The 72,089-nt window shown below is 39.8% G+C and overlaps 1 protein-coding gene and 1 pseudogene across 1 annotated transcript; both read right to left on the bottom strand.

Moving 5' to 3' along the window:
• LOC136180003 (uncharacterized) overlaps positions 1–1,850 on the bottom strand; it is a 2,457-nt pseudogene extending 607 nt beyond the window's left edge.
• A 33,253-nt stretch (positions 1,851–35,103) lies between these two features.
• Positions 35,104–37,119, bottom strand: LOC136180002 (trichohyalin-like). Its single transcript, XM_065959052.1, has one exon. The coding sequence runs from the start codon at positions 37,117–37,119 to the stop codon at positions 35,104–35,106; it is 2,016 nt and encodes a 671-aa protein (XP_065815124.1).
• Positions 37,120–72,089: the final 34,970 nt, after the last annotated feature.

Here is a 72,089-nt window from a genome sequence, read left to right as displayed (position 1 = left end):
TAATTTACCCGGTTATTTATCTCTACCCATGTTCGCTCTACCGTATGATTCTGTAGACAAGAAAAGGGTAGATTTTTTTTTTAAACTAAAAGGTAGATAATATAAAAACAATACTCAATTAAAAGAATCCCCACTACATTTAGTCTGCAAAATCAACATGGTGAGAGGAAACAGGATTATATCAGATGTAAAAAGTTTACAGACAGTATGAAGAGGTTGGATTAGGAGTCCAAGGAGCAGGACCATTGATGCGTATGGGTACCTACAAGCACCCCCACTCAAGGGTGTATCTGGTTAAAGTGATATTTCGGTTTGCACAAAGTTGTGTCCTATCGGGTAATATGCTATAGATATTCAACTCACCACAGTGTTTTTCGCCAGATCTCCTTGTAGTGCCCCCCCCTCCCACATTTTGTACATTAAGGAGACCGTTACCTCACCTTTGTTGACTGAATTTGGCAATATGGTTGCCTTTGCAAGTTGTGTCTGTGGTTAGACAGCATCTCCTGCATGTAGAGGGACAAGTAAAATTCCCGGCCAAGGTCCACCCTGACCTGGTCCCACATCCAAGAACTGCTGATCTGTAAAATAGTGAAACATGACTCATTCAAATGTTGACTCATCAAATGTTGAGTCTGCAATGTAGGATAGACCAACAATATTGCAATCTACTAGTGCACCGTTTTTGTGACTTATTGAAAAGAAGGGTGGCTATATTGGTCACAGATTTTTTTTTTTTACTGTCAGAAATGTTTATTTGGAAATTTTTAGTTGTCTGTTTATTATTCTCACTTTAACAGAAGAACGTAAACAGGTGAGATGGGAACATTTTCATTTTTCATTCAGTTGCCTAATAATTGTGCACACAGATTCTAAGAAAGCCATAACCTTACTTTTACTTTCAGGTTTGAGGTTTATTAACATTTTGGATTGACCGAAAGCACTGTATTTTTCAGGATTCATTTTATTATTTAACAACTACAGTGCTTTTGGTCAATCCAAAATGTACCCCCTGTTGTACCTCAGAGTACCCCTTGGGGTACACGGACCCCCATTTGAGAAATAATGGGTCAGTATGCCTATCACAAATAAAAAAGCCCAAAAAAAAACCGTTAGAATCCATATAACGTATAATAGTTTGTTATATGGATTCGACCGTTTTTCTAAAAAGTCACTAACAGTTTTAAAAAATGTCAAAAAAATTGAAAAAAGTCACAAAGTCACAAAAAAACTTGCAGAAAAGTGAAGTTGTGAGAAAAGTTAGTCTTTATATTACATACAAAGTAAAAAAAAAGTACGTATGTATAAAGACTAACTTTTCCATGGACTTTTTCACAAAAAATTACGCCTGCCTGAATTTTTGCCCTGGATTCTGAAATCAGAGAAAGGTTGAGAAAAGAAAAGTTAAGAAGTACTGGACTAACCTGTAAACTTCTTCATATATCGTGAGGTTATTCTTAACTGGCATGGTTGCGTGGGCAACGACCTTACTCTGCTGTACCCATCGATTGCGAGAACATGTGTCACTCCAAACATGACCAATTTTTCATTCTGGTCGATGTGGATTTTGTGTCCCATGTATGCAGCACTGTAGAGGACGGGGTTAAGGTTACGTGCACCCTTTGGGGGAAAAGTAAGTAAAAGTTAGCTAGTAAAATAAATTATACAATATACCACAACATTAAAGGCTTGCAAAAGATACTTACACGTTTGCGCATTTCGTGATAGGGACAATGAGTTGTTCTCAAAATCTTCCCCACCCGGCGTTCACCAGCAACCACTCCCATTGCAGACCGGTACCCGGTCATCATCTTTCGACCATAAGTTGACCCTGTCTGATGAATCAACATAAGTAAGCTGTAACATGTAGGCCTAGTCTTCATGGATTTATATTTCATAAAATATACGTAGTCTAGAAATAAATCAACAGAGGTGGGTAGAGGAGCCAAAAATTGTACTCAAGTAAGAGTATTGTTACTTCAGCATAATATGACTCAAGTAGAAGTAAAAAGTAGTCATCCAAATAATATTTGAGTTAGAGTAAAAAAGTACTTGGGGGGGAAAAAACTACTGAAGTACTGAGCAACTGTTGAGTAACATCTGATTAATTTGTGAAGACATGCATTTAATCAGAAAAAAATACAAAATACTAATCTTCAGGTAAATTTGAGTACTTTCAATCAATAAAATAATAGAATAAATAAAAATGAAAAATAAACTGAATATTTACAAAATAACAAATTACAGCACAAGAAACACACATTTCCAAATGTGATTGGTGAAACACAGTCAGGTGGTAGAGCCTATGGCGGAAGTCCCTCTGTCCGACAAAATAAAACATTAAATTGATGCATAGGGGGATAATAATAATAATAATAATAATAATAATAATAATAATAATGCGTAGAATAGTGTATGTTTTGTTATTTGGGTTCTGTCATGACAGTGGTCACGACAAGTCCAGTCCATAAACTTTCTCCCTCAGATGTCTCTTTGTGTGTCTTAATTTCCATGAGGTGTTTTTTTCTTTTCTATCCATGCAAACATTTTCAGTCCAAGGAGATGTACACGATACATACTTTATATTGTATATAAACCAAGCAAACTTAGGGCAACTTACAGCAGACATCTCAAACATCTCAGCACAGAAGACGTGTACAAACTGTTTTTTTAAGGTGAGGTTTGAGGTTTCCACTTGCCTCCTATGTTACAATATTAACAAAACATGAGACTGATGAATCTATATTCATTCTTCAATATTTATGATAGTAATGAAAGGAAAGGGGACGATCACCACCACAGAAGTAGATATTCAAATGAATAAAACATTAGCTCCAGACCATTTACTGAGACACACTGAATACCGTCTCATTTTCCCTCGTCAAATCAGACATGAATACATCATAACACCAGCTTTTCGCAGAAACCTGAAAGTCTATTTGGGAGGATTATATTTAAATTGGATTGGACACAAATTCATAAAAGGTCCATACAATTCTAACCTCAGTCTTATCACAGGTACACAACACACCAACCTGACAAGCCACCTTGGGAAGAGGTCAAATAAAGCCATATCTCAGTTTAATATCTACACATGTTAACACAAGTAGAAGGACCAGTGTGCCGCTTTTTGAAGAACATGCTTATCATTTATTGCTTTATAAGATACAGCTGACTGGGGAATGAGGAAGGCGAGAGGTTTTACTTCTCAATTAAAAACAAACAAAAAAAAAAAAATACTGCAAGATAAGATGGCATTAGAAACAAAAAATAACTGCGTCCCAGAATCCCAGTGCTGATAAAAACACTCTAAAACCACTTGTGAGCCACTTTGGATGATTAGACTGCGTGCCTGATGGTTTGGATGCATTCCTCATTTGTGTCATTTGATTTTCCCTCAGACATTTGGTGGGAATAATTTTTTGACACCTTTACAGTCTGCCAATCACAAAGTAAGAGACACCTTTTGACTGTACTTAAACCAAACACAGTCCTCGTGCAGGAATCGTTTGTCAAAAAACTTGTTAAAAAAAGTTGAAGCTTGGTGCAAAACTCACATGCAAGGCTCGAATGTGTGCAAGAAATCATTTGTACTGTCAATGATGTAGACAGGGTGAGACAGGCAGAGAGGAGCGAGAGAGTGATAAAGCAATAAGCGATAAAGAGACAGAGAGGGAGCTGAAGATCATCGCTCCTTGAGTGTATTCTCACCCTAAGTATGAAGCCATCTGCTATGCTAATGCAACCTTCTCATTAACAAGAATAAGTGGTAGACACACGCAGATGTTTAATTCATACTGAACTAATGACTGCAAATGAGGCTAAACTCCAAAAGAAAACATTAACCTGTTTGGAACATCAAAGTGATGATGGAACAGATGCTCAGGACCAGTGACGACGACTCTGCTGCTGTTCTTTTTCTTTAACCTCTTTCTTTGTTGCCTGTGTGTTTACTTCTCCCTATAGTAGTGACAAGGTGAAAACAGCGACAATGTTAAAGGGGGTCGCTTAAAATGATGAATGGTGAATGGACTTGAGCTTGTGTAGCACTGTTCTAGTCTTCGGACCACTTTATTGTGTACCATATGTGTTCAATTTTATGCTACAGCTTTTAACAGCCTTTATTCTAAGTATGAGTCAACACATCAGGTGTTCTTGTATGTGGATCATTGTATGTCGACACATGAACACACCGGCCACTTGTTTCTAAGGATGGAAACTCGAGACTCAAATTAAAACCTCAAAGTCAAAGTGAAATGTCATCGGCAGTTATCCATCCAAGAGAAGAAGTGAGCAGAACATCAATTTGCAGAAAGTTCAACGCTATCACTTTGTGTTGAGCACCAGAACAGACAGCCAATTAGAGGTCTGTTAGATTCAGAGCCATTATTAGGGTTTTAATGTGATTGGCTCAGGATCAGAAATGTGCCGCTGCCCGTCAGAAGCTCAGCCAGCAGCTATCTGAAAATGGAGTTAGCAGCTGGCATCGAAGAAAGAAAGAACTGCTGTCGTTTTGTCATCTGATGTGGGCTCCAGTATACAGAGTCAACACTCAACAGCATCAACCGCGTGAAGACTTTGGCTCAAAAGGTAAGCCAAAATTTCTGATAGTTTATGATACTCATCACAACTAAATGTACTTACACTCAGCTGTACTACTGCTTCAGGCTCATACGCAAATGGAAAACATAAATGACAAACATCACCATGTTAACAGTCAATGTTTCCTGTTTTGTTTTATGGACCTCCCCTGTATAGTTCTATTTCGTATAGGCTTCACCCTCTAAGGCTATCGCTATTGGGTTTATCCCTCGCGCACCTGCGCAGCACTGAAAGAGTTGTAGTCCATGCCCACCCACGAGGTGGGCCCCACCCACGGTCCACCTCCCCGGTATATAACCAGCTGAGACCGTGTGATCTGTTCCCTCTTTTCTTCAGCGCTCGAGTGGGCACTGTCGTGAGTTTGAATAAGCACAAGATGTCGACGATTCGTGTTTGTCCCGAATGTCGTACTGGGTACATCATGCCCACTGACCACCATACACTCTGTGAGTCCTGCCTCGGGCCGGAACACGCCAGCCTGGCACTGATGCCGACACTGCAGCTGATCACCCAGGCTCCCCTGGGGTTCAGGCCGTGGCTGACACTCACCCGCCGTCGCTGGTGGGAGGTCTTCTCCGGGAGCTGCCCTGGATTATACGGGCGTCCTGTCCTCCCGTCAGACCGGGACCGGCTGACGATCCGGCTGACGATCCGGCTGACTGATAAGTCGCATCAGTGTGCCTATCAGGCGTCGGCGGCGGCGAACAACTTGTCCTTGCTGGCGCATTCGTTGTCAAAGTTGGCGGTCCAGTCGACCACCATGGCACCGGAGGAGGCGTTGGAAATAAGGCTGTTGCTCTGGGCAAGCTCTCACCTGCTCTCTCTCCGGGCGCTGTACATCCCTGGAGTATTGAACCGGGGAGCGGACATCATGTTGAGAGGGGGTCCTCTTCCGGGGGAATGGACCCTCCACTCGGGTATCCTTTCCCAAATATGGGAACGATTCGGAAGAGTGGAGGTGGATGTGTTCGCGGCACGTGGGAACGCACGGTGCGCGCTCTGGTTCTCCCTGAGGGCGAGGGACGACCCTCCTCTCGGGGTGGACGCGTTCGCACATCCACAATGGCCGAGAGGGCTCCTGTATGCCTTTCCCCCCGTCCCGTTGATTCCACGCTTCCTGGACAGGGTGGAGAGGGAGGGGTTGTGTGCTATTCTTATTGCCCCAGAGCGCGTGAACGCATCGTGGTTCCCCTGCCTACGTCAGATGACGTCAGGCCGGCTCACGCCAGTGGTACGCAGCCTGGCCCCACAGTGGGATTTAGCGCTGGTTTTTACGCGCTCTGGTTCTGGCTCCGTTTGAGCCCTTAGACCAGATTCCCCTTCAAATGCTGTCAGCCAAAACAGCCTTGCTTTTGGCTGACTTCAGCAAAACGGGTCAGTGATTTGTCTGCCCTGTCGGTGGCTCCCTCCTGTCTCAGGATCTGTGGAGACGGCAGTTCAGCTGTTTTACGGCCTAATCCAGCTTTTATGCCCAAAATTATCACCAGTTCGTTCAAGTCGCCGGTTATCACGCTGCAGGGGTTTTTTCCTCCTCCCCACACTTCTGAGGAGGAGGCCACGTCTCACCTTTTGTGCCCAGTGCGCGCACTGGCGTGTTATGTGGCGCGTACTGCTGCAGCTGAACCTCCTGCGGGCATTGGAGCGCACTCCACCAGGGGAATTGCTTCTTCGGCTGCCCTGCACGGGGGTGTGACGGTGGAAGAAATCTGCACTGCAGCTTCATGGTCTTCCCCGTGCTCCTTCGTGCATTTTTACTTACGGGATGTCTCCAGTTTTTCGGTGTCTCACTCTGTGCTCAGTACCCTGACTGTATAGAGTGAGGCTTATCTGCTTTCTCCTGCTGTGGGCAGTTGAGAGCGATATTGTGGGGTGTATTGTGCTTGTGGTACCTTTCGGACCCAGTGTGGCACAGACTACATCCTGCTTCACCTCTAACCCAATAGCGATAGCCTTAGAGGGCGAAGCCTATACGAAATAGAACGATAGTTACAACTGTAACTCCAGATTCTATGAATATAGGCGCAGCCCTCTAAGCTGTGGGCCCCACTGACTCCGGGAATGGCTGAAGAAAAGTCGTTTATTGGGGAACAGATCACACGGTCTCAGCCGGTTATATACCGGGGAGGTGGACCGTGGGTGGGCGTGGACTACAACTCTTTCAGTGCTGCGCAGGTGCGTGAGGGATAAACCCAATAGCGATAGCCTTAGAGGGCTGCGCCTATACTCATAGAATCTGGAGTTACAGTTGTAACTATTGTGTCTAGTCTTTCTTTCTGCTCTGTGTTTCCCTCTAGTTTTGATTGCCCTGATTGTCTTCACCTGTGTTGTTAGTCTCACCTGTGTCTGATTACCCCAGTGTCTATTTAGTCTCAGTGTTCTGGCCTTCCTTCGTCAGTTCATACATCTTCCTCTCCATGTTCAGTGATACATTTACCTTGTGGCTCCTTGTTTCCCCTGGCAGATTTTTTGTTGGACTATGCATTAGAAATAAACTTTTTTGCCTTTTGTTAAAGGCAATGAGGTGTTCCCTGCAATTGAGTCCCACCCTTAGCCTTTCCATAACCAAGACACAATTGGCTTTTCTTAAGGAATAATGTTGGCCGACCCCTCACAATAACAATTCTAGCTTGTTTGTTGGCCACATTTTCTCCATGAAGAAACATGAACATGTTGTGAGAAAGTCTTGAATGTCGTTTTACAACTTAAAATATGATTAAAGCCTAATTAAATAAATGTATTTTACTTTCATTCAACTAAAGGACAAAGCCAATTCCATATTCATATGATCTCATCGCATTTCTTTTCTGTCAAACACTGGAAAACTTTTTAGAGCTGGTTCTCATCAACGGCATTCCAATAAATTACTACATTGTTTGTAACTGATACACCTGAGCATGAGTCATTTTTTCAGCTCCCAGCCCTTTTTGTTGAAGGGTTACAGCTGTATGATGGATGCATATCATTAGAGTAATTACATTTTCATGTTTTCATACATGCAAGAATAACACCATCCCACACAAGTAACAGAATATGTCCTCATGACCACGCCACAGCTGAGCTAACAAGGCGCTAACTAGCTTACCTCAAGAAGAACGAAAAGAATTATCACATTTTGAATCATTGTCAATAAAAAGGACAAAGGAGAAAAAACAATAAACTACTTTCATCTTTCAAAGCAGGTTACTTTTATGTTTATTTTTATAAGGGCTTTCACACTTGCAGAAAAACTCCTGATATTTGAAGGAAGAGCTGTATGTGTGTACGCAAACAGCCCAATGTTTTAACTCTAACTTTACTCCTGTGAGCTTCCTAGTATTTTTTTTTCACAGCAAGTCCAATTGAGCTAGTGTGAGAACGCAGCAGGATATTAATCACTTCTAGCCAGTGGGAGGGGATGGTGACGTTTATATCCTGTGACCAGTGCAAGGTGCAAGGACTGTCACAGGACCGCAATGATGTCCGTGCACATAATTAAACAGCTGCATTGCATTTTCTATTTGCTTTTATTTTCATCTCAGCCCTTTAGTTTGATATTGTGATTCTGTTTAGCTTCACATAGCATTTATTTAAAGGCAAAAGTTATCATTATAGCGGACTCTTATGCTTCATTTACAACTTCTGCATTCTTTATTTTAACGTCACGTCTTGCCTCTCTGACAGGGATACTCTCCTGCTGTGAGGTGCATATGTGAACAGCCAGGGCAGGAAAATATCTAAAAATCACACAAAAATAAAGGGAATTTTTGTTTGGTAGATTAGCAGTTAATCGTATATCATTGGAAAACCTGTTTATTTCCCTTTTTAAATAGTGCCACAATTGTCAGGAACATGCATTCGTGGTATAAGCAGCTGAGCTGTATGTTGGTTGCACCCATGAAAAACTTGCCATATCTTCTCTGCCAATGCCAAACAGCTTATTCTGCTGTTGCTATTGACTCTTGGTTTGAGCTTCTGATACCCCAGTTGCTGACAATCTCTTACCAAGAAGACAATACCCAAGAAGACCATTTCCTAACCATGTAAGCACTTAGGAACCGTAGGCAGTCTTCTACAGATTTGCAGTCAAGGTTTGCAGGACTGCCTGCTGTCCTGACCTCAACCCCATTGAATACTTGTGGGATCAGCTTGGGTGTGCTGTTCATACCAGAGTGACCAACACAACCACATTGGCTGACTTGCGACAAATGCTGGTTGAGGAATGGGATGCCATCCGACAACAGTGTGTGACCAGGCTGGTGTCAAGCATGAGGAGGAGGTGCCAGACTGTTGTGGCTATGTATGGTTTTTCCACCAGCTGCTGAGGCTGCTGTTTGTTAAATAAATAAATTGTTAAATTGCCAATATGTCTTGTTTCTTCTTCAGACTTCAAACAAGAGTCAACAGCAGAATAAGCTGTTTGGCAAGTTTTTCATCGCCGCAACCGACTTACTCTGCTCTGCTGCTCATCCCACAAATGCATGTTCCTTACAAATGTGGCACCATTTAGAAGGGAAACAAACAGGCTTTCCAACGGTATAAGAATTATTGCCAAGAAGCATTGTAACAACAAATAAATAATCTACCATCACAAATTTCCGTACTTTTTGTGCAATAAAAGTAGCTTTGTAGTATTTTAAGCTAAAAAGTTTAAAATGGCTGACAGCGCCCGTGGTTCAATCCCGGGGAGGGGTGGAGAGAAGAATTCTGAAAATAATTTGCTAAAAGTAACCACTGAGCTAAACCAGTGCGACATCAAGAGACAGAAACAGAGCTGATAGAGGCAACATAAGGACTCTCATCTTAAAACAGGACAGGACAAGTTTCAAAATAAAAACCTTAATATTTGAATTTCAAACGTGAATTGAAACGTGATTTATTAAAAAATAAAAGTGAACATGAGTTGATTTGATGTTTGTCATCGATCGAAGCAGCTCTTCAGTTTAATCCTGAACCATTACTACAACACAGAGTTTTTAAAGAGGTATACATATATAGATATATCACAGGTAGAGAAGTGTGATTTCTGCAGCACAAAAATCTGTATTATTCAGTTTAAAGAGAGAAATATTTGTTGCCTACTGCTCAGGTAGAAAGAGTAAATACAGGACATTTATATTGTATTAATGAACTGGAACAGGCTGCAGAGAGGAGCTAGAAAAATGACTCAGCAGATTCAGACTGAAGCTGACACGTTGCTCCTCAGTGAACATAAACAGTCACAGTGTGGGAAAAACACTGGACAGCGCCCGTGGTTCGATCCCAGGGAGGGATGGAGAGAAGAATTCTGAAAGAATTTGTGCTCGAAGTAACCACTGAGCTAAACCAGTGTGACTTCAAGATACAGAAACAGAGCTGATAAAGGCAGCTGGGATCTGATTCATAGAGAAGAGGAAGACTTTATTATCATCATACACAGCCACAAACAACTTCTTTATAAGCTCTGTTTCCTCCAGGTGTTTATGCACTGGTTTAGCTCAGTGGTTACTTCAAACACATTTCCTCCTGTAGAAAAAGTTGCTCTCCATCCCTCCCCGGGATTGAACCACGGACGCTGTCCAGTGCGTTTTGATGTTTTTAATATAAAGTCTACCAGAAGGGCCTTGCTTTATTTCAAAATAAAAGCACACAGCAACATAAGGTCTGTCAGCTTAAGACAGGACAAGATTTCAAAATAAAAGCCATAATAATTTAATTTCAAACGTGAATTGGATCTATTAAAATGTAACAATTAATCACGATTAAATATTTAAATCATTTGACAGTCATTGTTTGAAAACTCAAAAAGGTGCAACTGAAATCATTTTACTATGGAGGAAGTTAAACCTGTGACAAACTACAAAATACAAGTGAACATGAGTTGATTTGATGTTTGTCATCAATCGAAGCAGCTCTTCAGTTTAATCCTGAACCATTACTACAACACAGAGTTTTTAAAGAGGTATACATATATAGATATATCACAGGTAGAGAAGTGTGATTTCTGCAGCACAAAAATCTGTATTATTCAGTTTAAAGAGAGAAATATTTGTTGCCTACTGCTCAGGTAGAAAGAGTAAATACAGGACATTTATAGTGTATTAATGAACTGGAACAGGCTGCAGAGAGGAGCTAGAAAAATGACTCAGCAGATTCAGACTGAAGCTGACACGCTGCTCCTCAGTGAACATAAACAGTCACAGTGTGGAAAAAACACTGGACAGCGCCCGTGGTTCGATCCCAGGGAGGGATGGAGAGAAGAATTCTGAAAGAATTTGTGCTCGAAGTAACCACTGAGCTAAACCAGTGCGACTTTAAGATACAGAAACAGAGCTGATAAAGGCAGCTGGGATCTGGTACATCAAGGAGAGAATACAGTTAGGAGCTTCTGGGAGATGGAAGGGTAGGACATGAAGTTAAGCACGGAAACAGGAAGTGGTTAGGGATCACAAACTGACGTCAAACAGCTCAAAGGATCGGTAACAAAGGTAAATGTTTGATGTCATGAGGTGGATGTTACTTTAAACTTGTCAGCTGAGGAGCTGTCTGAGAGTTTTTTAAAGTGAAATGAGACAATCAAAGATGCAGCAGTGTCCTTTTACGTCACTGTGACTAAAGGGAGGCAGTGAGGACGACTATCTACGGTGAGCCTGAAGGGACAAAATAACATGAGATTAAAAAAAGATGAACCCATTAATGTCAGGCCTTCATTCATTGTGATTAACTAGTTAATGCTGACAGCCCTTATCCATTCATGGAGCCTATATATTTAAGCTACTTTTTATTTGACTGTGTAATATACATTACATTATCTGTCTTCTCCTACTTGAAAGTTGTTTGTGGCTGTGTACGATGACAATAAAGTCTTCCTCTTCTCAATGAACCGGATTCCAGCTGCCTTTATCAGCTCTATTTCTGTCTCTTGAAGTCGCACTGGTTTAGCTCAGTGGTTACTTCGAGCACAAATTCTTTCAGAATACTTCTCTCCATCCCTCCCCGGGATTGAACCACGGGCGCTGTCCAGTGTTTTTTTTTTTTTTTTTTTTATTATATAACTCATCCGTTTTGATTCAATGAAGGATAAGAGTTATTCATAATTAGGGGCGGGGCTGATCTGACTGACGGGTGGGTATGTTGTAGTCAGGAGGCTGAAGGTCCGCCTCAGCGCCAGCTCTTTGATCATTTCTAGGTTGACTGAAAGTTAGTTTGAGACGGAATTTCCAGAATGATGGCCGCCACTGACAGGCTTCAAATGTCTGCTTCTAAAACCAAAGGGTAAGGTCACTGAGAATTCATCCATGTGTAACACCCATGGCAACATTGAAAAAAGCTTGTTCTACTCCTTTCTTGCTTCTGAAAACCAAAAGATGTATATAACATAAGAAGTCAAAAGGTGAAAGGAGAGATGGGAAGGAAAATTTAGCTAAAAGGAAATTTAGCAAAGAAACCGTAGCATGAAGAGCTGAACAGTTTAGATGATTCTGGTAGAAAGATATACAATAAACCATCCAGGACTACAACTTTGCAAGACATTGTTTGCCAATTTGCTAGTAATGGTTCCAAGCATTGCCATGTCAACAAGGTCTTGAGGTCATGTCAGCTACATGCTAACAGTTTTGTTAGATTTACTAAGGTCATTTGTTGAAAATTACTTCAGTATCAACATTATATACATTGCTACATGTTATTTTGATGACTAATGATAAAAATTAACATAGTTGTTACGTTTATTATTTTGAAGGCTAATGCTACCTGTTAAAATAATTGTTAGGTTTCGCTAATTTAAACATTATGCATTATGCTACCAACAGATTTGTGTCGGCTAGATTTTTTTGCTACAAATCTACAACTTTGCCAGCTTTTCTACTTCTTAACACCCTTTCCATATTTAAGACTATGATATATGTGTATTTCTAACAGGCTCCTGTGTTTTACTTTAATGTATAGATGTCTTTTATGTTTACGTATTTCATAGAGGAATAATAGCAGCAGCTCAGTGAGCTGGTGGATGAGGAGCTGGCCGTGAAAGGTGCACTTACTGCAGTTTGTATGAAGCAGCACAACTTGAGGGTGTCATCATGGTAACCACTTTTGCCTGACCTTGCTGTGCTGAGTCAGCACATGTTTTCGTGTTCGCTCATGACTCAGCTTGGTTCAAGTGTCGCCCACATGTAATGTGAAAAATGCCTCTCTGCCTTGATTACAAAACAATCAATAAGAGTGAGCCTATTGTGTATCACACATTTTGCAGAGAACTATGACACACTTGGTTGGAGTGGGATGAAACAATGCTTGATTCTTCTAAACCTTACACACTTATTCGATAGTCGTGTCAGTCTTACGCATATGTTAATGGCCCTAATCCTGTGGTTGTTACCGATAGGTAGTGTAAATTGTGGTTCTTTAAAGGCACAGTATAGATACAATAAGAAAAGATGACGTTGAGGCTGGCGGGGAATCATGGGTGTTCTCTCTGCTACTCGCCCACCCCCAATGAATACAAACTCTGCGTTCGTGGACCATAGTGAAGACAAACGAGCGAAACCGACCTGAGGAAGAGAATATGTTTACATGAGGTTTTTATCACAGCAGCACAGACAGCAACAGTACGGCAGCTTTCTACGGAGCCCCTAAAGGGACCAACCGGTGCTCACGTGAAAGGTTTCTCGTGCTCACAAGAAGGGTTTCACCAGAAACCAGAAACCTTGTCGTGCGCACCAGATATCAGATGCACAACGGAAACCAGCCAGTCTTATCCTACTGTGTTCTTGTGATAAAAATGACAGTACATGACTTATTTGAGCTATATTTTAACCTTGGACTTAATTACAAGGACATAACTGCTTTGCTTGTGTAACCCAGGTTAATTAAATTGAATTAAATATTAGCCCTCAATTTTTTGAGAGGGGAGTGACCTCAGTGAACCTCCATAACTTAAGAATAATTGGTTTTCATTTTATTTTGTATTTATGTATTTCCCTATTTTTTTTTCTAAAACATTCCATAATCTCACTTAAACTCTACGCTAAAATCTTCAACCTATCAGAGCTCCTCCCACCTATCATAAACATCCGGTTCACAAGGTCACTTCCCCTCACCTCATCGCATGCTGCAGAAGCAGAATTGTTTGGTTGCCCAAGACGGGACGAGTTTATGATTTACACAGCGGTGAGTTGTATGTTGTATATTGTATATTTTTTTATGTTAGATGAGTGATAAATGTGGTTGGTTGTTTTAGACATTTTTATGCAGAATCCCCTTGGGAAAACCCCTAATTTAAGCCACGGCCGTGTACGGGGCCTTGTCATTAGAAACCTTGGCATGTATTTCTTTTCATTTGATTACACTGCAGGATTTCATAAAGTAATCCTAGCCTAAAGTTAAAGGTATATTTATGTTGTGTGATGTTTAAATAATGCGGTTTTCAATGAGATCCGATAATGAATATTTCAATGAATGCACAATGAATGGACTCACTGTTCATGACCTTTTTTTTTAGGTCAGGTTTTTGTGTATGCACCTTGCAGCATGGAGATGGCGAGCTAAAATCTACAAGATCTACCCTGCCTACAAGTTGGTAGGATCTATAACGACATTCGAACAAGGATTGAAAGACATTGACTGTTTTTTTTGTTTTTTGATGGACCCAAGAAGCGTTTTTGATTAAGAGGATATTTATGTTGGTTGTTTGAACTTATTGTTTTGTTATATTGGAAGTATTTTTTTTTTACGTGAAATACAATAATTATTATTTAAATTTACCTGTGTTTGGATTTTGTTGGTATTCACATTTCATTTGAGGTCTGAGAGACCGACCTTATTTCTTCCTAATTTAAATTTGACTTGAATACACAATTGGCCACATGCTACACTTGTGTACTGTCACCGTTATAGTGTCTCAAAAAGACATTTCAAACGGATGTTAAAGTCTTGTCATCTGTTTTGGCGCAAGGGATACACTTATTAAATACATTCACAGATTTGGCTTTCCCGGATCAATAACTCCTCAGCGGAACATTGCTCTTACAAAACCGACACCTCTCTGCAATCACAACAAGATAGACTGCGAGCTACATTCGTATTTTCCTCAAAACGAGCCATCCTCCGCGCTGGGGAACTTGCATTGGCCTCTATGCAGAGCCGGCTGGTGCTCGAATGCGCAGGGACCGTCTACAAATTGCAATACCGAAAAAATATGATACAGAAATATTCAATAATTTCAGCCAGGAGAGCTGTAGTGTCATGAAAATCATTTTACACATATGTGATCTCACGTTTTTCATACTACATTTCTCAGATAGGAAAATAATACTTTAAAAACAAATTGAGGATTTTTTAATAGCCTATAAATAGCCTAATGTTCAATAAAATCCCTTTTGTAAGGTGTAGGGTAAAACAAAAACCCATTATGAATAAATGTCCTCCTGCTCTATAAACTACATCACGTTGCTTTGGATAAAGGGCTTTCATGTAATTTCAATGATTTTTTATCATTAAATTTGGTAATAAAATATGTAATAACTATACTATAACATGTTGTAGTGCCATCAAACTCACGGTGACGGTGCACAAGCAAAGCAGTTATGTCCTTGTCATTAAGTCCAATGTTAAAATATAGCTCAAATAAGTCCTGTACTGTCATTTTTATCACAAGAACACAGAAGGCTAAGACTGGCTGGTTTCCGTTGTGCACCTGATATCTGGTGAGCACCAGAAACTTTCTTTCTGTAGCAAGTCCAGCTGGCTTTTGTAGCTGTCTTTGACGTAACATCTGGTGTTTCCACGGCAACGATAAACAGGTATCTGCTGTGGCTCTGTCATGGCAGCTGCCACGACAAGACACATTTCTTTATGACTATAAAATTAGGGATTTCTCTGGCTTTGATAAATGTATTTGAGGTAATGTAAATACATAGGTGTAGTCATTTTGTAATTAATTTAGATATTTTCATTAAGTTCCATAGAATTCTACAAATTGTATGTTTAAACCAAGCAGCAACCTCCAACCTCCTGTCAAAATCCTGCAGTTCCTCGAGTGTCCGCTTGAGGCTGGTTGCCGGAACACCGGAACACATACACATGACTGGCAAAAAAGCCGTTTTTATAGCATAAATTAACATGTTTAGAGCCTGGTACAAAAAAACGAAATAGGTCTGATTAGTTATTGTCATCACTGGCACACACTGTATGGGGGGCAAATTTTTTAAAAACAGCTCCTTTTTGATATTCAAAACGATAGGTGTTATCCAAATTTAGGTACGCACCTGACAAGATTTGACAATGTAACGGTTCGTCAAGAGGCTTAAACCCTGCCTCAGCTCTGGCTCTAAGCCTCTTGTTAGGTTGACTGAAAGTTAGAGTGAGACAGCAATTTCAGCATGGCGGAGGTTGACAACGAACCCCTTGCCGTAACAGATGGCTGACGTCAATCAGTCTCCGTCCATTAATATTTACAGTCTATGGTTTAAACAGGAATTTTTACAACACCTATGTTTCTGAACAACTCTTTTCAAACAGAACATTGGGTAATTTGAAAAATACTCAACTGCATTTTATCACCTGCGAACGAAGCTGCCAACCACCCATTTTTACAATCACTGTTCTGGCTGTCACATTGGTATATTTTCTGTAATTGTAGAAAAGAACAGCTATAAGGTTCAGTCCCAGTACAGAGCACCATTTCACCTCCTTTAGCTCTCCCCACAGGCATTAAAGCACCAAGCTGTGGGCTATCTTTACTTTACATCCCAGGTGGATTGAGCCTGGACCGCCTTCTATACTTCAGCACAATCTAAACAGCTTTGCTCTCTCTTTACAGTACATTTCCAGCTGTGCATAAACAATCCTTTGTAAGTCCTCCACTGGACACCAGCAGCTCACTGTCTCCATCTGGGCTGATTTGCTCCAAAGGCAGATGGTGTTTCAGCAAACAAGGTGCTTCATTTTCACTGAAAAATAATTTGGGATTCATCTTCTCCTGAGTCTGACTTTGAGAGACTGAGCTGAGCTTGTGCTCCTGTGACAATTCTCCCTGGTTTTTAGTGTTATACCTCATTATTAAAACCGCATGAAACTTGATGTTAAAACACGCCACGTGTTCTTTTTATGGTCAACCACAAACAGAATTTTGATTTTAATATGTATTTATAATTCAGGGAACTCTTCCTTTACAGTGTATAGCTAGTTGCCTGCATCCCCTGTAATTTATGTTCCAGTATCTTACTTCATTCGAACCATAATGATCTTTGAAATGTATATTTAAGCCCATGTATTCCCTTCTATTGGCAGAATGAGACAAGATAATGACCAAAATAAATTTGGATGAGTGAAGAGACTCAAAGGGATGTAAACTCAGCAGGGAGTTCACTTAATTTCCATCTTTTATTCTTGTCCTCTCAGCGTCTTTCTTCCTTGCTTGCAAAGTATGTCTTTCCTCTTGGTCATTAGGCCGACCCAGAGGATTAAGGTTGGGTTTCAAGGTCATGATGAGCCCTTAGCAAAGATGTAAGGGAGAGTAATATGTATACGTTTTCTCTTGAATCCTTGAATCACCACATTTGAATGTATAAGACTTAAACTTCAGACTTTATTGTCCCCATGGGGAAATTACTTTTCACAGCCTTGTTTCAGACAGACAGACAATTCCCACTAAAGAACAGTAAATACACAAAACACAGTGTATAAAACAAAGTTAAACATCAATCAGAAGTTCCCACTCCGGCCTGTTCAACAAGGCCTTTTGTTCTGGGCAGCTATAACAGCAGGGCTTTTCCCAAGGCGAGCCTTTCTGCACCGTCCAGAGGGAAGTGGGGTGAGGTGGGTGTTCAGTGGATGTGTGATGTTGCAATGCGTGTGAAGGCCCTGTTGTTGTGTACTGTTGGGTTGGGTGTGGGGAGACCAATTATACTGGCAGCTGTGGTTGTGATGTGTATGAGTTTGGCCTTGTTTTTAACAGATGGCATGTTGGAACAGGTGGAACAGTACTGTATAGGGTGGGCTGGATCGTGCTCCGATATGACACTAGGAGGAGATGGGGGGCAACATAAAGTCCTTTTAGTTTGCAGATGGCCGACAGTCTTCAATGGCTCTTTGTTTTGGATGTTACTAATGTGCTGTTCGAAACAGAGTTGGTTGTCTAGTGTCACTCCAAAGTATTTAAAACTGTCAACTATTTCCACTCTTTGGGTATTGATGAGAAAGGGATGCTGATGTGAGGGGTACCGATAATTAATGATTTTGTCTAAAGGGCATTGAGATGGGGATGGTTACTGTTAAGATCTTAAAGGTTTTTAAGTGGACCCAAAAGCAAGACCGGAAAACAGGGTGGTGGGTAAAGGGGTATTTATTGATGAGAGGCTGGAGCTCGTTGGTTGAAGGCACTGGGGAAAAAAGAAGACAAGAGAATAATTAGTGACAGGTATCCAAAGCACAAAATAGTCTACTGATACTGACAAGCCGATCTGCCACGGTGTAGGCGGAAATAATCTGTCAGTTTGGGAGAGTTGAACCAGGGTATAAATGCTGCAGCTAGTGATTACAGATGACGAACAGGTGAGTGATTGCAGAGAGCTCCAGCAGCCAATAAGCCACACCCAGCCTCTGAAAGAAAAAAAAAACACAAGCACCAAACAAGGAAAAATACACAGAAATGTCCAATCACCACAGGTTACCCTCACACCACCGAGTGAAGTTTGCAATAATGAATACAATAGTGTACTCTTTTCGAAAACGATACGTGTTTTCCATAGTTAGACGTGTAGCTGACTTGATTGACAAGTGGGCACGATGTAACAGTGCATATAGAGGCTTAAAAACCCACCTCAGCTCCAGCTTTATAAGCCTGTCGTTGGTTGACTAAAAGTTAGGCTGAGACAGCATTTCCAGCATGGCGGCTGCTGCCGATGACCCTTTGGAGCCCCCTGCCATAACAGATGGCTGACGTCACTCAGGCTTCATCCATTCATATTTACAGTCTGTGGGTGGAACCTGAGCTCACAGCCAAGCACCGTGCAGCTCGTTTGGCGCCCATTTGAGAGTAGGTTCACACTGAGGAACATGTGACAGCCTTAAGATTATGGAGACAGCGTGGTACTGTCTGCTCTCCTCCATCTTTATTTCATATCCAGCTACTGATGCAATAATAAATATCCAATAACTTTGTTATTCCTTGACTTCAAAATGACTCAAAAAATGGCTTAAGTGCCTTTCTTATCTATCAACTTTTCATACTGGGATTGTATCACAGATATATTTTCACATGGTGAATGAGATGTGTTAACCATTTTTCAAGAACTAACTGCTGCAGTAATTCTGTGATCTATTGGCTGTAATAATAAGAAAAACATTTCATGCCTGAATGAGTTTAGCAAGCCGAGTATACTGTCAAACAGATCAGAATTTGCAGTAGTTTCATAAAAAAGAACTATCATTAATCTGACCCTTAATTCAACTTTAATAATCCCTCATTATGTGCTTTAATAATGAATGAACACTAATGAGGGTGAATCAGAAACTCATCTGAGAGGTTTTCTCTACAGGACAGGTAGGCTGTCACTGCTGTCCTTGTCAGGTTGCCTGCTATTAGCATTATGTAACTTTGGCAGCGGGCTGTTGTCAGCTCACAAGAAATGTGTTCTGCTTTACAGCACTAGTTCACAAAGAAACCTTTCAGAACTATTAGATACAATAAGTGAGGCTAAGAGACAGAAGAGGAGGGTGATGGATGAGAAAAAGAAAGAGTGACTGAGCAAGAAGCCAGGCTAGAGTAAATATTGGACATGAGTTTACATGTTGGCGAGAGTATCATGAAACAGCAGTAAGGCAAAAACAGAATGTTAAAACGTAACATATTGCATGGTTGCAAACTGGTTACACTACCACCAAGCAACTAGGTTTTATGATCTGTCTCATGGTTTATGGAAATGCAACAATCTGACCGCAGTGTAAATTCCAGCAGATATTATTCATAACAGATTGCCACATATTAGGTTGTATCATCGGTGTCATCGTTGTCTCTTGTTTAGCAGCTCCAGCGGCTTCAGAAGGCCATCTCACCCGAGTTATGACACAGGTTTGCAAATAAATCAATTCATAAATCCATTTTACATTAAAGGTCACATATAATCCTCCTTTTCAACCATTTAAAATAACAGGTCAGTTAAGTTTCTTGTTATAAATCCACTCTGATCCTGTATTTGATCATATAAACCCCTCTATTTCAGCCCTGCTCAGAACAGGCTGTTTCTGTGTCTGTAGCTTTAAATGTAAATGAGCTGTATCTGACCACGCCCCCTCTCTGGAAGGGCTTGGGTGGCTTAGGCTTTCTTGCACCATATCAAACTGTTTACAGTGAGAAGGCAGACTGAAAGGGCAGAACAAACAACTAGCTTTTGGAGGTCACCCACCTGGGGAGGGCTTACTGCCCTTTCTGATGTCATGAAGGGAAAATCTCAAAACGGCCTGTTTGAGCACACATTTTCTGAAAAGTGGAGCAGGCAAAAGACGGAGCGGATGGACTTTCTCAAAATTGAGGGGTTTGTAGACGGACTAATATATGCCCTTTAAAAGTTTTGTCTTCCCTTGTCGATCTTCAAGATTGCATTTAACGTTTGGAACCTAAAAACCTATCTCAACAAGCATGTAAGAAATGACCCCCTCCAATGTAGCCATTTAGCCATAGCACATAGACATCCTGACAACAGTTGAATACTCACACACATACTCCACATGCTTCAACAGTTTGCAAACATATTTGTGCAAAATCACGATTTTCCCGTTATGCTTCTTCCTCATGGAAAAATTAATCATAACTGAAGTTAACTTAATAAGTCCCAAGCAATGATTTGATCCAGTAAAAGATGTTTATTATTCATTAAATACAGATGCATTTTGAAGGGAAAGGTGTCTGTGAGTAAAGCAATAACTTTAGTTTTGCTCACAGTATGTCAACAAGTGTTTTATTTCCTGACCTGTAGTCATTAAATGCATTTCTCATTCCCAGTGTCGTGTCCTGAGGAATGTCCTGAGGTTAGGCTACAATGCAGGAAAATCAAGAACAATTGAGTTGATTTGAATTCTGTAGCTAGGAGAGACAACAGCTGGAGGAAAATATCACTCTACAAGACCTTCTAAAAGTGAATCCTCACTGAAGGCAAACCGAAGTCAAAATGTGAATCTATAAAAGCAATATCTGATAAAAGTCTGAAAATACAATGACCCTGATTCACTATAGGTCTGTTGTTGTTGATGTGTGTGGACCTATTATGCTGATCCCCATCTTAAAACCTTAACATAGTGTTACAATGATGGATGCCCAAACTAAACGTGGGCAAAGTTTCAGATCATAAGGTAAACATATGTTGGAGTAATCCCAAGATTAAGTCTGCAGAGTGTGCTTCACGGCTTGTTCTATGAATCACATGATATCTTTCCCAACATAAAACCAATAATTTTATGAGATGGCTTCAAGCCTCTACGTAAGCCGTTGAAACCTCTTACAAATACTACTTATGTCTCTTCATTTGCATCTATGTTACCTTCACTTGCATCTTAGTCCCTCCCACCAGAGATGCATGGAGAGAAGCGAGGAAACAAAGCAGTGGAGAGGAAACGCATTGTCTGGAGCAACGTCTTTGTCTGATGAAGGCAGCTCAGATGGATGGTAAATGGTACATTGACTTGAGCTTGTTTAGCCCTTTTCTAGTCTTCTGACTACTCAAAGCGATTTTACACCGCATGTCACACCACACATTTACACACTGATGGCAGAGGTTGCTATGTAGTGAGATCATCAGAAGTAACTAATCCAATTCATACGCATTCAGACACTGCAGACGAAGCAGCGGGAGCAATTTATGGATCTGCTGCCAGGTCATGCAAAACTACTCCATAGGTTTCACAGGCCGACAAAATGAAAGATGGAAATGAGTATAACATGGGATCTTTAAATGATGAGGAACATGCAAATCTGGAGTCTTCTTGTGTTCTGTACATTCCTCTCCCACTCTGCATGTATTAATACATATGTGAATAACTAAATCCTGAATATATTTGCTCAGACCCATTGTCATTCCTCCTTCACCACATTTTCTCCAATCCATCACATTTTTGATTCTGGAGTGTGTCTGTGCTTACTTTGACATGTCTGCATTATTAAATGGCTATGGAGAGGGAAGAAATTGGTCATGCATCATTCCACCATGTCAGTCAGTCCCGCCGTTTCTCTTATTTCTGTTAAGTGAACATGTGTAGATCCATGATTGGGAAATTCATTTTTTCCATCTTATCTTTCTCACTCTTTCTCATTTCCATTTTTTTTAATCGTATCACATATAATGTGCTTATATGAGCATATATGAACAGGTAATTGTCTCTTGCCATGCTTCAGTGGCTGTTGCTGCATGTGTAACTGTGCATGAATAATAGTTGGATTTTCAGTGACTGATTGACTGACTTCATTCTTGGTGCATTTGATGAGCCACTGCCTCTGCGCTGAATGTCATTTAGGGGGAAACAATTCAAGTGTTTTTAAATGAGACCAACAGCCACTTGTATACTCAATGATAGTGAGGCTTTAGCTGAGAAATATTAAGAAAAAGATTGAGACGTTCAACTGTTTATTCCTCTTTAGCTCCTAAATAAGACAAAACGTTTCAGGCTATAAGAGTTGAAAGGTCACATAAATCACTTAAAAAACGTGCAAAAAAACCATACATTTCCAACTTGTCTGTTGAGTGACTTTTAAGAAGAAGAATGAGAACTCAAACGCAGCAGATCTGTACATACACACACTCTTGTTTCACACATTATTAGTTGCCTGAATGAGTGTTTGAAAGGCGAAAAGGCGATGCATCACACGTTGGGTGAACAGCAACTGGCTCGTTGGAAAGTCTGCCTTCAAAGAAAAGTGAAGTTCTGGAAAGTCAATTTGTCCTCAAAGTTGTTCTAAAAGTTCTTAAGAAAGGCCAGATATCACACCCCCCCACATGCACCCAAACACATCAAATTCTCTTTACCTCATCTCATAATTTAAATTCAGGTTGCTCTCCATTGTAATTTTCCTGGAAGGACAAGGTGTTTTCCATATTTGCAATGCAGCCAGTGAGCAGGAGGATTTGTAGGGAACATTGTGGGCTTTAAGGGTAAAAAATGAAACAGTGCAGTTGATTAGAATCTCTGCAAAAAGTTTGTTTCAGGTTGAAGGGATAACTTGTATTTGGGTCACAAGTATGGCATGAAGCACTGATAGGTTTCTGACGCAAGAAATTTCTCAGCAAAAATCATATTAAAATGCAAAGAAAATCAAATATATAAACAAAACAAAAACTCCTTTATCCTTTATTATTTTCTTAATGATTTGTATGGCATTGTGCAGTTAAAATCTTCACAACACCATTGGCCTCTCTTCACTGTGATCTCCTTGGCTGCTCTGGTTAAGTGAGCAGAGGTCCATTTCACTGCTGGTTTAGATTCCCATATTTCTTCATCATTATATTTCTCCTCATGTGTATACCGGACAACCCCCTCTTCTGCTTCACTGTTCTGTTTCTGCAGAGCTGACCACCTTTTATTGTTTTCTCACTCTTTTTCTCTGCTGTATAACCTTCAACATTAGAGCTCGCAGGCTGCATTTGGGACACTCGATCTGGATCCTTCTGTCCTGAACTCTTTAAGGTGTCCGACAAGGACATGAGAGCAGCAACAGCCAAAACGATTTACATTTGGTAAAAAACGTGCAGCAAATTTAGAAGCAAACTCAAAGACACTTGCAAAAGTCTAAAACAAACGCAGCGAGTGAAACAAGCTGATGAAAAAGAGGTCTGCAAAAAAGCTGAACAAACTGAATTAACAGCCCCTACACTTCAAGAGCAATCCCTCTGTGATGGCTGCATTGACATGGTTCCTGTTTGGCAATTGTTTACCCTTTTGCTGCAATTTTTTTCCATTTGCAGTGCATTTCCATTGTTGCATTTGTGTCGGACTTCTACATTTGTTTTTTAGTTTGCATCATTTTCTAAATGTAAATTGTTTCAGTGATTGCCTATCCTTTGCCTTGAGGCCACTGTCATGCTTCCCCTATTCCAACAGATCTCAAATGACTGCCAACTTGTTCAGCAGCTCAGGTTCCAGAAGTAAATTCCCCCATTCAAATCCTCCATTGACGTTTCACGAAATCATTTATCAATTTTTAGTTCGGAAAGCAGGTTAAGTAAAAAATTGGAAAATGGAGAAAAAGGCAAAGTCCCAACAAAACCCAACAAGATCGGTTTAGCACTCTTCTTTCAAAATATACACAGACATTATTTCTACATTCACCTTTATTCTAGTGTTTATATTGTTAATGATGATGTCTTAATATATTGTTTGTGTTGAACTTCTGTGCATGTCAGTGGTTTCCCTCAGCCGTTGTTTGTGGGGGTGCACAGAAAAAAGGAAAACAAAGCTGTTTTTTCTCATTCCAATAGTTCAAAATTATTGGTTTGGTAGTTTAATCTAAATATTATAATTTATTATTATGGTTTAACCTATTGTTTTTATTTGGAACCACTGAAAAAATGGCTGCATAACATTAAACTGGAATACTTAAATTGATCAAGGCACTTTTTTAGATTAAGCAGGATTTGCATCATGTTGCGGTAATGCGCCATAACACTGCGCATGTGCTTTTCATGAGACTACCGACGATGAGACGACATTTTTGACAGACATGAAATTTTTCGAAATATGTTCCCCGGAGAGAGCCTGCGGCGTTGGAGCAAATTTTACACTGGTAAGTCACAACTAGTAGACATTTCATGACGGCGAGGGACATATTAATCCAGTACTCTACACCTACCATGCCTTTGTACCTGTTCTTAACGTTAACCGTAGTGTAACACAAAGCATACTAGCTAGTGCTAATGTTAGCAGATGCCACCTTGAGCACATTAAGTTACGTCAACTGAAGCCGTTATCTCAAATGAGCACCTAGGTATTTAAGTCTAACGCATACATGAGCAAAGTTTTTTTTTAGTCAACAGTCAAAGTTCGTTATTAACTTGATACAAGCAAAATAACCGTCGTGACCATAACTCTGTCTGAATGGTTGACGACGCCACTGAAGTAATTGATGCGGTGTGTGTTACATGCAAAGCCCTCGAATGAGTCCGTTAAGGCAGACCTGCCACATTAGAAAGACGGTTAGTCGACCGCTGAACGTGTGGGACTCAGTTTTGGCATCTAAATAAGTTAGAGCAGCCACGTTTCCCCTTGTATTAACAAGAGAGTCAGAATCTCTGCTTTTTTTTTCACAACTGTGACAAGCGCACGGTTCTCTGCAAAAAAAAAAAAAAAGACGTTGAAATGACATGTAGATTGTCTTATCAATATCCATTACAATTAAGATGGGACGAGCAGCAGCCATACATTCTGGATGAATAGAGGCGCACACACACATGATTTTCAAATGAACATATGCTGTGCTTAATAGACTCTGGTACCGTGCCGGATCTCCGGCATGAGGTGAAATAATACATGCAAGGATTTGATGTACATGATGTTTATCATGTTCAGCGTCATGATTGAGTTCAGCCACCAATGGTATGTGAGCTCTCGCTCTCAACCTAACTATGTCTTAAGCCAATGAAAAGCAGAGTAGCGCGGGACTTGGATATGTTGCAGTCCCCCTGACCACACTGTCCCAAACTTCATTATTCAGTCGTGGGAGCATTATTTAGGGGATGTGTGTCTGTCAAATAGGGCTGAATGATTAAAAAAATTATCTTATTTCCGTTATTGTGCTTCACAATATGATTTAAATATGAAATGTTATATTAAAGTGAATGATAAGGGTTAAGCCCTTTTAGTTCCACTGTTTATTAGTTTAAGCTGCACAAAATGACTGATGTGTATGTTCTCTTTCAACTTTAGAGAAGCAGCCTATGATCTATTTTGTTCCTGCTGTGTAATCTGTAAGGAAACTCCTGCCACTCTACATTGCTTCTGGTAAATTCTGATATTATATATCAAAATATTGATGGTGATTGGGTCATCCTGCAATTGTTTGGAGGTGAAATATGAAATGTAATTGATTCTAACAAGTCAAGCTAGTGCCAATGTCTAAATACATCTCAGTAAACCGCTGTATTTTTCATCTCTCTTATCACAGGTTTCCTCAGTTATTTCATGCATATGGCAAGCCATGTTTGCTGTTTGTTCATACAAAAACAAATCTTTATGGAGCTTTCAATACTCACAAATGGATAAAACAGACCCCCTTCACACTTAATGATTGAAAACCTGGGATTGTTGATGAACCTATTCATAGTCCTGCTGTTGAAGAATCACTGAAGGAGTAACTACTGAGCTGTCAACTGAGGATTTTACTTTGGAAGATATTTCTGATGAAGAATCAACTGATTTGACAAAAGTAATTGAACTGAAAGTAGCCTCAGTCTTACTTAAGTTAGAAAATACTCTTCTGGTGTGTTGCTGTGAATTAACTGCTTGATGAGCTGCAATATTTAATTGGTACTGTCTCTTTGCCAATCACCCAACAGACCTTAAATGACTTCTTGCAACATCACAACTGGCAAGTGGATGAATCATCTGTCAAGGACTTGGCCACTTTACTTAGCACTTCAAATCCCATTCATGCTGCAATAGGAAAACACGGTCTTCTGTCTACTGCTTACTATAAAAAATTATTCAGTGTTGCTGAACCGGTGGAATATGTGTTAGACCAAAAGAATAGAAAGTCTTTCCAGAATGTGCCTTAACTGAAAAACTTGCAGCAACTTAGTTGTGAAACTATATTAGATAAGACAATAAATGTAAAAGAAAGAATCAACCAGGGGGAGTGATAAACAGGAATACAGTTCCTTTTGGGATGGCCAAATCTTTCAAAGAAACGCTCTTCTCTCCAACGAGTGTGCAATATATTTGATTTTGTATGTTGACGATTTTAAAATATGTAATCCCCTTGGTACGTCACGCAGAAAATATAAAATCTGTTCTCTGTATTGGGTCTTAGGCAATCTGCCACCTGGTTGTCACTCCTCACTGTCCTCTATCCAGTTAGCTGCATTGATCAAAAGCAATGATGTCAAGGTCTATGGTTATGACAAAGTATTAGAGCCTCTGATCAGCGATCTTGTCGTATTAGAAAAACATAGTATTTTTGTAGAGAAGTTGGGGAAAACTTTAGAGGGTACAGTGCGGTGTGTTGTTGCCGACAACCTTGGCGCACATGGAATTGCAGGTTTTATAGAGAGTTTTTCTGGCAGATACGTGTGCAGAGTTTGTACATTGGAAAGGTCAGAGTTTCAGGCAAATGAAGTACGAGCTGGATGTTTCTCTTTAAGAACAGAGGATATTCACAGAAGTCATCGTAAAACCCTTGAGGAAAGTTCTTTGGGCAGTTATTACGATGTGAAAAGTAAATGTGTTTTTTCAGAAAAACTTTCTCATTTTAATGTTACTAGTGGTTTTCCTCCAGACATTGTCCATGATTTATTTGAAAGAATAGTTCCTGTTGAAATAACTAGCTGTCTGATTGTATTCATTTCTAAAAAGTATTTTACTCTGGACACTTTAAACAAGGCAATAAAAGAGTTCCCCTTTAAATGGACTGATAAAACAAATCGCCCACACCGTGTTCCACTGACATATGCATCCAGGACAACAATAGGCAACCCAGTCTCATGTCAAAATGTGTAATACCTACGTTGGTCTACAGCGCAAAACGTAGTAGTTTCACAATAAGGGCTCTAAAATTGTGACATGTCTACGTTTCCTTTTGCCTATTCTTTTGTATAGGGATACCTCAGGTCACGTGACTGCCCAGTTTTACCCTGGCGAAAAAAAAAACATGGCGGACATCCCTTCTATTTTCGGTGGAAAATGCAATATATTAAGATAGTTTGAGGCTTAAGAGTCGTTTTGATAACCTTTCTGGCGACAAATGTACATTGTATCTTCATAATCTTCGTTCAGTGTTTATGATCTTTAGTTTGTTCTTTCTACGAAGATTCTTTCAGGTCTCGATAGAAAAACGTTGCGTTGTTACGTTTTCTACTGTTGCTATGGTGGTTGCTATGGACGCTATCAACAACGAACCGGAAGGAAGTGGACGTTCGGTTCGCGGCTCTTAAAACGGGTTACATCAGACCCTAGACATCAAACTAAACTCCTATGCTATAAATAATGATTTCTGTTACATTTTTATGGATGTCTTTCATTACAACCCAATTTAATAAAACGATTGGAACAGATCGATGCATATTAGCAACATTATAAACTATAACATGTAACAATACATAAAGACAATACTGTACAGTTTGTGTGATTTATATGATTTTATAATTTTATTTAACAAAATAATCCTGACGGATTAGATTAATATCAGAAAATGCGATCAGTAAGAACTACAGATGGGCGCATGACACTGACATCAGATAATGACGTATTGATAATCGTCACTTGTGAGCAACGTCTTTATTAGATCTTTCAGGAGGTATTTACTGATGTTTTTTAAGGTTGGTTGCAAAAACACATTTTAAATCTGTGTTAACCAAAGATCCCATTCCAGGAATCTAAGCAAAAACCCATTCAAAAAGCCCATTATGCTATGGTCTGCCAGTGTACTGCTGACATGCGCAATCGTGCAGTCACGCCCACTGTCGGTTTAAAGGCCGAGGGCGCGTTCACTATCGATTCAACATTTAAGCTTTTGGTTTAGAGCTGAACGACATACATTGTTGGAAAGGTGAAGATGAGGTTTCAACATGACCCCTGTTTTGAAATAATGCCCTTTGAAACTTGACCCAAGGGCATGTTTGAAGGCTTATACCTCAGCAACAAAAGGGGCTACAGACAAGGGAATAACTGTTTTAGAGAGGTCTTGGAACAAAGTATCATGTGAGGGTAGTCAGCTCACCAAAACAACAGGGGGAGCTGCTATATATGGTTAAAATACATTTTAACAAATGTATCAATTATTTTTTAAATATCTGATAACATAAATGTGTACCCTCAATTAAATATCTATTACTTCTTAGGTAAGGGAAACACTGAGATTTGTCCAAAAGACTTGTCCTCAGAGTCAAGTCATACAGCTTGATACTGAATGGTGCCATAATTGTAGTCTTTTCCGTTTCCAAAAAAAGGTTGCAACTAGGATTATAAAAAAGGCTTACAAAACATATATTCACTGAATATGTCACGGATCTCGTGTGGCCGAAGTATTTATTGCATAGTACATATATGATATATGTTAAAATAAAGTACATATCAGTTCATTTCGGATATTTTGACTGCTATTCTAGAAACAGGAATTTTGGTAGTTATGTCTGGCGTTGTGCACAGAGGGAACATAATTAGGGTTGTAAAAAATGTATATCTACCCATTATATCAAATATTTACTAAAGCCGAATGGGTTTTGTAAACGAACCTAACGTCCACTTCCTTCCGGTTCGTTGTTGATAGCGTCCATAGCAACCACCGTAGAAACAGTAGAAAACGTAACAGTTCAACGTTTTTCTATCGAGACCTGAAAGAATCTTCGTAGAAAGAACAAACTAAAGATCATAAACACTGAACGAAGATTATGAAGATACAATGTACATTTGTCGCCAGAAAGGTTATCAAAACGACTCTTAAGCCTCAAACTATCTTAAAATATTGCATTTTCCACCGAAAATAGAAGGGATGTCCGCCATGTTTTTTTTTTTTTCGCCAGGGGAAAACTGAACAGTCACGTGACCTGAGGTATGCCTATACAAAAGAATAGGCAAAAGGAAATGTAGACATTCCACAATTTTAGAGCCCTTATTGTGCAACTACTATGTTTTGCGCTGTGGACCAACGTAGGTATTACACATTTTGACATGAGACTGGGTTGCAATAGGTGGAAATGCACATGAAAATTGGAGTTTGATACGATTTTTTCCACTACTACTCGGACGAAAAGTACCCACTGAAGAACCAGCCTGGCAACTGCTTGCTGACTTAAAGGACATTGTTGATCTTGTTGTTTCTCCAGTGCAAACAAAGGAATCAATTGGATATTTGAGCTTCAAGATCTCTGAACACAGAGTTAGATTTAAAGAGGTGTTCCCAGATAAAAACTTTCTGCCTAAGCACCATTTCTTGGAGCATTATCCTGAATTAATTTGTGAGTTTGGACCTTTGGTTGCATTATGGACCATACGCTTTGAAGCGAAGCCCAGCTTCTTCAAGAGTGTTGTGTGACATACAACCTGCTTCAAAAATGTGTTGCTGTCCTTAGCAGAAAGACACCAGTTTTTCATGGCACATCAGCTTTAGATGTGCAGCTTGGCGAAGTAGGAAATGTTTCAACTCTCCCCACTGATGTATTGAAAGAGGAAATTTCATTTGCTATTAAGACGAGACTCCCAGAACTGGATAGTGTCTGCTTGGCGAAAAATGCATCCTACAGTGGTATAAACTACAGGAATGGAATGATCCTTGAACATGGCTCATTGGCACTGAAATAATCCAGATGCTTGTTGTCGAGGATAAACTGTTTTATATTGTCAGAAAACTGAGTGCATGGTACAGAGAACATTACGGAGCATATGAACTGAAAGCATGCCCTACAATGGAGCTGGAACTTCTTGAACCAAATGAACTGACAGATCCATACCCATTGGTTGACTACACAGTTGAGGATATGCGGCTGATTACTCTGAAGAGATACATTCACATTTAAGGTCAGCATTAATCAAATGAGAGTATGAGTTTTATATGACTGCCAGTTTCTTGGTAATGAGTGGAGCAGACATGACCTATCCTCACACTCACCCCTAACCCCCTTCCCTTCCTCCCTTGTTGCACCTGGCTGTCTCACACTCCTCAATCTCCCACCCCTCCCTTCTCCTCTGTGTCTTAATCATGTCCTCTCTGTGTATCTTATTTCTCTTATTACTTTGTATATTTTTCTCAATATCTCTCTCAACTTGTCTCCTTCCTCTTTTTTTTTTTTTTTTTTTTACAAATCCTGCATATCTAGTTCTAACATACTGATTTCTTTTCTGAATATGCAGAACAATGAGGCTGAAGAACTGAAGAACTCGACCATGGCAATTTTCATCATTGAGGAAGAGGATCCTTTCCATCAACCCAAAGAAATTAAGATTGTTATTGAAGGAACAACAGTCCTGAACGACCTGCCCTCCATTCCAGTAGCTTTTGCCAAGCTGTTTGGCCTGATATATGCACTCAACCTGAAGTATCCTAAAACACTCCAATTCACCTTTGAGTTTGTGCAGAAAGTCACCCAAAAAAGGTTCAAAGTTCACATTTTAGAATTTGCATGCTTTAAAGAGATTGATGCTGAGTTTATATGCATGACTTAATTTCACTACAATAATAAGATTCATTTTTACAGAGACCTACCATTCTCGCTGGCCAAGGTAGGATATGTTTACTTGAAGAGTTTCTGAAGTTAACGATTAAGACTTTGGACTTTGTAAGAGGTAGATTTAAAAAAAAAAAAAAAAAAAAAAAAAAAAAAAAAGATTTGTCTTAAATGGATTAATTGTCACTGCTGTATATTCCAAGCTTGATCCAAAGGCGTCTGGACTGGTTGAAGATCTTGAAGATGTTTCACCTCTCCTCCGAAAGGCTTCTTCAGATGTAAACACAGCGAGTTAAAAAATGTAAGCCTCTGTTGATGACTCACATCAGAGTCGCTGGCTGAGTCGTTAACCTGTTATTCCATACTTGTCCGGACTAACGGTTAACGACTCAGCTAACGACTCTGATGTGACTTTTACATTTTTTAGCTCTGTCCACCAGAAAGTTTACATCTGAAGAAGCCTTTCGGAGGAGAGGTGAAACATCTTTAAGATCTTCAACCAGTCCAGACACCTTTGGATCAAGCTTCGAATTTACCTCGATGACTGAGAACCTGCAGAAATCATTCCTGTATTGACAAACAAGATACAGGACTAAGTAAGTGCTTGAATGTCTTTAAGTTGAATCTTAAGATTTTGGACTTATTTATGAGCTCCATGTTTGGAGGTTGCACTTCCTTCTAATAAGGCTTTTCAGAGATGTATTTGTAATAATTTGTACATTTACAAATAAATGTAAATGTTTGAAGGAATGTGTTTGAGTACTCAATCACAATGAATTTAATACATTGTTTTAATTTCAATTAGCTTAAACATTTTAAACAATGTCAATTGGTATTTTTTAATTGAGCCAACTTAAAATTATTAGTTTGCTCCAACTGGCAAAAATGATTTTGGTGGAGTTAAAATTTAAGGTTGTACTAATTTAATTATTTACATTAAGTCAGTAAAAGCTAATCAATTATTCAATTGGGCACAATTTAAAATAATCAGTTTGCTCAAATTAAAATAATAGTTTGCATTGAATAAAAAAAATGTAGGTTGAAGGAAGTTACTTCATCACATTGAATTAATTTAAAATATTTAGTGTGATCACTTCAATTTGTTTAGGTTCATCCAATGTTTTATTTTTTTCAGTGTGGTAAACATTTCCATGGTAACACCAGGCTCCGCTAATCAGAGACGTCGCTTTGACATTGTAGGATTGTGAGTTGTGTAGTAAACCATGTTTTGCTTAAAACAAGATTGATATTGTACAAACTTGTGGACTCTACAGGAGTAAACATCATCTTTTCACCCTCAGGTAGCTCATGGTCAGTCTACCTTGAATGGTTATGACATTATGGCTAATAATCAAATCGGCTATAGGAGATCTTTACTTTACCACATGTTGAGCTCTATAGTTTTTGGCTGTGTGTCGAATCACTGCTTGAGGAAGGTGAATTATTTTTGGTGATGACAGCAGTTTGAAAACTGCATTTTTAATCTTTAATGAAGAAAAAATACATAAATGGAATACAAACGCTGAACTAACGAGCACAAAACAATTGCATTTCAGATAATATTCTTCCAGTGAATTTGTTTTTCTCTTTTGTCCTGGTAGCCAAAGAAAGAGAAAATCAGTCATGGAGGCATACAGCCATTTGATGACTCACACACTTTTTTAATCATTTAAACAATGGTCCAAGAGAAAGAGTCCGGAGAGTCAGTTCAGAGAGAGGGAGGCTCTAAGTGGCCCAAGTACGCACACACACACACACACACACACACACACACACACACACACACACACACACACACACTTACAACTTTTAGTATGTAGACATTTTTTTTGTTGTTGCAGTTAGTGCAACGGATAAAGAATTGTATGTTTAAAAAGTGTGTGTGTGTAAATGGTTTGTGTGTGAGTGAGAGAGAAAGAGGGGGGAAGTGGTATGCGAGAGCTCAATTGAGCATCTGTGGAACTCCAACAATACTTCACGGTGAAAGTTACAATGTCATATTGAATGATGACTTTTGCTGTTATGTGACTTTAGGTCTGTGCACACAGTCACAGCGAACACACACACACACACACACACACACACACACACACACACACACACACATTCACGCACACACACACTCACGCCCACATCTCCCAGCCACCAGCGTGTCCTCACACGGCCACTCGACAATGCTGAAAGAGAACAGAGGGGATGGCAGACAGACAGAAGGTGATAACTTAAAATTGAGACAGAAAGATAGGAGGGGAGAGAGAGAGAACAATAATGAATACAGATTTTGTGTATTTAACCATCTGTCCTTCAAAGTAGCCTCTATATCTTGAAATCAAAAAGACAATTTACCAAAAGTTTCTCAGAGATTTCAGAGTTCTTGTCCCTACTAAAGATGCCTACACATGACTTTTCCCAGTCAGGAACTTTTATCTTTTTATTCTTCCTATACCTAAGAACGTATACACCTGTGCTTTTTAAAGCCAGATAAGTAAAAAGGGCTTCTGAGAGAGAAAACCTTTTATTCTACAAGTACTTTATGTCTACATCTGGTCTCTCCCTCTGCCGTCTGTGCTCATTATCAACCTGTTTAGCACCACACTACCTCTAACAGCCTCAGTATCTTCAGTTCGCCATGTGCCACTCTTTCTCTTGGTATTTGGCAGATTAAATATTTTATTCAGTCAGTTTCTCCTCTCCACCTCTCTCTCCCTACCTTGGTGGTGCCTGCAGGTGTCTTCAGGGGTCTGACTGACTCTTGGGTTGAATAATTCACTCAGTCCAAATGAGATCTCCCTGGCTGTAATGAAGCCATTAATGAGTCTCTATGGATTCAGGCTGCCGCCTCACACCATTGCTGACACACTGACACTCACACAGAACGTGCAAACACATTAATGTTGGCATTTATATGGAAAAGACATGAACACAATAATCAAATAAACACACACACTTGAAAGCTGGCCTCACATGCAAACAATGACTGGCACATGATGAAGCACACAGACACATATAGAAGCACTACCCATTAATGCCAACGCACACCACGGATGCATGCTAATCAGCAGTCAGAATGCAGTTGGGATTTAAAATGGGTCAGCGAGAAATCACCAAATAACTGAGTGGCACCATGTTTGTTTCGCCTTATTTGTGCACCTATGGGACATTTGCCCATTCACATAATTGATAGCTAGCAACACAATCATGGTATGAGAGTGTTATCATGGATTTTAACACCCTTCCCAAAACAGTGAAATATTTAACGTCCTGGGCAAGTAGATCTAGCCTTCCTGTATCGATATAATCCTGATGATATGTAGACCAACATTATAGTGTGAGAGATAAATGTCCACAACTGAATAACCCAGAAGTTTCCCAAACAAAGTTTAATTACTCATATGTGCTTTATTGTAATGGATGTGCTTTGTTCTCTTTTGTCATTGATATTGTATAAATTAAACACATTTTAAAGTCCTTGCAAACATTTGGAACCATTTGGAATAACTTCTTCCCATCGAAAGGCAGAAATCACATTTTGTCTACTGTTCAAGATTTGACATATATAACATGGAAATAAAAGCTGTGAGGTTTGTACTGGTGTTTTAAGGTCCTGACTGAATAGGTTTGTGTGTGTGGAGGATTGCTGGTGAGGTAATGGTTGTAAAGGTGTGTTTGTAGGAGGAACTTGTTCAGGGATTCAGATGTGGTGGATGACAGGTTCCCTGCAGATTAGTCAGATATCAGCCAACAAGTCTTTAACAGACTGATCAGGCTGTAACAGCACCAATACAAGTTTAATCCATGCAGAACACAAATGATATAAAAGAACATGTCTATCTTCATGAGACCCAGCACTTGCTTTTGTTTTCTATTGTAGTGAAAATTGGGTTTTTGCTCATACCTCCCATACTATCCATGTCGTATTGTTCAGTCTTGTTGTAGTGTTATCTGTATTGGAGTCTTCTAATAATCGTACTTAAACATATTACTCAGAGGCAACTCTTAATAGCAACACTCTATGGTTTCAGTGGCACGCTCCGACTTGATAAGGAGCAATAAAATAATCGTAGTGACACCACACATTTGAGGATTATTCTGACAAAAAAAATGGAAATGATAAACCTTGAATCTGGCCACGTCCCCGATTGTCAGGAGGGGCAAATCGGGCCTAAAATCATCTATGGTGTGGCCAGCTTCAGGAGAACCAGTGAGGAAGCCAACCTGTCATCCACCTCTGCTGGCCCAATGCCATGTCTTCATTGAGCTGATAAGCCACAGCCCTGAGTTTAAAAGCCTGTTGCTCATCTTCAACAGCCTGTATTTTACTCTGGAGCGTCTCATTTTCCTTAGTCTGTAACCTGAGCTGAATTTCGACAATCTGCAAATGATCACGGAGAGATTCCTCCTTCTGGTAAGCTTTGAACTGCTCGTCAGAAAGCAAGCCTTTCTCCAATCTGAGCATTTCCTTGAGCTGCTGAACATGTTGCTGCAGGGCGCCATTTTTCTGTCTCAAAGAATCCACCTCTTCTAACAATGAACTTTGGCTGCATTGCAAGACTCGGAGCTCTTTCATGGCCTCTTCTTCATCATGCAACCTCTCAAGGACCTTCCGAAACTCTATTTCCAGGGCCGTTTTTTGCTCTTCTCTGTCAAGTAACCTTTTCTTGGTCTCGTGAAGTTCTTGTTCAAGGACCTCGTTTTGCTGACTCAGGGACTCCTTCTCTTTTGTCATTGAATCAAATTGACTTTGAAAGACTTTGAGTTCTTCCAAAATCAGTTTAAACTCTTTAACTTCATCTTGAAGACCCTCATTTTTTTGCCTCATGGCTTCTTCTTCATCAAGCAACCTTTGTTTGGTCTCCTGAAGTTCTTGTTCATGGGTCTCTCTTTCCTCATGCAGAGACGCGTTTTCCCTACAGATTACATTATAACTGATGTCATATGCTTTTAGTTCTTGCTGAACTTTTTCCAAAGCTTGAACTTGTTCTTGTAAGTTATCTTCTCTGTGGAGTAACCTTTTCTTGGTCTCGTGAAGTTCTTGTTCAAGGACCTCGTTTTGCTGACTCAGGGACTCCTTCTCTTTTGTCATTGAATCAAATTGACTCTGCAAGACTTTGAGTTCTTCCAAAATCAGTTCAAACTTTTTAACTTCATCTTGAAGACCCTTGTTCTTTTGCCTCATGGCTTCTTCTTCATCAAGCAACCTTTGTTTGGTCTCCTTAAGTTCTTGTTCAAGGGTCTCTATTTGCTCCCTCAGAGACATGTTTTCCATACAGATTATAACCTTATAATTGATGTCATATCCTTTGAGTTGTTGTTGAACTTTTTTCAAAGCTTGAACTTGTTCTTGTAAGTCATCTTCTCTGTGGAGCAACCTTTTCTTGGTCTCCTGAAGTTCTTGTTCAAGGACCTCATTTTGCTGACTCAAGAACTCCTTCTCTTTTCTCATTGAATCAAACTGACTTTGAAAGACTTTGAGTTCTTCGACAATCAGTTCAAACTCTTTAACTTTATCTTGAAGACCCTCGTTCTTTTGCCTCATGGCTTCTTCTTCATCAAGCAACCTTTGTTTGGCCTCCTGAAGTTCGTGTTCAAGGGTCATGTTATTTTGGCTCAGTGAGCGATTGTCCTCGTAAATTTCTTCAAGCTTCCCGTGAAAGTAAATTGCTCTCTGACTCCAAATCTGGTTTTCTTCCCATAATGCATTTAGGTCGTCCTGAAGTTCATTTAGGTTTTTCCGGTTTTTTAGTAGGGTTTTCACTTCCTCCTGAAGGATGTTATTTTGGTTCTCCATGCCCTCTTTCTCTGTCTTGTTTTTCAGGGTCAACTTTTTGAATTGTTGGCTCCAGGTCTTCTTTTCATTTTCAAAGTCCTGTATCATCCTCTTCTTCACATCGTCTATCTGTCTGTTGAGGGCTTCATTTTCTTTGGCCAACAAGTCATTCCTGCATTCAAAGATGTCCTTTTTGTGGCTGAGGGTCTGGTTTTCAACAAGTAACACCTCATTTGCTAACTGGAGGGTTCTTTTCTTCTGCCCACGGTTTTTCTCAATGTCTCGCCGAAGCACCTTCATGTGTTTGCGCAGGCTCTTATTCTCACTGCTTAGGTCCTTTTTGCTTTTGCTGAGGCTCTGGTTTTCACTGCGGAGGGCTGTGTTCTCTTCCTTCAGAGCCCCGATAATGATATTGAGTGCCTTCTCTTGCTGATCCATTTTTGTTGTTGTTTCTTTCAAATCAAAAAAATCTGTATCGAAGACAAACTATCAGGTAGAATATTAGAAGTGTAACTCTGGTTGTTCTCTTACTTGCATTGAGACAGCGAATCCGGAATGATAGGTTCTTGGCTTTGATGTTTTAGAATGCTGTGATGTCACAATGAGGTTAATTCCTGCTTCCAATTTAAACAATAACAAAATATTGTTGACTTGGCCAGTTTTAAATTAATTTAAAATCTGATTTAAAATTGCACTTAATGTCTTTGTTCAGGTGGTCTGGTCATCAGGTGCATTCAAACCTCTCTTCACTTGAATTTGATCTCATATACAATGCATAACTTGATAAGGTCATGTGTTAAAATGATGGTATCTGACTATACTGTTGCCGAGCAACACAAACATTTTTCCCTGTAGTCTTTCTCTCTCGTGTGTGTGTGTGTCTAGTAGCTTCTTTATTAAATTCACACATACCTTAATGTTTGAAATCATTACAGCCACTATATCACGTCTAAATTTGATTTGTAATTAAAAGAATTGCAAGAACTAGGATTAAGACCTACCAGGATAATTAGCCTAGCATCAAAATGAAATAAAAAAAAATTAACACCTGAGGCACATGGGATAGTAGGAGAAAGTTTAAAAGGTTTTTCAAATTAAATAAATATACAAACACAGGATGGTGTTGAAATTGCTTTTGGTTTGTCTCTACATTGATGTAGCAAGCATATATTTTGTTGCCTGCAGATAACTTATTTACCCTGAAGAAACTATCTAGTCATCAAAGTAATCCAAGACGCAGTGTCATTACTTTGAGTTCTGTCCTTGACAATCTCCTGCAGACTTTCACTGAAGCAGGACAAACTATATTTTTATTTTTATTTATTTGTCCTCTATTTTATAAGAGCCCGCCCAAGCTGACTCAATAGCCCTTTTCAGAGTGTGATTCCAGCGTTGTAATGAAGCTCTGCTGAATCCTATCCTGCTTTCTTGTAACAGACAGACTTATCCCTCACCACATATCTTTGGGGTCAGACGTATCACTTACATTGAATAGTTACTGTCAGACATCTTACTGTGAATCGATTCTTTACCATTGAAAATGGTTTGGGACCGATCACACAGATATGCTGTGCCTTAGGTGCTGCCGCTGCAAACTCACCTGAGTCCAGCTGGGGAAAATAATCAGCTGGGAGCACCTGTGGAGCGGGGCTGCTTGTGCATACCAGACTGTAAATATAAATCGACAAAGGCAGAGTGATGTCAGCCATCTGTTACTGAAGGGGGCTACGGGTACAGGGTGCTGAAGGGTACATCACGCCCACCTGTCAGTCATGTCAGCTACGCGCCTAACTATGGATCGTTTTCAAAATCAAAACGGAGCTGTTTTACAAAAACAAAAAAAAAATCACACCCATTACGGTGTGTGCCAGTGATGACAAAAACTAGACCTATTTCGTTTTTTGTACCAGGCTGTGAACATGTTAATTTATGCTGTAAAAACAGGCTTTGTTGCTGTGGTGTGTGTGTGTGTGTGTGTGACTTCCGTTGTTCCTGGAGCCAGCCTCAAGCAGACCCTTGACGGACTGCAGAATTTTGCACTTCCACATTGGCTTCATTTTTCAAGACCGGAGGACGCTGCTTGGTGCATACGTGCGACCAAATAAACAAGGTGGGAAAAAATTGATAAGGGCTAACATAAAGCTCTTTATATTTTTTCGCTCCTGTAGGTGAGGAGCGGGAAAATGTCATTAAAAGCAGATGTAAAGCCTCGTTCTTGATTTAATTGGCTGCTTCGGCCCAGTTACTTTGAAGAACCCTGCGACTTGAGCTGAAAAAGTGATTTTCTTTTTTTTACTTTGCACCCAAAAACTGCTCGAAAAACACGTCATATTATACCATAGGAAACCAAAGGTTTTGCTGATGCCACTTTTCACGTCTCCATGTGAAAGTATGGCCTTGTCTGACATCTCCCCGGCAGCAGAATTAAGAGGTATTGAATATAATGAAAATAAATAGCATCAATAATCAATGCTGTCTCTGATGACCTCTTGCTTTTGTAAATCATAAAAAGTCCTCTGTATTAATTTCAGCCTGTTTCACAACAAGCTAACAGGCTTTACAGGAGCTCTAAAGCGTAACTATGGCCTTACTATTACATTTTACAGTTTATCCTCATTTTACCTCCTACTGTTGTGATTCTTTGAAAGCTATAGAGCTTTGCATGATTTGCAGCTCAAAAAACTGCAAATCTTGTATTAGTTTAAATCATGAACCTCTTATATTATTAGTCACACTCTGAAGCTGAACCAGAAAAATAAACACACATTAATGCAAGATGTAAATGTTCTATGGTTTAAAATACAGATAATTAAAAAATTTAAGATGATAGGAAGATAGCTAATAGAGTTTTAAATATTTATGACATATTTACGATCAACATTTCTCTGCTAATATGGCAACGTTCATATGATTTATTCAGTTTGAAACTCTTCAGCTGCTCTTTCATTTCACCACTCACTGTGGTAATCAAGGGTATTCTGGTACAGAGCGTTCCTCTCCAACAGCTTTCGTCTTTTTGTGTGCCAACCATCCCATTGTTTTAAACAGTTTATGTGACTGAAGCAGCCAAGTGGAGGGGATAAGCTTCCTCAAGCCCCTCTCCCTTCTGACACACACACACACACACACACACACACACACACACACACACACACACACACACACACACACACACACACACACACACACACAGAGTCACAGACAATACAGTGGGTAGCAGATGAATCCACACACACAGACGGTACCAGCATGTGTTTAAGCATACTGATCTGTGTCCTTCTCTCATCTTGTATCTTACAAAAACTCATTTTGATGAATACTGGCTTGCATTTAAACAAAGAAAACATGAATATGACAAATGTCTGTGTCAGTGTCACCACTTTGATTTGAGTAAACACATATATGTATGTGTGTTCAAGAAGCATTTACAACCCCAGGTCACAAAAGATAAGTCAATACATACGTGCCTTAAGGCTGCATTCTTTCTAATGGCCAGCAGAGGGAGTCTCTACTGAAAAGAACAAAAAAGAAAGAGCAAAAAGAGTTCCTATTTGATAAGGGCAGATGGGACTTCTCAGCTCGTTTACATTGATAAACATTTTTCAAATTCTTCTCATTCCCTCAAGTAATTTGGTAAATTATACATCATTCGGAAGAATATTGAGGATGTTGCAGAGTTTGCTTCTATGTGTGGTTACCTATGAAGGCACTTACATTACCAAAAATGGTAACACCAAAGTGGCTTCATCAACTTGTCTGATACGTTCCATGTTAAAACTTTAGCTCCTTTTAATAAAGGAAAACCTCCAAATAAGACACTGTGTAATCAATATAGCCAACAAGAAGACCAGTCCTTACTTCAAGGCTAACTAACTGCATTCAGAGCAGATTTTCAGGTGAACACAATGCTCCCTTTGGACAGTTTTCCATCATTTCTAAGCTCCCCCCTCTCCTCCTGTTTCCACACTCTCCCCGTCCCTCCTGTCTTGTTTCACTGGCATGGTTCAGTAAGGGTGCATTCACATAAGCCGTTTAAAAATGAACTCTGGTGCAGTTTGTGTTAGATAGTTCGTTTGGTTTGGGGTGGTGTGAATGCTCATACAACCTCTGGTGCGGACCATAGAACTGAACTCTGGTCCGCTTAAAATCAGGAGTCTCAGATCACTTCAAAGTGAACCAGAGTTCAGTTCACTGTAAGGCAGAATGCAATCCATACCAAACTAGGCAAATTACTCAAAAAGCAGTACATTGTGGGCTGAATTTTGCCGTTTGTACACAATGTCAAATAGGTTTTCAGAGCATGGCTGATGTTATCATGGCTTACAACACCATCCTTTAGTCTTCTTTACCCAAGACGTGCACATGCCTGTGCTACGTGTATATCGATCCGGTTAATATGCCGGTTTAACCTGACACAGCCTATAACCTAATCTCCGTTTAAAAGATGAAAATACTGCCAAACTCAGCCGCGCTACACGGGATGCCATTCTTCCACTGTCCTGTTGTTTACTTTCAGCTCATAGTGCATTAGGCTGGATTTCAGCAGCTACTGACTGGAGCTACATGCTGCTTTCAGGTGCTCATCGGATGGTCACAATTTCGGAGTTTGGATGTCTTTCATCTGACTTCAGTGTGTTCATGTGTTTTCAGTTTGAAAAATTTGAATGTTGTAACACCAACAACAAACAGCGTGGATGCAACAAAGATGTGTATAATGTCTCTGTTACAAGTTATATTTGAGAAAAACATTGATGTAGCCTACAATACATTAATTAGCCTTTTAAAAAGTATCGATGACGACTATGACAGCTCTTTACAGAGTTTACGACTTTTTGTAACGACTTGAGCAGACGTTCATATACATTTTCAAACTCGGAAACTAATTTTCCTCGGTGTGTCCAACACCACATGAATGCAGCCCAAATATATAGTCATATAGTTTGAGATAATGTCTTTATTATAATATTTTTTTTACGATTTGCAAAATGCTAATATCAAGTATGTCACTCATTTTGAAAAAAACTATCAAAACACAGCTTGAGAATCCACCAACGTTCTCTACATATGATCAAGCCTAGCAGGACAGACTACTGCACATGCCAAGCTTATATTAGTAGCTGCTAGCTGTGTAACTAGCTTTGTACTTTTTAAATAATTCCCCAAGAAAATAGGCTTCAGTCATTGGTATCACAATTTGACGAGTAAGTGGAATGTAATGCTTAAAAATCAAAGAAGCATGAGGCCCTGCTATTGAACTAATAAAATCCAAATGCATTGAATCTATGTGTAAACAAAAAATTAAATTACAACTTATAAACTATGTGCTCCATCAGTTTCCAATTCAAGTGTTTTGTCAGGTGTACCATCGCAGATGATGTTTTTTTATTTATTAATTAGACCCAACATGATTAAACCATCCATAAAGCATTAATCTTATGTTAACTTGTCAAAGTAGGAGCAGTGGTTATGCAACCTTCAAAAGGAGCCACATGTTGACGTGCAGGTATGCGTCTGCGTCATAGGTGTGCTCCAGTACTTATACAAATAACACTACACCCCAGGTATCAGGTAAAAGTCCCCCATAATCTGAATCCTAATGAGGGACATTACAAAATGATTTTGTAATTTTTTCATTGTTAGTTTAGAGGGCTGGATTTGGTACTTAAAAATAGAGGAGAAAAATCTAATTAATAATAAGAAAATGTTATGATCCACCAGACCTTCAACTGATCAACACAAGCTAGGAGATTTGAAAAAAAAAAAAAAAAAAAGAATCCAATCCTTTCATCTTAATATTTTAGATTTTGGTCTAAAACTACATCATTGGAACACTGGAGGAAAACTTTTTTTAAAGACTTTCTCTATTTAAATAATTATATTATCATATTCATCCTGTCCTAACACCAGTTTAATTATCAGTCTATGCAGAAAGATGAACTGATATTGAACAGCTTAAAATAAACCCATTCATTATGAGCATGAGATAAAAAAAAAAAAAGATGTGTGCTTCATTTGCTAGGTTCACTTTCCCACTCCTGTAAAAATATAGCCTAACTGGTATAATAAAAACTAAAGACTGTTCATTCTGGGGAAGACATGAAAGAAGCACAGAGGCTTTACGTGTATTTGAGGAACACGGTCAGAATCACCTAAAAATATTTACTCCATTCATTTGACTGTTTTAATATTTACATTCAGGGATGTCACATAAATAATTCTTTCCCCCCTAATAGCTGTATATACCATCACCATGTTGATTTTCAGACCAAAACTAACACTGTGTCAGAAAAAGTAGATGTCTCATAATATTGCCGTTCCACGGGTGACAACTTGAGGCTGGCTGTAAATGTCCCAGATGTCACATAGACATTTATGTTAAAATGCCCAATTTGACAGCAGAAATAAACATGTTTACAGCCTGGTTAAAAGAAAGTTTGATCTGAATTCATGTCTTAAAATCTGTACACATTGCACAGAAGGTTTTATGAAGGACAAGAGTTATGCATGACTGATATGATTGCAAGTGGGTATGTTGTAGCTGTTTGCCAGAAAACTAAAGGCCTTGCTCAGCTCCACCTCTTTGCCTGCCACTATAAACTGGAAGTTTGATTAGGTCAGCTTTTTCAATATGGTGACCACCTTCACTAGGCTTCAAAACTCCCCTTCGGTAACCAGTGGCTGATGTCACTGAGAATACGTCCATGTTTTGTACAGTCTCTAGACCCCCCTTTTTCTATTACTGAGAAGGGCACACACAAGTTCACTTGAGAGTATACATATGACATTAATCATGAAAGGAAAAAAAAGTATTGCAACGAAGCAATCCTTTAAATCGTTGTACTAGAGATGCTAAATTTTAAGAATGCATTCAAAATGTTTGTTAGTCCTTCAGGATACACAAGCATTTAATAAATGTAAACAACCTCAGAATGAATACACTACATGACTCAGAAGCGTCCCCCTCTCCCGTTTGTGTGACTGACATCTGTTTTGGAATGTTTTTGAGAGTGTGTGTGTGTTGGTAAGTACATCCTCAAGGACTGATTTCCTCCACCTGTACTGCTGCTGCTACACCAGCCATTACTCTGGGAGCAGCCTGTTGTGTATCACAACTTTGCTTCTTTGGTAATAACTAACTCTAATTTACCAACACCATCTGGTTTTGATGTTGCTTTCCCTTCCCCCCGAGAGCCGGGTCTTAACAGAGGACTATGTTTAATAAATGTCAATTCAATTAGCACAAACCTTATTGAAGGTTCAAAAATGGTCCTGAAGAAGGTCTTGCAGAAATTAGCATGTTCATCAAAAATTGTATCTTCAATAAACCCTTAGGGCAATAAGAGCATTTCTGTCAGTACACTTACCAGTGTGCAATTCAGCACTCCTGATAGGATGCACAAAGCAATAATTATGTGGGTGCAGTGTTCTACCTGTTTATTATTTCAGCTGTGATTACAGTTGTTAAAATGTTTTCACTGCACGTCTCGCTAGGACTCTTAACTGTCTCGTATCAGGAGCTATTTTCCCACTTGAAAAGTGTCTTAACACATCCTCATAAACACCAAAATTGTCGATGATTCACCAGCGTTGCCGGATGTTCTAGTTTTGTTTTTTTTATTCTGTGGCTGCTCAGCTCTGAACACAGCAGTTATCTTTCAACAGTTTTCGCCTTTACAATGTCTCTATTCCAGCTTCCTGTCTAGCTTATCATCTTTTTGTGTGTCTTGTGTTATGGTGCACTGGCAGACCATTTAAGTCTTATTGAAAATGAGTGGACTGGCTTAGTGGCAATCTTATTAAAACCTTGTCATCCCAATTCAGTAATGTGCTTAAGGCTTACAAGCCGTCCATTGAGTTAAACTATGCTGCCAATCATCGCTCTCAAAAAGCATGACTGAAACACACACACAGTCACAAACACACATATGTGTAGCCATCATCTGTCCATATGACTGTTACACAAATCTACATCCTCACACACAGACTCATTCTAATTAACGTATTGGCCTGATCACAGATTATGTCCCCGCCCCCCTTTTCCCTACTATTTTTAACAACTATTCTTAAGAGAGAGTTTTTTTTCATTTTATTTTTATTCAACCCTGCTTTTATTTTGAAATAAAGAAAAGACCTTCTAGTAAATTGAAGGTAAAAAGGAACTCGTTATGGATCACAAACTAAAGTGCAACAGCTCAAAGGAACGGCAGGTGTGTCTTTGAAGTAAATACGTTTGGAGGATAATTATGTTTAAAAATCTGTTAAAAATTGAAAAAACTGTCCTTATGTCTGTGGTCCCCCAAGTTTTCAAAGTCGGTAAAGATTCAAATAAAGTCTATTGTTATGCCTTCGCCGCAGTGTGAATGGTTAAAAAGTTCACAGCGCATCGGCTCGCTGGCTGTGAAGAAAACAGACACCTACTTAGTTTTGATTTGAGTCGTTATTGCCATTCAAAAGGTCATGACAGACTATAACAGTGAATCTGACAACCCTTTCAACCAAAACATCACATCAGTAAAGCCACTTTGGATGTAATGTATTCTCTATTAGTTCTGATTCTCTGACTTCAAACATTCTTAAGGGGACAAAAAGTAATCTGAATGGTGTACATTCTACATGATTGGATTAAATAAAATAGGACGAGGACAGGAAAGGAGAGATTTAATAAGGTTGTGGTTTCACTTTTTTAATGAAGTTTAATTTTACTTTATTAGATGTTCTTGGAAGGAAATTAAATTGAGACCTCCCTGTTGGACCAGATCCCACATCAAGAGGCCTCCTGGGTAATAAAACCAGAATAATGAATTGTTTGAATTTAGTACACATTCTTTCCTGCTCTCTGTGTGTGACTTTTTGTACGTGATATATTAAAGCGGTGTTTTGGATGGGAAGATCATTACATTTTACAGAAGCTATGTTAAATAGCAACATGTTTCACTAACAAAGACCACGCCAAGAAAGATATAGATGAAGAACAGCTTGTTGTTATATACAGGGCAGAGATCAAAATGATGAGTGAGGTTTGATGATGGTAAGGTCAATTGATAAAGGGGATGAGGAGATGAGCGTAAGGGTGAAGGGAAGGTAGGACGTTGGAGGGTGTTAGGGGTCGAGAAATGAATGGCTGAAGGGGGGAGTGAGGGTTGTGTGATGTATGTGAATCAATATAAAGTAAATCTCCCAGCTTGGAGGATGTAACATAGAAGACTTGAGTTATAGCATTTTTATCTTGTAGTTGTAAAACAACTTTTGATCATGCATTGTAGATTTATTTGCAGCCTATTTGCTGTCAGTGCAGTTGTTTTGTACTTTTGCAGCATTATATTCTATCTTGCAGTGCTTCTCTGTCGTTAAATTTCTTTTAGACTTTTGAAGTCTGCTGTTTGTTTGCTCTTGTCGTCCACCAAACTAATTGGCTTCTCAATTTCATAATCATAACACAGCAAAATGTCATACATATTTCCCCTCTAAAGTTTGATGGTTGTGTGACACTCATTGATCACATTTGATCTTCTTTTTTTGTCCGCTTCCCCACTTTACATTAGAGTTGTTTCTTATAGTGTGAATGGCATACTGTAGGTAAACCACCACGGCCTCTTTCTGTAGCCACAGTGACAGAATAGAACGACACCGCTGCGCCTTTGAATGTCTCATTACTTTTTTTATAAAATCCTGGAAAGCTCAGCTGAGGAGTCAAGAGCAACATCAACCCCGTGACATCACATATTTCCGTTCCTGTTTCCTTGGTGAAGTTAGACGTAAATAACTTAATCATAATTTCCATCTACCAGAAGTTCCTTATTTTATTTTTAAATAAAGTTTTGTAACCAAACAGGAAGTTAACTAGCCTACTATTCGCAATACAGTACACATTTTCAAAATAAAGCATCCAAGATGTTTTGAAATGCAGAAAAATGGCATTTCAAACATGGGATAAAATATGTGGTTAATCACGATTAACTACAGAAATTTAGCAATTAATCCTTTGACAGCTCTTATTTCAATAAAAAAATGGCAAAAATGCCCCACAAAACACAGACAGTTATAGATTTTTAAAAATGATTTCTTTTTTAGGATTCAGATAACAGCTGACGACAGACCTTAAAAGAGTAGAGGTAATAATCCAAGTACTTTCATCCTGTTCTGTTTAGAGAAAGCTTTCCACATTAGTGTCTCATTCTTATTCTCTCTCAACCCTGTTAGCAAGATGAGAGCTGAATAGCACTCACTATTAACCATTCATAGCCGTCTACTGAGTGGAGCTTTGGTCAAGTGACCAGAGGGTAATCATGCTTATATCAAGGCTGATTCACTTTGTGATCGAGCTGGCGTGTTAGGCATCTCAATAAATAGATGGAGAATTGAGTTCAAAGCAATGAACATCAAGAGGACAGAAGTGCAGCATGTAAAGAGAGAGAGATGGAAAATACATTTGTCAAAGTGCTAGATGATCACTTCAGTGGTCCGGACTTAGGCAGAAGGCTGAATTTAAAGAGAAGACAATCAAGAGTAAGAGGAAAGACTTAAAGTTGGAAAAAAAGACAAGTTAATGAAATGAGCTGAGTTCCTTCTCTGTCAAAATGTCCTTTCAGGTTTAGATTTTTTATTTTGGGCTTTTTGTGCCTTTAATGCAGAGATAGGACAGTGGATAGAGTTGGAAACCAGGGAGAGAGAGAGAGCGGGGAATGACATGCGGAAAGGGGCCACGGGTGGAAGCGAACCTGGGCCTACTGCTTGAGATGAGAGTCTCAATACATGGGACGCGCACCCTGCCACTGCGCCACCAGTGCGCCTCAACATTTCAAAGGAAAGAGAGAAGTCTCACACACATTAGTCCTTTTACTTTCAGTTAACATTATTATAAATTAAAAAAACAAATTAATCTTTGAATGTATAGTGAGTGAATGCTAAATGGACTTGAGCTTGTATAGTTCTTTTCTAGTCTTCGGACTACTCAAAGTGCTCTTACATCACAATCAGACATTCACACTCCGCCGATCAAGCAGGGGGAGCAACTTGGGTTTGAGTGTCTTGCCCAAGGACACAACGGACATGTAGCTGCAGAATCTGCGGATCAAGCTACCGACTCACTGGCCTCATAGTGCCAATTCATAAGAAATGTTATATTAAAAATGTATAAAAAGACTGTACTCTTTACTGTATTGTTTACAAAGAACCAATCAGTGTTGGGAGTAACTTGTTACTTAGTAAAGTGTTACTCAACGCCATTACTATTAGTGGTACCTAGTAGTATGAGAAGTTACTTTTCAAATTCAATGTCATTACAGACATTTAAAAGTACTCCTTACTCATCACTTTCCATGATACAGCTGACAACTGACATCAAGTTGGCGAGCAACTTAACGCAAACGTCAGCAGCGTATCCTCCTGGGAGAAAGAACATTGTGCACGGTAAAAAACACAGGCTGATAATCAATCTTTCTTGGAAATACAGACATTACTTTGCTCGAGTTAAAAGACAAGAATATAGCGGTGAGTTGTAGTCTATGTGCAAGAATGGAAATCATCCTCTAACTCCTTTTGAATCACCATCACACGGCTGCTCACTGAAGTACAGCAAAGTCAACTGAGACAGTAAATTGGATTTGTACTCAACAGTTTCTGCACAGCGAGGGGATTCAACATAAGCTAATGCTTCGTGGTCCAGATCACTGGATGTAGGTTCAGATGGTTGTGCAAACACTAAAAGACAGAACCATAGAAGGAGGGGAGGGGGCACAAAACAAAGTATACTTCTGTAAGAGTTCACAGCATGCAAATTCTCATAACATCAAATGTTCAAAGAAAAAAAAATGAGCAATGATAAACTGAAGGAAAACACACACACACGTGCGCACACACACACACACACACACACACACACACACACACACACACACACACACACACACACACACACACACACACACACACACACACGTCCAAAGATAGATAGCCCCGGTGTTCTCTTGTGTATTTTAGAAACAACAGAGCAGAGTGTGCAGCCACAGGGCCAGATGGTGAAAAAAGCAACATCATTATTCTGATCATTACCTCAGCTAATTGAGGCACTACACACACCAAGCACACACACACACACACACAAATGCATACATCACATATGCATTGACACGAGCGCATAATTTTGTTAACTCAGATTAACTCTGCCAGACACCTGCAAACATATAGAGTACCTTATGTATACGTGCATCTGGGTGTACAGATGTGCTGTCTTCTTGTAATACAGAGATCATAAACATATTCATGTGTGGATGCTCCATCAGAGGCTCTCTTCCCCACTGGGCACAGACCATCAGTTTCCTACTAGCAACACGAGTGCATCATGATTTCAAGAAGTCACTACTCCATTCAAGTCTCAGGCAGTCAACAGTTTCAGTTTTGCACTGTCATGCCAATGACAAGGAAGCCGAGTAGGCCTGACTGATGCTAAGGTGCTGCAAAGTCCTTCTTTATAAACGGGGGTGCTGAACATTTCCATTGTGTAGGGACACTGAGGGATAGGAATGACTTTGGGCTGTGGTACTGACTGTTCTCACCTCCATGTTGTCCATTAAACCTGATTATAGGAGCACGTACTGTTTCTCTCAGTTTGATGTATTAGTTTTTAATTGAACTCCGGTTTTGGTCGGCTGTGTTGTAATCTCTTTTGTAAAATGGTTTTCTGTTACCCTGATGTCTGGAAAACAGCATTTGGATCCTCTGAATGTCTTGTACATCATACAAGTGAAGTTCCTTGATTGATTTTGTTAACTAACTTAACTTGGCCACGTTTCAACAAACGAACATTTGTTAACATGCTCTTCTGTTTACTTGTATACTTCTTGTATACTTGTGAAATGTACTTCATTAGCTTCAGATGTTTTTATGTTGTATTAAAATGGGGTTAGCAGATCTATCAGTAGCTCAGTCTGTAAGGGCTTGGGTTGGGAACAGTCAGGTCTGGTTGCTGGAGAGGTGCCAGGTCACTTAGCGTGTACTGCTATTGTGACCCTAAGCAAGGCACCAAATCTCTGACTGCTCTAACGCTCTGATATGTGCAGCTCCACACTCTGACATCTATCCAGAATTAAATGCCCATACCTCCTGTTTGAGAATTTGTTTGAGAAGCATCCTGCTCAATAACCGAGTGTGAACCTCGGGGTTTGATTAAGTAGGTAAAAAAAAGATACATCTCACTAAAAGGGGATTTTTAAACATACTGAGATTATTGTTCTTACAAACCTGGGGTCTCATTTATACAAGAGTGCGTAGAATCTATACTAAAAATGTACGTGCGCCAAAAACCCAGAAATGGCGTGCGCACAAAATGATTCAGAGTTATAAAACTGTCCGTACGCACACCTGCACGCAATGTTCCCTTTATAAATCACGATCCACCTTGAAATGTGCACACGTAGATCCAGCCCATGTTCCGCCCTCTACACGCCCACAATCAACCATAAACAGTCAATGCAAAGCAGCTCGTGAATGAAAATGCATATAAACGAGGGGGCGGAGCAAAGGTTTCCAGCGCTGGATTGTGGCGAAACCCGGAAGTTTAGACAAAGAAACAAAACTTTCTGACCCAGAAACGGAGGAGTTTGTGAATGAAGTGGAGGATAAAATGGACATATTGGTAGTTTGCTGCAGCAGGAGGATCACAAAGTTAAGAAAAATCAGAGAATGACACCACGTCGCTGCTGCATTCACGCTGTCCTTATATATTGTCATAATGAAAGTTACTTATTGGAAACGGCCCACTACCTGCGCGATTATAGCCTAAATAAAATCGTGGGTTTGAATGATTCTGATGACATGGATCTGTCAGTAAAGTTTGATATTTAGTGAAATAAAATGTGGAAGAGACATCAATATGTATCTGCAGGCTTCAATTCACCACTTCGCCGTCTGTGTCGCCAATTTCCCACGTCTCCAAAATGTACGTACGCCTGGGTCAGAGTTCGCTTACCGGTGTGCACATTTTACCGTCAGGATTGTTTTTATAGATCACAAACTTTGCGTGGGAAAAGGCGTACGCCAGTTTCAGACCCCGTTTTGTGCGTACACAGCGGTTATAAATGAGACCCCTGGACTTTTAACTAGTAAGACAAAGATACGTCTAGCTCATGCTGTCAATCAGTCAACTTCAAGAATTCCTCCTTTCAAAATGTAGCTTCCTTTTTGTTTTGCTTAATTGGTAACATTATATTTCATAGCAGTTTAACAAACTCTCAGACAATAAAAAGGTTAGGATACAAATTGTGGGATGTTGGGTTTCTCCCCCCTGTGGTAGGTGCTGCTCCAGGTACTTCAAACTTCATGTTTTATGCAGGAGAGTCTGAAAAGCAAACAAAAACTTGAGTGAAAAAGGGATGAGATAGAGAATGAGAGGAGATGAGAGAATCCTACAAGTTGGCAGAAATCAACACAGCGTGCATCTCAAACTGACAGAGTCAGAGAACTTCTTTTTAACATGTTCCCAGTAGAGCCTTGTTCTGAAAGTGTGCTATAGAGAGACAGCAGAGTCGATTCACTCGGCTCTGTTCCATACCTCTCTTTCTCTCAACTTCCAATAGCCGTCTTATTCTCCTCAACATCTCCCATACTGCTTTGTAGGGCCTGACCGATATGAGAATTTATGGGGCCGATACCGATATATGGGCTGATATCTTTCTTTGATCTGTGTTTGATAAGTAGAGATAGATTGATATAGATATACACATTTATTGTGTTGATCACTCAAATGCAGTTATCAAACACTCGTGGAAAATATGTTTAATGAAGACAAGATGGTCACTCTGGTCTGTCTGTGCTACAAAGGTGTATACACAGAGAGAGACAGAGGACAAAGATGGTGATATTTTTATAAAGCTAATAAGTCTCACAGCTTCTGGGCGCGCATCACCGTTTCTACAATCAGGAGTGGGCACCTGAAACACAGCACAGAAGCACGAACGAAACACAGAACACAAAGCATACAAATTAATGACAAAGCATTTAAATAGGCTACGTAAATGACTGACAGTCATAACAAGCATGTTCAACAACAGAGTGTTAAATTGAATTTCCCCTCAGGGGATGTATAAGTATATCTTCTTCCTCTATCCCCATCTTTTTTTGTATGCGTACATATCCAAGCCCGCATTGCTCTTGTTCATTGTGACATGCCTGATTCCTGAACTGTTCTCAGATTGAGCTCTTCTGCTGTTACACATTGCCTAAATTTCCCTGTAAACCTCTATCGTAGACAATTATGGGGTTAAAACACTTGACCTTTTCAATCTTCTCTTTTCAAGCTGTGAGAGCGTGTGCAATTATTCTGAAAGTCATTTCCTGCCTAAATGAAACACTTACTGTAAAAGGTTCGGTCCTTCAGAATGTTTTGTCTGCAATTTTGTTTGGGAGATTTTCAACTTTCATGAGGTTCATTTTTAGTGTCTGCGCTCCTATGACTTAGTAAAGCAACGATTAACACTAAATCAGTTACCTTCAGTAGTTTAAGCTTTCTTTCTTCGGTCATGAACTGAACTCAATGTTCATGCACATCAGAGTTATAATTCCTATTCAAAGAACACTTAGAGACTGTCTTGAATGCCTCTATAATTAGTGCTTAGCTCACAGGTTACAAAGTCTAATATTAAAGTCCTTTCATGCTTCGAGTGTGACCAATTGTGAAAATTTCCCACTCTGAGAAAAAACACATCTCTTTGGTGAAATTCCAAAAGGTACAAATCAGAATGAATGCATGTTAAGAATTTATCATCAGAGCTTTAGAGTCTAAGTGGATTGTATTGGTGTGTGTGTACTGTACTTGTGTATAAGTGTGTGAGGGGGTGGTACTTGGTTGGAATACATCTCTATCAGTGTTTAGCCCCATAACAAATGGGATTTGGCAAATCTGAAGGTCAAATCGAATAGCAAACAGTGCCTCTCAGCCTTGGCCCCATCTCCTGTGAATCCTTAACAAGCAACTCAGGGTAAAACAACCAAGCCCAATTTTTGGAAGGCAGTCTGTTTCTAAGCCTGTGGCTTCTCTCTAATAACGCAATCTATTCCCCGTCATAAATAATGTAGGCGGGCAACTTGTGATTCTATTGTAGTTTTGCAACAGTGACTCTCTCTCAAGGCCATTTCTCAGAGGAGGTAATATATAATATTTTCAGAGGGATAACATTTGATATTTCTGCCATTGTCTTGCAAGCGGGGCTTCTGTTTTGAATCCAACATGCAGATTTATGATTATAAAAGCTCTATTTGCTTCTTATCCTGCCCATGTTTTTTAATTTCATATTATGATGTTTTATCAAAAAAGCTACAGGACACTGAGGGATCAACAAACAGACTTTGTGAATCTATACTTGCATTCAGCATAGGTGAAAGATCATAAAACAGTAATGGAAAAAGAAAAATAGTTAGTTCTCTATCACATTCCAGCTCGTATTGGGATCTGTCCCTCGGTGGTTTTTAATCAAATTGTTATAGAAAATGCTGTTACTAAAGATTTCTTCTCACATCAGAAACTTCAGGCCATGAGTTTGCAGAAGCTGGCACAGCCGACATTCGTCTGACACTAGCATGGGCATAGGAACCATAGAATGTATAAAACAGGTGTATTTTAAGTGAAGTGATGCTATGCTATCTAAACATAATTTTAAATCAAACTAGTAATAGGCAAAGAGGTGGAGCTGAGGCAGGCCTTTAGCCTTCTGGCAGCTACTCCTTCCTTTATCAGCAAACTCAGTAATGTCCCTAAACATGCAAATGTATGAAAACAGCAGTTGCCACATGCGCACACTTTGGAGATCAGCGGTGCACACTTTGGAGACGATCGCACCCTCTCTAGTCAATGCTTATGTTTCACCTGCACACGCTGCTGTCCATCTCCAGTTCTTGTCAGAAGAGCTACTCTGCTGAAAATACAAACCAAGTCTATTTTCGATGGAGCCTGTTGATAGCATGCATGAAGATGAACAGAGCAGATGGTCCTAGACAGGAAAACAAACATGGAAAGGCGAAGAGCGTAGGGTCGATTTTTAAATAAAAACACCTTACCTAATCATAAATCTCATCACGATATATAAACAATACGTCACTGCTGGTGGTGCCATGTGTCTACCAATCTGCCCTGCATCATCCAGCGTCCTCTGGTTTTCTCTCGGGGCAAGGAAGTCGTGAGAGGATGCATGCAGCCACCACAAGTGTGTCATCATTTTGTGGACACAGTTTGATTCTCCGATGAAATATTCTCCACTTGGAGGCAAGAATGCTGAAAGTATTTTCCACCACCATGCTTGATCTTGATAGTCTGTAATTTAGTATCCTTTTTCTTTGATTGAGGTTCTGTCCTAGGTATGGTCTTATCAGGTATGGCTTGAGGGGGAAAGCTGTGTCTCCCACCATGACAATTAGCAAATCCCCAATGCAGGTCAGCAGCACCAGGCAGAGGAGCACTGAGTGACACTTGCTGTTCTGTTCTCCATTCACCTCCCAAATTTTATCCAGCATATACACCTCCATTGCTGGTTTTTCCAAACCCCCCACTTTGGAAAATCTATTTTTATAATTGAAGTACTGACTTCTATATAGTGGTGGTCCTTATGTGTCCATGTTTGCCATCTATTTATCCCAAGCAATTCAGAAAATCCAATTTTTCCCAGAAGCCCTGTGCCACTTCCCTCCATGTTTCTTCTGTTGAACCTTGGTGGAAACGTCTCAATCATTACCTTTTGGATTACTTCACACACAATGTGGACAGAGTTTGAAACTGTTGTACGCCCTAGTCGAACGCTAAAACTTAAGCTATCCAGTGAGTCCCCAGAGGCCAAGTACCTGTGAGGGAAGAAACAAGCAGAAATGAGTTATATGTAGAAATATTTAATTGATTTGTTTGCCTTATTTTCTTTCAGGTGATGTTTACAAGGCTATATAAAGTGTTCCAGGATGCTTTTGTAAAGAGGAGAAAAAGAGGCACAATGCCTCGTGGATCAGGAGGTAGAAGTACAAGAAAATAATGTCCTTCCATTTTTCAAACCCAGCACAGTTTCTGCAGATGGCTGTTTGTCATGAGCCTGGTTTTACCCAAGATTTCTGCCTCTTAAAAGGATGTTTTTTCTTGCCATTGTATCTTGCTGAATGTTGCGTAATGCCGTGCTCATGATGGATTAACGTTGGGTCTTTGTAACATAACAATGGGTAAGGTCGTTTACCTGATCTTTTCATAAAGTGTCTTAAGATGAGATATGTTATGAATTGGTGCTATACAAATAATGATTGATTGGTTGATTCCTTCAGCAAGGAAAGTCTGTATGAAATGTCTTACAATGTGACAACAGTCACATTGTTAAGTCTTTAACAATGTGTTAACATTGGTTACTATTACACATTATATTATTAGATGTTGTGTTTTACAGCTTATTATAGACTATAAATGTAAACTGAATGTCCCTATGCAAATTGTGACATAAAGGTGTTTTGTTTTCCCGTCCTTTCTTTGTATTAATTATTTGTTTATTATTGTTCAAAGTGTCACAGACCTTCTTCTGCCAATTCCAACTCACCGCCAACTAAGCCTGTCAGCAAGCCACCTTCAGCTCACTGCCTCATCCCCAGCCCTGGACCCCTCCCCCGGCAAATTCTAAATAAAGTTATTTTTGACACCTTATCTGATTGGTCTGCATTTGGGTTCAGCCGCGTTCTCGACACAAACTTTAACTTGGCTAATGTGGTCCAGATCCAAGCTGTAGGGGATTGGTCTGCAATTCCTCCGTCCTTTTCTGGATCTGAAGAATGCTCCAGTACTCCATTTTCCTCCTCATCCAGAGAGAACCACAACTTCATCTCCTGCCCGTTCCTAGGGAGCGGAGTTTTCAACAACAGCAGTTACACAGAAAACAGCGATGGACACCAGACGGAGCCATAGACCACAATCAGTTACTGCAGTAACAACTATTCTTCCATAAACATAAACCTTAAGATTTGTGTCCGTGACACATGCCCGTGGTGACTCATTTTGAACAGTACAGCTAGCATGATCTATTGTTCAGATTGAATTAGTGGAAAAAAAAAGGAAGAAAAGAAAAACATTCTCTTCTTCTCCCCTCGCCATTATCAGTCCAAGGACACTTGGCTTTTCATACTTCTCACCTAACCACAGTGGCAGTGACCCTTGTTTGTAATGTCGATGGTTTTCTCCTCTTGCACTCAGGTTTAATGGCTCTGAAAAGAGTGGCACATTAAGAGCTGAAATTTAGAAATTGCTTCTTAGAGGCTGCAAGGTCTCTGCTGCTGATACGACACACTACTTTAACCCTGGACAAAGCTTCAATCATCTTGGGCGTGATAACCCCATCATTTTGTAAAATATACAATTTATTGTCTTGCTGATACTAATCTAAAAAAAAAAAAAAACGTTTGTACACCACTATATCATGGTTTAAGAAAAAATCTTTGCCTTCCTTGGTCATTTGTTATAATAGGCCACCTGTGTACTATATTCTATCGCTATAGTAATCACTCCCTCATATTTATTCAGTAGAAAACAACCACAAATGTAAAAACCGTAAGACAAGGTGTATTTCTGAAAAGTAGATTCTCAGATATCACACCTTAAGAAGCACTGCCAGAGAGGAAGCAGGGAGGGCAACAGGTGAAGTAAATACAGTATGGGTACCTGGCCCAATTTCTGAGTACATTGTGCATACATGCACTTTGCACATTACAGACCTGGTCATGAACCTTGGATCACAGATGGAGGAAAGAAAAACACATTCCTGTGTGTTTTTGACTTGTTTCGTTTCTGTACTTGAGAACTGAAGAACTCAGGGCTGTGGCGCCGCACTTATTGCTTGGCAGCAATCATTTTTTGAGTATGGGCTTAATGGCACCACAGCAGCAGCAATACATTGTAGTCCTTGTCATTTGGCTTTAAAACAAATTGTTTTAATAGCTACAGTAAGTTTATTAAAAAACTGAAGTTGGGTACATGCTACAAGACAATCAGACCGATTTTTATTTTTTTTATTTTTTATTTTTTAAGATTTATTTTTGGGCTTTTGTGCCTTTAATGCAGAGATAGGACAGTGGATAGAGTCAGAAATCAGGGAGAGAGAGTGGGGAACGACATGTGGAAAGGGGCCACGGGTGGAGGCGAACCCGGGCCTCCCGCTTGAGACGACAGCCTCGATACATGGGGCTCGCGCGCTAACCATTGCGCCACCAGCGCGCCCCAATCAGGCCGATTTTTGGACCAAACCTCCCTTGTAACAAAACACAACAAAGTCCTTATTTGTTGATTGATTTTATGTCATCAGCTCACCTCCTTAGGCACTCCCTCCTCCGGTCTGACAAAGTCTCCTGCTGGGCGGTTCATGTGTGAACAATCTGAACAGGAACATTTTTAGAATTATGTAAGGTATTTTCAAAGGTTAGCTAATAATTCAACAGTATAACCACGTGAAATAGATGTACCAGTCTAAGCGCTTCAAGTGGAAAAGGAAGCATCATTCATCCCAGAGTTATTCCAGGAATTGGTAAAAGGGTTTATGTTGGTGTTAACGATGTTGGCAGCCAGGGTAAAACACTATAGCAAGCTGGAGATTACTGTTATAAATAATTGATCACTATCTTAAAATTAATCCGCGGGTGGTGCGCTGTCCATGTAATTGCTTATGTGTTCCATGAAAAGATAAGACTCTCTGCACATAGCAACACACACACACACACACACACACACACACACACACACACACACACATATATACACACACACACACCCACACACACACCATTGGAGTGTATTACACTGTATGTTTGTACAGTCCTCTCTGGAGTCAAACCGTCTGACAGTGAAACACTTGTGTGCCGGGTTGACCTCGACATGGTGTGTACACATGTGTTTCAGCCCTGCGAAGAGATATCTCTTAACTCATCACACATGCAGACACACACACACACACACACACACACACACACACACACACACACACACACACACACACACACACACACACACACACACACACACACACACACACACACACACACACACACACACACACACACACACACACACACACGCAGACACACACACTCACACAGACATTTTACAGGCTTGGGTGACCCTAACATGTTAAATGGAAACGCTCTTAAGTCCCTCCATTATGGATGGTTGTGGTAAAATATGGATGGCTTTGGCTTCCCCAGCGTATAATGCTGAGCTGCTTTGGACTGCTGAGGGTGACGGGTCAAGAGATGAGAAGGCAACATGGTTTTAAAGACTAAAAGGCTCTGGGTGTGCGGTTAGGGATAGAAGACCCCCCCGACACACACACACACACATACACAGACAAGTATGGTCACGGGCCCAGAAGCTGCATGCATGCTACTGGAAACACACTAGAATAAAAAAAAGGTTAGAAAGTTTAATAGCATTGATGAAGAAGATAATGACAATGTCAGGGGGGTTAAACGGCAATACTCGGGCAAAATTAACTTCATATTTGTCTTCAGCTTGGATGTATGTGTGTGTGTGTGTGTGCTGACCCAGTGACAGACAGAGAAAGCAATAATGTCTGAGAACAGGAGGGTTTTATTTTGAGACATGAGGTCTGCTTAATTTGAGATAAAGAGTTGTTGTGCTCGCCAGAGTGCCTTTAATGTTGAGCCTGTCCATTATACATTTGGTCGTCCTAAATCTTTTATTGGTGATTATTTCCACTGAGGTTGAGCGAATGCATTCACTGACTTGATTTATTCTTAAAAAAGGGGATAGGACACAGTTATTTCAGGAGTATTCCCCTGTGTGAATGTAACATCGAGACGCAAATGGAGTTTTGTATGAAAACACACAAAAAAACAAGTCACTGCTTTAGCCAAGTGCTCTGCATTAACTCTGTGGTATATTGGAGTTTTACCCCCACTAAAGTTGATACGCCATTATGACTTTAGCCTAGAGTAAAAGTTTTAGAATAGATGGGGCGCCATACAGCCAAGCAGTTATGTCGCACACCGAATGTACAAAGTCCTCGTCTCATCGTCTGTTACTGCGACTGGGAGTTGAAACCAACCTCTACCCTTATAGTACATGTCATTCACCACTCTCTCCTCCCAACATTTGGAGTCTCTCTTCAGCAGTCTAATGAAGTCCCAAAAACATTTTAGAATAGAGTCCTGACATGAGGGGAAAGAAGAGAAAGGCTTCCTCTTGCTTGTTACTTGGAGACTCCGCCCCCCTACCTGTGATTGCTGACTGGCTTCTCCTGAGTGATAGGTCATATAAGCCAGGCTTTCTAAGCTTTCTTCCTCTCTCCCTCTGAACAGCCAACATACACACTTTCTGCCAGAGTTTTTGGTTTGTTCCTGAATAAAATTCTTACCTAAAAGCAAGTTTACTGTGTGGAGCTCCCTTCACTGTTGTGGCCTAAACTAGCTGCTCATAAAAAAAAAAAACATTTATTTTATCATTTTTTGTAGCACATGATCAATTCCCTAAAAGGAACTTTAACTCTGATAGCACACAACATAGGAGAAACGTATCATAGCTTCCTCTGAGTCTGAATAGGGTGGGAATGCCGCATGTCCATTTCGGCAGTGAGCAAACAGAAAAACACAACAATGCCTTTTTGTTGTAAAGAAGAATTTTCTCTCTCTTGATCCTCCTTGTAACGCGCGCACACACATGAGAACACACAGTCTCTGTCTTCCCCGATGTGTCCCTGCCAGGATGAAGCTGCTATTAAGGTGTAGAGCTGTGTCTGTGAGCTCCTCGTGTTCATTTTCTGTGATTTCCCCTGTCACCTGCTTCAGTTGGTCTCACTTTTCTTGTTTTGCCTCCGACACTGTCACTCTCGTTTTACATTCTTTCCCATCGTCCTCTCTCATCCGCTCATCCTTCCTTCTCTCTCTGTTACATAACTTTTGTTTCTCTGACCCCCCTCTCCTTTGTGTGAAGGTTTGACAGGAGGAACATGTCCCAGGCAATATTTAGGGAAGGACAGAGTATTACCCATCAATGTTTGGACAGCACTAGTAGAGAGTGAAAGCTGCAGGCCACAGACAGCTGTTTCTGTGGTTTTCACCCAAGCGGCAACCTCCACTCTTGAAAACTGAAGCCAATGCAGAAGTGCTTAATCCTGCTGTTTGTCGAGTGTCTGCTTGATGCTGGCTCCAGGAACAACGGAAGTCCCATACACACCAAAAAAAGCCAGTTTTTACAGCAGAAATTAACAGCCTGGTATAAACAAAATGGGTCTGATTAGTTATTGTCCTCATGAGCACACACTGTACCTGGGGTGCATGTTTTCCACAGTTAGGCGTGTAGCTGACATGATTGACAGGTGGGCGCGATGTAACGGTTTGTCAAGAGGCTTGAAACCCGCCTCAGCTCCAGCTCTCAGTCTGTTTTTAAGTTGACTGAAAGTTAGGCTGGCGGCTGCTGCTGATGAGCCTCCGGAGCCCCTTGCAGTAACATATGGCTGATGTCACTCAGGCTTCATCCTATATTATTTACAGTCTATGGGGTCACCCCGACAAATCATCCAAAAATACAAAACACATTTTTGTCCTCTTATGTACTTATCTACAAACCATATTATTACAAACCCAAGGAGATCCTCGTCGACTTCAGGAAGAGCCAGTCCAGTCACACGCCACTCCTCATCAAGGACAAAGCAGTGGAGAGATTTAGCAGGACAAAGTTCCTGGGGGTGCAGATAACAGACACTCTGACCTGGTCCCTTCACACCGGAGCGCTTGTTAAAAAAAAAGCTCAGCAGCTCAGCTGAATTCCGAATGCCAACATATTGTTGAGTTCTGTCTCACAGCACCATGGCAGGGGAAAAATGATTCTTTTAACCCTTGGAAAATGAAACACAGATGACAGCTTGACAGAAGATTGGACAGTTTATGAAGAACTAAAGCAAAAACGAAAAGCATTTCTCACCAAAGCATAATGGTTTACCAGATAAATAACAGAGTGCAGCTAAAATAGGCATTTGGGCACAGAAGCCAGCAAAGACCTTTTTAAACAACACTTGCTGAATGTTCTCTTAGTGAAAGCTACACAGATTGATCTCTGCTGAATGGATTTTGGAGGAAACTCATCTTGTTGAGACTTTCATTTTCTTAGAAATCTCTTTCATTCTACCATGTTTGGCAGTGATCATTGTTGTTACTGAAAACTCTCAAAACTAAGAAACACTTTTGTGCTGTAAGGTTTTCCACCCTGAAATCAATCAAGCTTTATTTTTATAGCATTAAACCAAAAAATAAATTAAAAATTAGACACATTACATCATTTACAAAGACCCAACATCAATCAAGTACGAGAAAATTACTTGGCAATATTCAGCAAAGTAGCAGCGGCAATGGAAAAGTTCCTTTAAGAGGCAGAAACTTTGAGCGGGACCAGACTCATGTTGAACAGCAATCTGCCATGACTGTGGGCTTTGGAAAGTGGATAGAGGGAGAAACAACAAATAAAACAGATTTATAGCTACAACCCCAGTAGAAATCGGTGAAGGAATATATGGTCTGTCTCAGTACTATTTGATACGATGGCTGAGGAGAAGGAAGAGGATGGTGACGGATGACAGAGGAGAAAAAGGAGACACAGGATTTTCGCGTTGGCTGACTGATATATATTGTTGTTGAAATGTAGCTTGATGCTAACTTATAGCTCAGACGGGAAGTACATCTTATGACCCATAGTTTAGTATGTTGCTAATGGCATACTATCAGCCAGGTTAGTATGCAGTATATATCGTTTGAGTATGTAGTAGGCAATATGTTTGTATGTGGTTTCAGACACAGTCAATAACAATACGTACTATGACTACAGGAACACAAAAAGGTGGAAATAACTAAATAAAACAGGAAATCAAGTTTGAACATGAGCAATGAAATAATGCAAAGCTAAACAAGAACAACTCATGTCAACGTTGTCACTTGCTTAGCCATCCTTCACCAATCTGATCTGATAAATATGGTTTAATTTACGCCTGCAGCGATATTAAACTTCTTGTGTACTGAAGCATTTAGTAATAGGGATCACTTATCTTTATTTCACAGGCTGTACAACTTCAAACACATGTAACATCCACTGAAGATCAGTGTGAGGTCAGGATCTAGCCTTAAGCTTCTTCACAATGAATGTACAGTAAGTGTTATTTTCCCCCAGATCTTAATCTTAATTAGTCGAATTTAATCAGATGATGTTTAAATGATTTCGCTGCCAGACAAACACACACTTGAGCAGCTTCCTTTCTGTCTGTGTTGGGTTTCCTCATGAGAATGCAGGCAGTGATGTATGATCCACTCACGTCCTAAAAATAGTCCAGCATTCAAAAACCTCAGAGTAGATGTTGCATTATTTATTAAACGTAAAAGATCTGATGAGGATTTTTTATTTATTTTTATTTATGGAATAAACTGTGTATTTGAACAACTTCTTTTTGTATGGTTGAAGTAGCTTTTTCCATGACACACAGCAGCTCAGATCTTAGTATGTCTCTATGTAAACAAATATCGAGCATCATTCCCATGAGAGTAACATATCTTCATTACATTAACATTTAGCCAATCAGCATTTGGCTTTAGATTTCATAGAGACTTCCTGGAATGCATCAGAAATAAAGGTAAATGGACTTGAGCTCGTATAGAGCATTTTCTAGTTTTCTGACTACGTAAAGCGCTTTTACCTTCACCTACACATTCACACACTGATGGCAGAGGCTGCTATGCAAAACGACTACTCCCATTCCTACAAATTCACACGCCGCCAGTGAAGCAGCGGGAGCAACTTGGGGTTTAGTGTCTTGCCCAATGACACATCGGACATGTGGCTACAGGAGGGTGAGAGAGGAAGTCAGGATTCATCACTGATGATGAGTCCCAGTGGATCTTAGGATGTTTCTTCCAAATTCCAAGAATATAATGTAATGCCTAATTGGTGAGGACTTTTCACAGTTTATCCGCAAAAGATAGCTAAATACTGAGATGAAAATCCACATTATCATACTTATTAAACAAAAGCAACATATTCTAAATACACTACCAAATATTAACAGCAAATTAATTTATAATACTTTCTTTTAGATCTTAAAGCTTTTCATATTTCAGGTGATGAATAGAATATCAAGAATTTTAATGATCAAAGTCAAATGTACTATGACAGTGTATCATAGAAATATTGTGTGGGTGTGCTGCTGTTGAGTCCTCACATGATCATTGAAATAATTACTGAAAATTAATCTGGCTCCTAGGGTGGCATGAAGTGTAGTGGGACTATTTCTATTAACTGGCTCAAGGTCTGACAATATCTAAAATCTAAGAGAAACTAAGTAAGTAATTTAATGCTGTCGGGTCCTATTTTAAACCAAATACACAATATTGGCTTTTTAGCAAATCCATGTGGACATCCTGAAAAATGTTGGCTGTAAGGTCCTCCAAAAACTGTTGGTCCCTTTTAAAGTAAGAATATGCAATTTTCACACTAAATGTAGCATAAATCAAGTATATCCTCTGAAAATAACTCTGTGAGTCATGACTGTCGACAATGGGTGTAACACCCGAGTCCCACTGTGTGTGATGCTTTTCTACACCGTGTTACATGGACGGGACGGCCGGCCAGCTCATCCCCTATAAAAGTAGTTTAATTGAGGGACTAGAGAAAAGAAGAATAACATACTGTACTCACTGCTTATTTGAATCTCACGTAAGCGTTTTTAGATCATGGTCAATTTACATGCAGTGTGAAGATACTAGCAAAAAAAAAAAAAAAACCCAACCCAACAATGCAGCGCAATTTTTTTTGGTTTCATGCTGGTGCTCAAGGGCAACATCTGGATCAAAAAGTTTCATATTCTTGCTTTGAGGGCATTGTACTGAATACATTTGTCAAAGGTAACAGAAGAATATCCCTATTGGTGTGTGTGACTTCAGAACCCTGAATAATACAATCTTATGTGTCTCATGAGTTTGTCGTCTCTCATCTGGAAGCTCTGGGTTCCTTTGTGTCTTATGAGTTGGTCGTCTCGGCGTCACAAACAGGAGTCAACCCATTATCTTAAAGATAATTTAAAGTTTGACTGTTTTGTTTCATTTTTTAACATTTGTATTGCTATCTGTTCGACTGAGTTGAAACCAAATGCTTATGGTACAGATGTCTTTGATCTACACAGCCTATGAGGGCTGGGTACCTGGTACGCTTGGTTCTATGAAGGATGCTGCCCTTGTCTTGGGACACAGCTATTGTGTAACCCCAGTTTTTACTCTTAAGCTCCTTGTTGGTCACCACCTGTAGAAGGTCAAATTATTTAATCAATTAGAGCTTTAATATGCTCTCGTTACTTCACCAGGATAAAGCTCATAGAATTGTCCAGCATGTGAGGACACCCGAGGTTTATACTAATACTAATTAGCCTGACACATTTCAGCCATCCAAACAGCTCAACATAAATGCACCTGCACCATCTGTGTGGACCCCCCCTCCCCCCAAGATAATACAACAAGCAGTGGTATGCTCCAGTGTGGGTTTGTGTTGATGCAGTCTTTGTTAAGTATTCCTACACTTATCCTCCCCTGGTGTATTCCAGTGTTGTTCCTGTGTGCTAATTGGCTTAATTACAGCCAGTCTAATGTGGAGTGAGGGGACACATCAGAGTCCCCTAGCTGCTCATTCTGTCTTGCCTGCTTGTATAATCCATATCATTAGCAGCCATAGATTGGAAGGAAAATTCTGGATAAACCAACAGCTGGGAGCTTACGTTTGCAATTCCAGTTTCATAAGGCTGCAAATATTTAGTTTAATTGATTGTTTTTTTGTTGATCATGTTTTTTTTTAATTCAAACCATCTGGTTTAATATTGACACGTGAATGTGTGCCTGGAAATAATTTTTTAAAAAGTCTTTAATGTTGTCTGACATTAAATTTCCCCTGATAGTCAGTTAACAGTAGGTCAGATGGGTGTATGTAGCATACTTTCATGTATGTGTAGTGGAGCAGTTCATTGTCTGTCAGTTTGTTCTTTAACTTCATCCCTCTGGTATTCAACAATGGATTCACTGATATTTCATTCACTGTCAAACCGCAGCGACAAAATAAATTACCTGTCTTATTTTAAATGTGGTCTTTAATTCCTATTTCATGCAATAACTCGACTGCTTGTCAGTCCGTCTGTCAACCAGTGCAGTCTTAAAAAGTTATGACGGACTTAAACAATTTTTTTAAATAATGGAATAAATATTTTTCAGAGGTGTGACCCCCCTGACTTCATGTCTAGCTTGCTGACCAAAAATCTTAAATTCTTTGTAAAAAAAAATCATCAAGGTTTTGTGGTTCCAAGAGGATGAATGCTGTTGACTTTGGGTATCCTCTGACTTATCTTGAATCATCTGGTGGTTGAAGATCACTTTTACTGAGAGGGCCAGGTTGGGGCCTGTTGTTTTGTCAGAGGGGCACATTCAATTCAGGACAAAAATAGACAAAGATGATCTCTCTTTAAAAAAAATGGTTTATTCTACCAAATACCAAATGGTTCCTGTTGCTTTAGAGCTGGCAGGTAGCATCGTTTTGACTCGTTAGTGGATGTTTAGAGGCAGCGTCAGTGTTTCACTCTAAAGGGTCATTTTTATGATTGTTGATTTGAAGGTGTGGACCAATCTATTGATTTGAGATTTGTGGTTGAGCCACAATTGTTCAACCTTTTGCATCAGCATAATATCATCAAAATAAATGTATTGTTTTATTACCTTGCTTTTAATTTTGGAGAGGGGGAGGGGGAGCTACAGGTATGCTTCAGGTAGCATGAGCCAATGTGTAACCTGGAGGGAACGGAGTCACCGGAAGTCCACGGCTTATAAGGAGCTGAAAACCTTTACCTTAAATACTCCCTGATCATTTCTCCTTCTGTCGGATGAACTCAATTCAGTGCAGATGGCACAGTGGGATGAAAAGCACTAATTGGATAAAATTAAGAGTGCTCAGACCAGGCTATGCAAGGCGCAGAACTGAACTGGCACATTAGCAGTGCTGCTAGTATAGAACAGGCACCTCTGGTTGGGTTTTTCATTTCAGCTGACGTAGCTGTGCAGGATTGTTGTACAGAGTTATTTGTCATAACTAATACTCAAATATTCAGATAAAAATAAATCTATGAATCACACTCATCTTTTCATATTATGGCAGACACGGTTATATTCAGTGTGTGTGTGTGTGTGTGTGTGTGTGTGTGTGTGTTTCCTGTGTATTTTTCAGTTGAAAATCCTGAGTTTAGTTTTTCAGTGTTTCCTGTTTTATTTTGTAGTTTATTTCCCGTGTTACATGTTTAGTGTTTCTTCCTGCCTCTGTGAGTTTCCCTCCAGTTTTGATTGGCCTGATTGTCTTCACCTGTGTCTGATTACACCAGTCTCTACTTAGTCTCAGTCCTAGTCCACACATAGGAAGGATTTTTTTTAAACTGAGGTTTTCCTCTTCCGTTTCAAGACATAATCCCGTCCACACACACTAAATTCTCAAAAACATCTTTGTCCACATGAAAATACCAAAACTGTTACGGCTGTCATGAGCATGCCAAGTCAAAAACGATGTCCTTGACGTGCTAAAATGTTCTCGCCATTCCTCTGCAATGACCATTTCATTTGACAAAGTTCTTCATTCAGCCTCTCTGCCTGTCAACATAGTGCAAGAGCAACTGTGTGAGCATGTAAAAAGTCCAGTTAACAACGTTAACAGCACTAGTTTGGTTACGTCTGCCATCGCACTAATCTCATGTAAACTAAAGTGACAGCGTTGCATAATGACGTCAAGCGGAGGAGAAACCGGTGTAGTGTGACAGTACAAGCCCAAAACTCTGTTGTCCCTGTCTACACATAAACACCTTGAACAGGGTTTCTGAAACTCCTCACCCTGGAAGGAGTTTTCCTAAAGGTGGGTAATTTTAAAATGGACAATCTACGGGTGGACCAGGCCTCAATGTTCCTTCCCTTCTCTATCAGTTCATGTCTACCTCCCTGTGTCTTGTGCTGTTTCCTCGTGGCTCCTTGTGTTTATCACCTTTTTATGGATTTTTTTTTCCACTTTTTTTTTAGACTCTAGAGTTGTAGGCTTTTTTTTTTTTTTTTTGCCATTTTGTTAAATTCCATATTTTGAGTATCTTCACCTAGGTCTTCGTCATCTCTTTGTTTTTGAAGAACATGACAGAAGAACTCCCCGTCCCCATATTTAAAGTAATCTACAGTGACATTGCACGAGTAAAATGAAATAACTCAGCGTGTTGTCCTTAATTATTCAGTCCTTTATCGTTAAATAGGTTCAACACTAGAGCAATTAGAAGATGAAGAGTCAGATTAGCTCTACTGATTGGTTAAATATGTTGAATGTAATCAGAGCAGTTGGTGTAGATTTTAAATCACCTGCTTATGTTGTGGTATCTGTGCCTCATAGGCTGTTTGGTGTGCACACACACACACTGAATGTTTACTTCAAGCACACTGCAGCAGTCACAGTTAATGTGTCTATATATACACATGGATATTTACATCAGAGTGTACTTTGAATATGCATGTCTGAATGTACAGTTCAGTTCTGTTGATGAGACTTCACACTCTGCTGCACATTGTTGATGAGGTCATTAACTCTGCCTCCCTGCAGATCAACGAGCACCCGTTACCCTCATACTCGCACACAATCACATCTGAAATACATCACTGATCCTTCTCTCTTCTCTTCTCTCACATCATCTCTAGCAGAATCCACGCTGGTTTCTTATCGTTCTCAAACAAACCGGAGTGAGAAGTCGTTGCTGTCATTTCACACTTTACACCGGCTTGAAGCAACTTTTAAAAACCCCATTAAAAAGGGGGGTTAGTAACTACTTGATTACGCCCCGATGTGTTGGACAACTTGCTCTGCATGGGAACGCTCCCTCTGCCTTTGTATTCATGTTTTGATATGAATAATTAGCATTTGTCCTTTCCGTTGCTTTTTAAAATTAAAAGGTAATAAAGAAGAAAATACTAGAAGTTTGTTGAACTCTTGAAGTTTATTAATCTCACACATAATTACACACAATTATTTTGATATCTACTAGTTTTAGGCCTCGGTGGCCAATCTATGGTCAGTCTTATTCCTGTGCTTAACTGATTGACAGAGATACAAAGACCAAACAGCATGTTAGAAAACAATAGAGAAAAAGTAAAGACATAACAACTGGAATAGTTCTATATATTTAAAGCCACTATGTAACTTTTCTACCTTGAAATAGTCACTTCAGAGGTCAATTTTCAATTCTACAATTCATTTAGCAGATTTTATAGTGACTTACATCAGTTAAGTTTTAAAGTACAGTCACTTTTGGGGCACTGTTAGCCTAGTGTTCAGTGCCCCATGTACTGAGGCTGTGGTCCTCCAAGTGGGCGGCCAAGGTTCAATTCTGTCTGATCAATTCATGAATCTTCTCTTCTTTGGTTTTATCTTTTGCTCTGTAGCAGAGGGATCTTTGACAGAAAATGTTTCACATTTATTTCCACCTTATGTCTTTTCCCTTCCTAGTGAGGTACTACCTAACTTGTTGCTGATGTGTCTGGAAATTGGCTGTGCTGTCAAATCTGTACAGCTGCCAGATTTGTTATTTTCTTCGAGTCAGTGTTGGGAAGACTTACAAGAAATGTCTTTTTGATTTGGTCTCTCGTCTGCTCCTGTCTTCAGTCTTGTGCACGAATTGCAAACTATAGCATGAAGCAATGACAAAAAACAATGCAGACCTGCTTCAATACATTTGATTTTACTCACTTTTCTTGTGATGGCTAGTAGATGTCGTTTGTTTTCTTAAGATCTGGACTTATTTAAGTGTGATTCCGGGATAAAATTCTAGTTACCTGTGATATCAGGTTCATTTCAGACATCTTTAAAAACTTCACTGGGCCTCTTTCACCAACCAGTTCTATCTTCAACAAATTTGTTCTTAACTCTTACTAACGTACTTTTGAAGAAGATTCAGGGATTCACTGATGTTTTATCCTGTGAGATTTGTTCTTAGGTAAGAACATAATTTGTGAACCCTCAAGATGACTCTTAACGCACATTTGAGCTCTGCCCGGATCGCGCTAAATGACCGTTATTGCATCGAGACATACCGAGGATACCACCGAAATATACAGGTCATCGCAGGAAAACCGAGTCCAATCAAATTTATGGATATATCTCCACTTGAAGCTTATTTACAGATTATTAAATAAATATGAATAAACTTTTTGCTCTGCTGGATATTCATTCTCATCTTATATTAGAAATTCAGCGAAAGAAACAGTTTAAAATGAGTTGATCTGAATTTCTTACACATGTGACACATCCTTTCTTTAAATCTTTTTTCTGTATTTACTCCAAACTCTCTCTCATATAGCCTACGTATATTATCTATTTTTACCCATCGATTTATCCAGACATGTTTTCAGTAAATGTACAACTGCATATACATCCATTGATCCATTGGCATCAGTCAATTTGACGATGGAAAATCAGGCTCCTTGCTCAAAGGAATCTCGATAGTTGTTACTGAAGTAGTGTTACTCATTCATTTTCCTAAACCCTCATTTTCCATGTCCATTGAAGCACAGAAACTGGAACGCAGCAGAGAGAATATGAATGAGTCACCCTCCCACTAAATCACTTGTTTGAAGCGGCCCCTCTCTTTGCTCTGAGAACAGGGCGAGGAGGAGATGGAGCGAGATTAGAATAAAAGATGACACAATCGAAACAGACACAGAGCAGGTGAAAGAGAGACGGAGGGGAAAGAAAAAAGGGCAAAGTGTGGACAGGGCGAGAGACGAGACAAGCTGAAAGTCCGGAGACGATGGAGGAGGTGAGGTGAGACGAGAAGGAGAGTTCAGAAGGGGAGAGAAGGGAGGACAGAGAAGTAGAAGCCACAGAGAAGATTTAAGTTATCAAGTTTATTTATAAAGCACCTTTCAAGGGTGGGCGTCACAAAGTGCTTCACAATGAACGTTGACAAAGGCAGGGAATTATCTGTATTTAGACGGATTTGAATTAGAGGAAAATGGTTTCAATTGATTTTTAATCTTTTATTCAAGGTAATTTTGATGTCATTTCAAAGTCTGTCTATTCTAAAGAGAAATCATCACTGAGGGATTTCATTTCAGAGAAAAAAACAAAATCAATTTTCATCACAATTTAATAAAGTTACAACGTTTGCTTTCAGACACAAAAGTATTCTGTGATAACCTCGGCCTTTTAAGTTCTCCTCTCTCTTCTAATATATCTTGTAAAAAAAACAGTTAGCCTCATGTCCATGAATTGCTGTTATCTTCATTGTTGGTTTACAGATCTGGGCTATCGGTACTGTTACGAGCTAGCACCGGCTACACATATACATACAACAAAAACTAGCCCCCCCCCCGGAAAAAAACAAAAAAACAACAACCCTCTATTCCAGAGGTTGTTTCTGCTATCCTACCGTAAAACAATAAAGCATTAACACATGTTATGATGTTATGTCAATGATTGCAACGTCATACTTTAGTCTGATAAAAAACAGAGAGTAAAGTGGAGAGGAGGTCAGATCATGAGCTACAGGAGAGCAGGCAGCGTTATGAGGAATTGTCAAGTACAAAGAACACACAGTGGATGGGGAGAGATGAAGAAAAATGAACAAGTATCAGACGAGAGATGATGAGGGGTGGTTAGATTGTGAGGAGCACTGGGGGAGGTTGATGCATTTCAGCGAGTGAGATTGGCCTCCCAGCTCACCCAGAGGTGACACTTTCAGAAGTTCAGCCAAGGTGTGATGAGTCTTCAGCACTTTGTTTGAAGTAGTGTGATTTCAAGTAAAATATATTTTACTGTGCAGCAGCATTGGGTAGGCCTGCAACTTCATCTCAGCATTGATACAAAGGGGGATTTTTGGTAGTCTTTAGCTTTGTGAAAAATCACCTTCAAGGTTAAGATTAATCAGTTTGTTCACACTTCTACTGCCTATCAAATGTATTTAGACTTTTTAAAGGTCCCATATGATGCTTTTTCTGGTTTTATATGCCCTTTAGTGTGTTTTCCAAGTGTCCTGTGCATGTTTAGGCACATCTATATGCAAAAATTCAAAGTCTGCGGAAACGCGGCTTCTCCTACGTCCTCCTGTTAGCTGTAGCATTAGCTGCATGTAACGCTCGGTTCTAGCCCCCCTCGATAAAAATGTGTCAGTGTGACGTCTTGTCAGTGTGAGATCACTGATCTAAGCCCATTGGCTCGTTGTGGCAAGCCCTGCAGCTCATGTTGAAATTTCCGAGACGCGTGCTGAGCACCACTGCGTTATACAACACTCCGACGACACAAACCCAGGCGCCAGCGATGGCAGTTTTGGACGAGACACAGTCGGATCTTTGGTTTATGGGACAACTTTGAAAATGAAATTGTCAGTGCAGAGGAATGGCGAGAAAGTGATCGCATGTCAAGGACATCGTTGTTGACCTGGCATGCTCACGACAGCTGTTTTTGCAATGTCATGTGGACGACCAACGACCAACTCAACCACTTTTTATGTGATTGTTGAAGCAGTGTCTATAGTTTGTAAGCTGGGTATTAGTTTGAATACTGAGAAGATGATCAGCTCCTGGCCAACCACTTTTTTTATTCTTTAAAAGTATCCAGACATAACAGAATCCACTAATAAGTAAGACTGGGAAAAGATTGTTTAGCAGTCCTCTCATACTGGAGTGAAAAAGAACAAAGATTGTATTAGTAAAACCAACATGATTCCACAAAGCTTTGTTCTCTCTACTGCCAGAGCTCGTACTACAACTTCTCCCACAGTGCTGAGAGAGTCAGAGAGGAAGACGAAAAGGGAGAAATACAGTGGAGAGGAAAACACCTGATGCTCGCACACTTCCCTTTTGATGCAGCTGAAAACCTGAAGAAGAAGAAATAAAGGACATGGTGCATTTTAAAAAACAAGTCAGGTTGCCAGGTTTTGTCTGGAAGATTGTAGGCAGACAGAAAAAGAAATGTCAGAGGGAAAAGAGGAGGGTTAAGATTCATTGGCACTGTAGTTAAAGAAGAAAATGTCATGCTTGTCAAATTAGAGAGACAAAAAACACCTAATGAATATCAAATGACATTTTTATGTTCGTGACAGGAATGATGTTTTGTGTGTGGAAGAGATTGTTCAGCAGCTTCAGGTGTTTAGTACGGTGGCTGGGAAGTGCCAAACAACATTACAAAGTGTGAAACACTTTTACAAAATGTGAGACAAATTTACATTTTTATAAAACAAAATTACAAAACCAAAACACTTTTACCAAGGACTGTACAAATTTAAATGTTATAAATTAAATTTACAAGAAGTGAAACACAACTCAACCATGCTGTAAGGGGAAGAGTTTGTCTGGTGCTACGGTTTAAAGTAACA

This window comes from Labrus bergylta, chromosome 9, assembly GCF_963930695.1.
Source record: "Labrus bergylta chromosome 9, fLabBer1.1, whole genome shotgun sequence".
Classification (NCBI taxonomy): domain Eukaryota; kingdom Metazoa; phylum Chordata; class Actinopteri; order Labriformes; family Labridae; genus Labrus; species Labrus bergylta.
This window is presented reverse-complemented; position numbering and strand designations above follow the sequence as displayed.

What these genes read in the sequence shown, in the direction of transcription:
- LOC136180002 (XM_065959052.1), bottom strand. Translation starts at nt 37,119, where the DNA reads ATGGATCAGCAAGAGAAGGCACTCAATATCATTATCGGGGCTCTGAAG.